Here is a 72,089-nt window from a genome sequence, read left to right on the forward strand (position 1 = left end):
TATTAATAAAAAACCGAAACACGGTGGTTCGGTTATGGGTCGGCAAAAAATTTGGAGGGACAGGATCAACGCCCACAACAGATTGATCAGGCATTATTTTGCGGAGAATCCCACATACCCCGAGTCGTATTTTTGTCGCCGGTTTAGGATGAGCACCGAGTTGTTCAGGCGCATTGCAGAGAAACTAGCGAGCCATGACAGCTTTTTTCAGCAAAGGAGGAATGCCGTCGGAGAGCTCGGGCATAACACCTTTCAGAAGGTGACAGCCGCTTTGCGTATGTTGGCATACGGTATACAGGCTGATCTAGTTGATGATCACTTGGCTATGGGTGAGAGCCAAGCCATCATGTGTGTCAAGCGCTTCGTTGTCGGAATTGTGCAAGTGTTTGGCGAGGAGTATTTGAGATCTCCCAACGCTGAAGACGTCGCAAGGCTTTTAGCGATGAACAAAGCTCGCGGCTTTCCTGGTATGCTTGGCTCAATAGATTTCATGCATTGGACTTGGGAAGAATTGTCCAAAGGCATGGCATGGGCAATTCCACGGCCAAAAAAAGGGTTTCACTATAATCCTTGAAGCGGTGGCCGATCAAGAGACTTGGATTTGGCATGCATTGTTTGGAATGTCTGGATCTTTGAATGACATCAATGTTGTCAACCGGTCACCACTGATGAGTAAGATTGCAAACGGGGAGTTGCCACCGGTGCAGTTTGTAGCAAATGGCCGTACATACAACTATGGCTATTATCTAGTGGATGGCATCTATCCAAAGTGGCAAACCTTTGTCAAGCCGTTGAAAAAGCCAGAAGGTAAGAAAAATCTTGATTTCCACAATGCTTAGGCGGCGGCTAGAAAAGATGTGGAGAGAGATTTTGGGATTTTGCAAGCCCAATTTGCTATTGTGAGAGGACCGGCTAGATTTTGGGATCAAAAGATGCTTTGGTACATAATGCACGCTTGTGTGATCATGCACAACATGATCATCGAGAATGAGCTTGGCCAAGATGTAGACTACTCTCATTATGAGCTCTTGGAATATCCCGTGCGAGTGCGACGAAGGGCTGAAAGGGTGGCCCGTTTTGTTGTCTCCTATCATGCCATTCGACGTCCTGCAGCGCATAATGATCTTCAGAAGGATCTCATTGAGAAGTGGTGGGCATGGAATGGACGACAAAGAGCATCATGATTTGTGCGTTCGTTATTGTATTGTTGAACTATTTGTTGTGTTTAATTGCACTATTTGTTGTATTGAACGATAAACTGTTTGTTTGAGTTGTAACAAACGAAATTGAACTATTTATTTTTGTTTGTTTTTGATTTTTTTGCTTTTGCTTTTGAATGCATATGTTGTTTGTGCGAGTCGCGCGCGCTGCATTTTAACGCGGCTGCTGGAGCCAGCGCTACGCGCCGCGCCAAACCAGGCGATGCGCGCGTGGCATACGTGTTTTTTGCGCGCGGCGCGACCGGCGCCTGTTGGAGATGCTCTGAGGTTGGGGAACGTAGGCAGGGCCACGTCGCCTGCGGTGATTTCCTCGATGCAGTGGATGCTCAGCGTCAAGGCCCTCGTGCTGGAGAAGCTTCTGATCATGCGCGACGTGGGCTCATAGTGTTTGACGATGATTACCTGGTGATAATTATCATAGCGAGTGACGTCGAGGTTGACTCATCGGAGTTCCGGGGCGGGTGATGTCAGTGAGATCTCGACGGGGAGTCCATCGTAGCTGAAGGATCACAGAATCAGCATGTCAAGCTTGATGCCTCGGTTAGCCAAAGCCTCGTCATCCACCTCGCAGCCCCTGGTGTTGAGCACCAAGTCGGTGATCGTCGCGCACCGGAGACGGAATCGATGTCCAAAACCTTTCTGCCTGGAGTCCACGTTGTGCTTGACGTTCACCATCACGAGTGTGGTGAGCACCGTCATGGCGTCGAGCACGACCTGGAGAAAACCCCCTAAGACAAAGCATCGCTCCAGCCGCAGATCCGTCAGCCGCGGGAGGGCCAGACCCGAGGACGGTACCGCCGACCTCGACGTCGGTGGATCGAGCTTGCAGTACTTGAGGTCCAACACCCGGAGCGTAGTGGCGGCGCCAGAGAGGAGCTCGAGCCGCGGGCGGTGATGAAAGCCGTATTCCTTGTAGTGGAGGTGGAGTTCTTCGAGTTCGGATGCGGCCGGGTGGGCGAGGGCGAGGCCGCAGACCCTGTCGTCGTCGTCGGCCTGCCCGACGTTGTCTTTGAGCATTTAGTACGGTTTGGCGGCGCGGTAGGCAGCTTCATCCAAGGAGAACGTGAGTCTTGAGGCGCGTGCTGGGGTCGAGGCCGCAGCAACGGTGATGGCGGTCGAGGCGGCGGAAGACGGCGAGGGCGGCCTCGCCGTCGTGCAAGAACCCCTCAGTCATGGTTGTAGAGTAGGCGCGGCCGCATTTACCTTCGGCGGCCACTAGTAGAAAAAGGGGCTTTGGTCCAGCCAGAAAAGAGCATTAATCCCGGTTGCATTACGAACCGGGACTAATGTGAGCATTAGTCCCGGTTCAAGCGGCGAGGGCACCATACAGGCATTACTCCCGGGTCAAATGGGACCTTTAGTCCCGGTTCGTGGCACGAACCAGTACTAAAGGGTGCGATGCCCATTAGTACCGGTTCGTGGCATGAACCGGTACTAAAGGTTAGACCTTTAGTACCGGTTCGTGCCACGAACCGGTACTAATGGTGCAATTTTCAAATCCTACCCTCCCGGTGCATCACCTTTTCAGTTTTGTAAAAAACAAAAGAAAATGATAGAAACTTCAAAATTTAAAATCCTTCGAGAGGTAGTTATGTTACTACATCTACTAGTTAGGAAATTTAAAAACTTAAATTTGGACATGTTTTGCAAAAAATGTAGGGAAAATGTAAAACGGCTATAACTTTTGCATACGATGTCGGAAAAAACGTATAATATATCAAAATGTTCGGAACAAAAATCCACATCCGATGAAGACCGCCTACGGCCTGTTTGCAAATTTTTAGAATCCTCAAATTCTAAAAGAAAAAAAGTTATGCTCAAATTTCAGTTTTTTTTGAATTTTTGTTATATCTGGTCAAACTACTTATTTAAGAAGTATTAGTGTTACTAAATAATTATTCAAGAATATTAGTGTTACTAAATAATTATTTTAGTTTTTTTAAATTTTGGTCAACTATGGTCAAACTACTTATTCAAGAAATATTAGTGTTACTAAATAATTATTGATTTTTAGAACAATAGTTTCAAATTCAAACAGTGAAATGTGTGACTTCATGCTCAAGCTAAATTCCTGAGGGTTAATAGGATTGTCATCTTACTATTGTCAGGAAAACAACAAGTGCAGACTTGGAAACGAGGGAGAATAGAACCCGGAAGTTAAGCGTGATCAGGTTAGAGTAGTGAGAGGATGGGTGACCGTTCGGGAAGTTAGATGATTTGGAATGATGAGGGTTGATTAGAGATTAAAGGTTAAGTTGAGCAGTGATGAGGGGTGATTAGAGATTAGATGTTAAAATAATTTAGAAATTTAAATTTCAAAAAAAAAATTCAAATTTTTTTTAAAAAAATTATAAAATATTTTTTAGTACCGGTTGGTGTTACCAACCGGGACTAAAGGTGGACCTCCAGGCAACGGCCACGTGGAGGGCCTTTAGTCCCGGTTCCAGTTAGAACCGGATCTTACCAGCTATCTGCCTATCTGGAATTATGGAGTCCGTTAGGTTTTTTAAGGGATATACTCCTATGCAGGCTGTTTGTAATTGGATCTTTTGAGCGATATAACTGGACCTGTAATTGGATTACTACGTGAATACAAATAGGAAATTTAATATGATAATTGGAATTTTTAGGCTGAAATAATACCTTTTTTCCGAACGGTTAAGATAACCGCAGAACTAGCGTAGAAAACGTGAGAGCGTTGACCTTCAATAAAAAATTTCAGCCAAAATACATAGCAGCTATATGTATGTATGAAACCAAATTGACACGTTACCTTTTATTGGATTATATATGTACCTTTCTAAAGTAAGCTCGGTCTTTCGGAGATGCTGATAGGGGTAGGGTGTGGCTAGCTTTGTCTATTGAGGACGTCACAACAATCCCATCTCTGGCTCGGCGCTATGCCTTATACCGCCTAAACACATCCGACTGGCCCAAAATGTTATCGGTGTGGCTAGCTCTTAGATGAGTTAATTATGTCTTATCTAGGTGACATCGATACATATTGTTTTGTTTTTTCCCATCTTATTTCATTTTTATTTTTGTTTCTTGCTTCATTTTAGTGTATATGAGTTTCTCAATCATTATGTGAGTTTTTCAATCATATTTATATTTTAAAAACATAAATGTAGTTGTGCTCATCTGGATGCGTCAAACGGCGGCTGCATGTCGCCAATGGATATGTAGTTGCACATATTCAGAGGACGTGTAACTGAAGTTGCGCACTGCTGCACGAGTGTGCAATAATGGTTGCGTTCAGGCGATGGACATGCAGTTGCACATAACAAATGGACGTGTGCAACTTCAGTTCCACATGGCGGACGGACATGCAATTGCACACTCTGGCGGACATGCAACTATAATTGTGTGTGGATATGAAGGATATGCAAATATAGGCATGCGCGGATGTACGGACGCGCAACTGTTGTCGCATGTGACTGGACGGGCGTGTTAATGAAGTTGTGTGGCTAGCGTGTAAGTGTAGTAGTGTGGAGTATGAAATACAAAAAACAAAACTAATCAAACCGACATAGAAGAAAAGAAAAAATCCACACAAATCTCTGCATAAAATAAGTGGCATAGGAGTTTAGGTGAGAGTCAGTTAGTTTTCAACTAAATGAGAATTGACAAATCAGTTTTTTTATTTCAATCTACTGGAGAATAGCTAATGCGACCAAATGTAAACATAACCCAAAATTTACCCGTAGACAAATTATATGCTTTAGAAAGGAAATGATATAACCCGACATACAAAAGCTCACCATACAAAAAAATGATGGAAGAGAAATGATATAGACATGCGACATGCCAATTTGCAATCGAATGTCCAGAAATTCAAATAAATGCAGAAAGAATTCAGTCAACTCAAAGTTCAACACGAATCACAGTGCGACATCTAGCGACAAAAAAGAGTGAAGCAAATTGAAATTAGTATGTGGGCTGATCAAATTTTACTCGGTAGCTGTAGATATAAAGGCCGGTTTCAGCCTTGTCTGGATCCGTGCCGCGAGACATGGTCGCGTCCATCCCTTTCCAACACAACTATAGACGGAAAACCTCGTGACTTTTTACTCTGCTTTCGTCGATGACTTGCATTTGGGATTTGAGATGAAGAATGCAGATTCTGTTTCATAAGAAAAGATGCAGGAGTAGAACCCAAACATGTGGTGTGCTGATGGATCCCAGTGTTAACGTACATATGTGTAACTGTGGGTCGGCTCCACGGCACTAGAGACCTCCAAAACGTGTAGCCAAATGAACGCAGAACGCGGTTTGATTAGCCGTTGTCTAAGGATCGTCCCAGCAGATGTCGCTGCGTTAAGTAGTTCGTGTATGTATTATTTGGCTTTTGGCACTAGTGCCCAGAGGCGGAGGACGAAAAAAAATTAAAGTGTGGCGAAGTCTTAAGAAAAGAAATTTTTTTATGCAAACTGAAAGAGTCAATACATACTACAAACGAAAAATAACCTAAAACATATCCATAATGAAGCGCAACTCAGTCTTGATGATTTTTATTGACAGTGAATGGACACTTTCAACTGTTGCGGTCGCTACAGATTGTAGCGATGCCAACTCAATAAGACGATAAACACTAGGAAACATGACACGCCTATCAAATTCAACCATCATTTTAGCTAGACTTACAACATCATGACAAGCTCTCACGTCTTCAATGCTTGGATTTGATTTTGAGTTGCTGCCACTACCAATTACTTCAAAATGCCTTGTCAAATCTGCAATCCACATCATCAATTTGTCACTAAAATCTGATTGGATTCAAGTTGTTGTTAACAATTGCTACAAAATTTTAGAGAGATGAGAAATACATGCTGCTGTCGCCGCCGCCGCTGGAGCTTGCTGGAGCCCTGGAGCCGCTGCTGGAGCTTGCTGCGGCCGCTCTCTAAAGCCCCCAGCGTATCCTACCCCGTCACCAGTCACCCGCCTGGTCCTCGCGACCTAACCAGCCGCCGTCGCTGAGCTAGCTTCTTAGGGTTCATCGCTTGCGTGTGCGTCGTGTGGGTGGGCTGGGCGCTCGATGGAATCGAGCTCGACCGCTTCCTGATCCAACTCATGCATGTGTGTCGGCCCATCAGGCCAGCGGCCTCTTTACCTGTTTTGTGGCTGCACTCGAACGACGATATATGCGTATGTTTTTTTTAGCATCAGTACAGACACAAGCGCTCATATACACGCGCATACACTCATCCCTATGAATGCACACACGCACACCCTACCCCTATGAGCACCTCCGAGAGACTGAGCCGGCATATCATCTTGAGATTTACGAAGTCACCGTAGGCGCCTCATCATCGACGGGAACATCTCCTCCCACTGAAAGCGCATCACCGGAAATCCTAAAATAAATTCAGGAATAATGCGAGCATCAGAATTTGAACCCTGATGGGTTGGGAATACCACTGTCCACCTAACCAACTCAACCACAGGTTGATTCGCACGATATATGCGTATGTATAAATGTTTTTTTGTCCAGAATCAAGGTATGGCAGCTGCCATACCTTGTCCACCGGAGGCCTCCGCCAGTGCCCACCACTATGCATCCTGATGCCAAGCTACATGCTGATCGGATGCTAAATTGGGCTGGACATTAAAAAAAGTATTTTCTTATTCCTTAACTTTCTCAAAAGTATAAAAATGGTTCATCAACTTTAAAACCAACAAAACTTAGTCCCTCAACTTTTTAAACCGGACAACTTTAGTTCCTCGTACCGCTTTAGGTGGTTTCAATGATGACATGGCATGCTTTTGACTCTAGTGTTTTGAGTTAATTGTCACCTCATCTCTCTCTCTCTCTCTCTCCTCATCTTTGTTTGTTTTCCCATGCAATGGGAATTTCCTCGAATAGTTGATGTGCACATTTGGGGGCTCCTTCCGCCTGCACTCGTCGGTCTCCTCCTGTTGTCGCCGCCTTAGAGCAGAAGATTGAAGAGACATGGAGAGTTAGGAGGAGCTGGCAGGTAGCAGGGCCGGGAAGACGAGGTGTGGCGAGGCCAACACAGGGTCGTGGTGGAGCTGTGCGTGTGGCCAGCAACGCGGAGGCACGCGGACGGTGAGATTTTCGGGTACCTCCCCTCCCCTAGCAGTGGACACCTTGACTCCTTGAGGCGGCGCTACAGATCGCGAGTGCGCGGCTGGAGGAGAATGACTTGGACGTGGAGGACCTTCATGGCTCCCTCCTATGTGTTCGAATTTGAATAACCGCGGCTCCTCGCTCAGCTACGATGTGAGCATACCCAGCGTGATGCTCACGCTTAGCCTGGATTTTGCCATTAAGAAGCTCATGCAGGAGTGCGGTGCATGCCAGCTGCTCGCATGCATCAGGCAATGCCGAGACGGTGCCAGAAGGCATGGCATAGTCCAGCGGCAGCGGAGCACGGCGGGGCTGCAGCGGCAAGCCTGCAACATGTATCAGCATGCAGTGGTGACGCAAATGGTGAGCAGCCGCGGGGCTGGCGGCGTTTGTGCCAGCGACACACGTAGCGAGCAGTACCGATGTGCAGGGACGAAACTAGAAAAAAGATGGTGCTAGAGTGGACAAAGCTTGACACCAGTGCCCATTTTTTCTGGAGTAATTGACAAAAAACTACCACATTTCATGTATCCGTCCCACAGAATTACCATATTTTGAAAATTGACCAAAATCTCCAGATTAGTGCTAATTTCGTGACAAAAAACTACCAGGTCAAGTTGATGACCGTTTTTGTGATTTTAAACCTGTTTATGACATATGGGACCGGCAGCAAAGTCAACTCTGTTTATTTTGACCGTCAAATTAACCATTATGACAGGTGGGACCCACACGTCATCATCAACCTTCTTCTTCCTCCCCTCCTCTCTCTCTTTGGCATTTCAACAAACACCTCTTGTGCATGAGACGGAAACTGGGGTGCTCCGGCCGCCTGCTCGCTTTACACCACGTCGGACCACAGCACGAGCGCCATGTGGACTAGCTCCGGTCGGCTCTGCCTCGCACTGCACGGCGGCAGCCTTCGCTCCACCGTGGCCACCGCGCCATCGTCGACCCGCCGGACGACGACGCCGCCTCGGCCGCCGCCGTGGCCCGACTCGCCGCGGCCAACCCTTCCATCGCCTTCCGCCTCCTCCCGGTCCGTCCCAGCCCGGACCCCGTCACGCACCCGGTCAGGCGCGCCCACGACACGCTCCGCCTCGCCAACCCCGCGCTCCGGGCCTTCCTGCGAGCGCTGCTGGCCCCCGCCGACGCACTCCTCGGCGGCGCAGCTGAAGTAGATTGCTCGCGGGCTAGAGAGCTCCGGGCACCGGTTCCTGTGGGTGGCGAGGAGCCCGCCGGAGGAACAGAGGGAGTTCCCCGAGCCGGACCTCGAGCGGCTGCTCCCGGCTGGCTTCCTGGAGAAGACGAGAGGCAGGGGCATGGTGGAGGAAGAAGGTGATGCTGACGTGTGGGTCCACCTGTCGTAACGGTCAACTTAACGGTAAAAAATAAACGGAGTTGACTTTCCCGCCACGTCAGCCCCGACGGGTGGGCCAACTCTGTCAGAAAGGGGTTTAAAACGGTTAAATCGGTCTTCAACTCGGCCTGGTAGTTTTTTGTCACGAAATTAGCACTAATCTGAAGTTTTTTGGTCAGTTTTTAAAATGTGGTAGTTCTGTGGGACGGATACGTGAAATGTGGTAGTTTTTTTGTCAATTACTCTAGAAAAAATGGGCACTGGTGTCAAGCTTTGTCCAGTCTAGCACAACCTATAGCGGTGCAGCACACGTAATGTTAGAGAGCGGCACGAAGAGCAAAAACATGCGATGATCCAACAATATTATCATTACATAAAGAATGTCATACCAAGCACGCGCTGACTGAAGTCGTATAGCCACTTCTTGACATAGTCAGAAAATAATAAGCAAAATGATGACTTCAAGATTTTTAGTTGTTTCTTCCTGAAAAGAATGAACGAAACAACATATTATATTTACAACAATGGTACAAAACAAGTAATACAGAAAATAAACATCATTAAGCAAAATATAATGTGACATGGGGCTCATATTTTATAACTTTCCTTCTCGATCTTTTATCTTCTTAAATAGATCCATCACAATATTATTCATAATTCTAGAAAATATATCCTTCTTCACGTAGAAAATCAGGCAATCACTCATGAACTCGTCACCCACATGAGTATCTAGTATGCCTTTCTTATTCCAATTAGAGAAACCGTTAACAACAAATGCATCATTACCATCTTGGTCGTTGATGCAATCTATGAAAGTATGAATAGATAGCAACACAAAAAAAATGCCTTATGCACATTACCACTCTAGGCAATGATAGTCTTTAAACCATTCTAGATTATTTTTTTGCTCAAATCCTACTATGGTCTTCTGCGGATATTTAAAGACTTCTTGTGGCATGTAAAGTCCTCTAGTTAAATATCTCCATCTAATCTCGTCTTGCTTCTTATGATTCTTAGCGTACTATGATATTCTTTTTCGATCAGCTGGATCGGGAGGAAGATCATCTAAATTTATTTCAGCTGGACTAATAATACAAACACTTGATATATGACCATTATCTTGCCTAAGTCTAAGTGGCCTTGAAGTCCCTGCTGCATCTGATGGTAGTGGCCGTTTAACAAAAATCTGTCCATAACCTCCTAGTTGTACACGAATCAAGGAAGAGAACAGCAAAATTTTCAAATTAGTTCGGTAGCGAAATTTAGTCTGAAGACTAAATCTAATACACACGTGCGTCACGAGGCATACCTGAGAAGAATCCATCTAGGCTTGGTGGATTGGCGCCAGGTTATGCCGCACAATCGTGCAACAGATTAGACCAAAATCCCGCTGATTTGGCGGCTCGTCTCTCTGTAATTTCACCAGAGACCAGTATGGAATTATCATATGGATATGGGGGATTGGGGAATTAGGGATTGAGAGGAGGCGATGAGACGAAGAGATGTAGACTCACGCATGCACCAGCGTATAAGAAATTAGGAATTAGGAACGACTGCTCTTGGGCCGTGTGCAAGTATTACATAATGGGTATTCGGGCTCATGGGTATTTACGGCTATGTGTGCAGCGGCATGTGAAATTTGAGAGCAACTAGTTAATGAGCGCTTCTTCGGGAGCCTCACAACAATCAACGCCACTTGGCGCGCTCTCAGCCATTCGCCACGTGTCGCGCTCTGGACGCTCCCTTCGGATTTTTTTTATTTTTTCGCATGCGTTTTCAGCTTTTTAAATGGTTTTTTCCGACATTTTGGTTTTCCCCGGTCTTTCTTAGCTTTTCAATCAAAAAATTTTTTGATTTTTTTGCGCGAAAAAACGCGTTTTTTTCCTTTCGCGAAAGTCACGGCCGTGCCTTTCGGGAATGAAAAAAACCGCGTTTTCGTTTTTTTTTCTTTCGCGAGAGTCACGGTTTTGCTTCCGCGAGAGGCACGGTTGTGCTTTCGCGAGAGTCACGGCCGTGCCTCTCGAAAAGGTAAAAGCAAAACGCGTTTTCTGTTTTTTTTCTTTCATGAGAGTCACAGTTTTGCTTCCGCGAGAGGCACAGTTGTGCTTACGCGAAAGTCACGGCCGTGCCTCTCAGAAAGGGAAAAAAATACGCGTTTCTGTTTTTTTTTCTTTCGCGAGAGTCACGATTTTGCTTTCGCGAGAGGCACGGTTGTGCTTTCGCGAGAGTCACGGCCGTGCCTCTCGGAAACGAAAAAAACGCATTTTCTGTTTTTTTTCCTTTCACGAGAGTCACGGTTTTGCTTCCACGAGAGGTATGGTTGTCATTTCGTGAGAGGCACGGGCGTGCCTCTTTCGAAAAGGGAAAAAAACCATGCTCCTGGTTCGGTTTTTTCACCCGGTTTTTTGTCCGTTATTTTCGTGAAAAAAAAGTTTGTCAAACCCTATCAACATGTGATCTAGTTTTGAAAATCTCGACGCGAGGAATCCAATGATGAAAACAGTTTGAGATTTGAACGCACGGTTTAAGAGATAAAACGTTTTGAATAAACAGGTCTACGAAAAAAGGGAAAACTCCCGGGTTGCGACAAGTGGCGCGTTGCATGTGCGCCACTTGTCGCGATCTTGGAAAGTGGAGTGTTCTTTGCAACGAGTACTTCTTAATTAGTGATTTCGGTGAAATTTGGTGGAACGATCACATATTTGTTAGTGACTTTGGGCTTCTATGGCTGGGCTGGAACTAGGCTGAGCCTTTTGCTTCTATACGGACGGGTGGCTGGGCTGGGGTCAATCGTGTTTTCTGGCTGCGGTCAAAGACAAATCTTTTTGACAAGATTAGTTTGGGGTTGCGATCGGCACTGGTGTCATTTGACACCAGTCCTTGTACGTGAGCTCCGTCCCTGCCGATGTGCAGCGGGCACGATAAGTGGTAGCTCAGTCCTGGGTAGACGCGGCGACCATTGGACGCCGGAGTGCAGCTGGACCAGCAAGCACGAACGGGGTATACATGAGATGGTAATGGAGTTGCAACGTGGTTGCTCGGCATGCTCAAAGAGGACTCGGCCAGGGGCAGTGGACGGCGCTAGCGAGCATGGCCTTCAGCGCCTGGCAGGCTCCAATTCATCAACCGAAACCACCCGAGTCAGTTAAAATCATGCTACGTGAGCAAGCAGCAGCCCCCCCCCCCCCCCCCCCCCCCCCCCCCCGCGGCTCCCGTCTCGTCCCCAGCGGGCGACCCGGGGTGAGTAGGGTTTCCCCCCGCCGCCGCCACCCCTCCCTACATCTCCTCCCCTCGCCGCCACCTGAGGGACGCCTGGCAAGCCCCGGCGGCTGCCGATGAAGGTGGCGGCGAGGCCTCTCGTCGCTTCGTTCCCGCGCGAAGGACCCCGGTCACCGGGGTGGCGGCCCCGGACGGCGAGGCGGCGCAGCCTCTGCGACAGGCGGCGTGCGCGGGATGTGACGGCCGGCGTCCTCGGCTGCTCGGGCGGCGCGGATCCGGCGGGTGGTGGTCGTGGCGCGGTCTTCTTCCGCTCCAGATCTGAAGGTCGAGCTGCTCCTCCTCCTCTGCTCACTCCTCCCCTCCGGTTGTGTCCGATCTGCAGCTTTAGCTGCCAGTTCCGGTGCTGGCGGGCTGCCGGTGGCATATCCCGAGTCCGGGGGAAACCCTTGGTCGGATCTCCGACCACGACGGTGAGGGCGCGTGCGCGCATCGCCTTTTCTCCTTCGAGGCACCGTTGAGGTCTCCTGTATCCATCCCCGTCCCAGATCCCGGGTGAAAGCCCAAAACTCGTCTCGGGTTGGGCGGTGGCGGCGTCCTGCACGTCGTTCCCTCCTTGGAGGCGCCGCCTTGGGTTTGTCTGGTTCTCCGGGTGAGTGGTGCCGAGGTAGGAGAGCGCTCGTCGGCTGCGAGTCCAAGCAGAGGCTTCCCAAGCTCCTTGGGTCTTTGCAGCTTGTTTCTTCAACAATCCTCCCAGTGGTTTTCCTTCTGCTCTTGGTGGCCCCGGGCAGATGGCAGTGCAGCTACTGGTGTGCCTTCGGCGTGGTGAGGACTGTGAGCTATGCCTGCTCTGGGTTTCGACCGGCACCTGCTCTTGCTCTCGGGTGAGCGCCCAACGACCCGACGGTGCGGCGCCTTCGAGCCTAGGCGAGAGGATTGGGGTCTTCTTCGGCGTTGGAAGACAGGTTTCGTGATCCCAATCCCACGATCCGGCTGCGCGCAGCTTCTTGCAGGCCTTTGGCTGATCCTTGACGCTACTCTGTTCCCTTACTCGTGGTGCCGATGTGCAGCGGGCTTCGATATTACTTGCAGGTCATTCATGTGTATTTCTATGTGTGCAGTAGTGTGCGTTGCGTTGTAAACTGCTCTGTCAGCTCCCTTGTATCTTTCGATCGCTCTTGCTTGGTGGCCTTGTGTAATCCTGACCGGTTGATGGCTTTGTTTAATTCAAAGTCGGGCTCCCCTTAAGCCTTCGTTCTAAAAAAAAAGATCATGCTACGTCATCAATGAAACCACCCCAAGCAATAGAAACGACTAAAGTTATCCGGTTTAAAAAGTCAAGGGACCGAGTTTTGAGAAAGTCGTGGGACGAAAAATATACTTTAAGAGAGGGAAAGAGAGCAAACCCAAATGCCAGGAGATCAAAAAATGGCTACATTGGAGACAAACATAAAAGTTGACATCGGCGTCATATGTTTGTTGCATGTGAGATTTGAAGTTGGCCACATGGATGCCCGAAGTGTTTCTCTAGTAATGAGTATATTTTGCAGTACTTAAATATTTAAGTTTTCGTTGTCAATAAAAGAAACCTTGAAGTTTCTGATTCCGAGTACTGAAACTCAGATATAATTTATGGGTAAAAAATAGAATTAAATGTGGCACAAATTGATTAACTGGGGTAAAAATATGAAAACCTTACTAAATGGGGTAATTGCTGTCACAAACATCAAACTTGTGGGTAAAAAATAGAATCAACTAAAAACTTCAATCTGGACCTCTCAAGCGCCAGAATAAAAGACAAATGCCTTGCTAATATACCCGAAAGCCACCTGCTGTGTCCGTGAGATTTCTTCTCTGGAATGAATCAGATCTCCATCTTGCAAGTTTGAGGTTAAGGTGGTCTGATGAGAACTGGTCCCCATCATCGACTTGCATCTCCTTGAGCACCATGGCGTTCTCCACAAGGAACTTGGCGAGCTGGACCTGGAAGCAGTTAACCTCCATGGCCTTGAACTTGAGCGTCACCTTTCGTAGGCTCTTCTGCAGGCAGCTGAACGCGCAGTTGTTGTTGGTCAAGGAGCCCGGGAGCTCTGAGACGCCGCCGAGCTGCACCATGTCGCGATGCGCCGAGGACATGGGGGCCAGCCTATTGAACCTTTCCATGGATTGAGCGAAGGGTCCACCGCCCATATTCCCGATCTTGCGTTCGTAGTCGTAGTCATATTCCATGTTTAGCCTAAGCCGGAGTTCGGACATCGCCGGGCAAGAGTTGAGAAGCCTCGCCATTGCTAATCCCGTGTGTTTGTTCATGTACTTGAAGCGTCCTTCTACTTCGAGGAGCTCCAGATTTGGGAACGTGGGGAGGATGACGCCGGCGACGATGTCCTCGATGCAACGGAGGCGCAGTTTCAGAGCCCTCGTGCCAGTGAAGCTTGTCAGAATGCGCGACACGGGCTCATAGTACTGTTGCACGCGATACTCGTGTCGAGAGACATCAAGGTCGACTCGTGCCAGAGCCGGCATGGGTGATGTCAGCGAGAGCTTGACGGGAAATCCCTTGTAGCGGAAGGAGCGCAGGCTCGGCATGTCGAGCTCGATGCCGGGATTGGCCCAAGGCTCGAGCTCCTCCTTGTGGGGACTGGTCTCGAGCACGAAGGTGGTGACCGTCGGGCACCGGAGACGGAGACGCGCCCTGAAACCGAGCCCACAAAATATCCACCTTGCGAGGTCCGGCTTCACCGCTGGCTTGTGGGCGACGTCCACCAGCACGAGGTTGGTGAGCGCCGGCGCGATGTCGACCACGTCCTGGAGATACCCCTCGGAGATGACGCAGTCGTGCAGTTGCAGATCCGTCAGGCGCGGGAAGTACATGCCGGTGGACGGCCCAGTTGCTGGCCGTGGATGGATGTCGCACCAGGTGAGCTCCAGCACCCGGAGAGTGGCGGCGCACGGCAGGGATGAAAGCCACGGGCGATAGCGATAATCGTCCGGCCGGCAGCGGACGCGGAGCTCTTCCAGCTCGGCCGCGGCAGGGTGGACGAGGACGACGCCGCCGACCCTGTCATGCGCCTCCTCTTTCTGCTTCTCTTTCTCGTCCATAAAGCGGTAAGGTTTGGCTCCGCTGTATGCCGATTTGTCCAGGGACAGCGTGAGGCTCTTGAGGTCCTCCGTGCCGCGGCATAGGGCGTCGAGGACCTTGACGGCGGAGGGCAAGAAGAGTGAATCGGTGTATGAGGTTCTTTGTATGTAGCCGCCATGGGCGTAGGGCTCGAGGTACTTCGTGGCACGTATGGTGGAGGCGTAGGGCTCGCTGTCCAGCCTGAGGGCGCCTGATCGGAGCCATACTGGACGCCATCGTCGCGAGAGGACGGCGGTGGATGCGCCGGTCTTGGGTGGTGTGAAGGATAGGATGTGCTGGAGCAGGTCGTCCGGGAGGGCGGACAGGCGGTCGTCCTTGGAGGCGGCCATGGACGCAAGTTGGATCAGATGTGTATGTACGTAATGTTTGGATCTCGCTAGGTTTTGTGGAGTCGGCTTGTGTTTGGGAAACGAATGCCCCTAACAGTCCGTGCAGATTTTCAGCGATTTGGGTTCAAGTTTTTTTTTTTGCGTGGGTCTATAGATTTGGGTTTAATTTATGGTTACTGAATTTTGCAAACCCTTAGCATAGACTCAGAAAAAAGAGCTAAAAATTAGCAAAAAAATAAATGACCCGCATATCCAGCGGACGTCAGATTTTAGGCATGGCAAAATAAACGTATTTATGCAATTTATGTTCGCCGAGGATGACAAGTCTAATTTGGGAGCAAGGCAAATCCACCTCAGTTTATTTTTTACCAGAAAATTATTGTGCTTGCAAACTTAATTTCCATCCTTACGCGAGTATAAACTGCCATGAAAAACGGTTCATTTGCCATGTCTAAAACTCTGACATCAAATTTTTTAGCCTTTTCCGGAAAATAAAAGATGAGCCAAACATACAATCTATAGTTCAGGTTCTATATATCTTACCTTCTTTTCTTTGTCCTCGCTCCTCACCCCGCCTCATTCGTTTTTCATTTTGCCGATTTCACTCGTTGTTTCTTGAAATCATATTAACCGACCCACATTTTCTTGGCTTTCTAAATAAAATCAGGTTTCTTTGTTAAGTCACTGGCTACTCATTCAATTGGCGACTTAAGTCCATTTTTGCACTCACTGTAATCACATTAACAATAATATTACAGGTAAATCATGATGATTATAGAAAAATTGACTCGCTCGTCCCCCCACCCTCCGTCGTGGTGCATCCACTTCCAGATCGAGTAGGAGAGGCAGCGCCGCATCCACACACCAGATCAAGCAGGGGACGCAGCGACGCTCCCAGATCCATCTCCGGCGTCCTCACGGTTGATGGCATGTCCTCATCAAGGAGGGCCGTCTCCCTACTCCACCACCGCACCACTCTTCACTCCCCCCCCCTCCCTCACCATATCTCCCAAGGCGCCATGGTACCCTTTCCTTCTCTGTTCCTCACTTCCAATCGATCTGATTTTTAATGTGATTATAATAAGTATAAAATGGACTTATAATAAGTATAAAAGTGCGAAGCGGGCTGAAATTAATGGAATAAGAAATAGCAAATATGTTGACAAAGGCCAAAAAGCTGTTACAATCAATTGGCGTGCATATCCGTTTCCAAGTTTCCAACACAACCGTAGACCGAAAACCGGTGAATTTCCCAGTTAATATGATGCTTTCGTCAATGACTTCCATTTAATTAGGGTTTGAGATGAAGAATGCAGATTGTGTTTCAAAAGAAAATATGCAGGAGCAGAATCCAGACATATGGTGTGCTGATGGATTCCGAGTGTTAACGTCACATGTGTAACTGCACTAGAGGCCTCTAACACGTGTACCATATAATATTATATATACTACTTTATCATTATAAATATGTTCATATATTATATATAACATATTTCAAAGTGAGTTACACGAAAAAATTGTAAGTTGGCTCATGATTTTTATTATATTTATGAAATATGTATATATTTATACGTAAAAAAGAGCATACTCAAAATACGATGCATATTACCTAGAAAGTAGAATATATACTATCTAAACATTCTTATATAGTACATACTATACATACATACTCTTCGATTTGATAGATACTACATAAAACATACAAAACTCAAGTGGTGGTAACTGCCACCGGTGGTAGATAAAATGTGTCCTATATATAATACAAGGAGGTTGCTCCCTGCTATAATGTTCAAAGCAATATATATATTGTTCATATAGACAGAAAATGATAATAAATAGTGCAATATCGTTTAATCTGAACAACAATATAGTCTAAGGGCATTACAGACTTTTCACTGATCATACCACACATAAGCTGAAAAAACAGGCGCTGAAAAGAATTGACTAGTTTATTGTCTAGAGCTTATTTTCACATGAGCTTATTTCTACAAAAGCTTATTTCCACAACATAGCTCAAAAGAACTGGTCCTAAACTGGGCTTGACAATTAAAAAAATGATTGATTTGAATTTCACTCTTCTCTTGCATGCGTGGAATAGATACAAAGTCAAGAAGAGAGAGGGGGAGAGAGAATTGTTTATACTAATATGTGTCAGAATCAAACCCAAGCGCCAGGAGATCAAAAAAATAATGGCTACATTGAAGAGAAACGTAAAATTTGACATCCATGTCACATGTTGGTTGTACTAGACTGGGGCGCCCATAGCGCGCCTCCTGAGGCAGACTGGTGTGGTGCCTGGTAGGTGGCCGCACTTTCAACTTCTTTTTCACGTTGTGGGAAGCACATGTACACGGGAGTGTTTTCTAAAGTTATTTTACTGTGAAAACAAGCAATATCTTAACGCTATCTAGCAGATGCTCCTCTCCATGTTGTATTGCAGTCCCGTGACTTGCCACTGCGGTTCATCTATGCATAGACTTATCATAGCTTGCCACAAAACTAGTTCAGGGTCGCTAAACTTTTAACGGTTTAAAAGTTATCAAAAAATATGAAATAAATATGGGAGCATCTCTCTAATGTAATAAGATGATCCAACAGAGGGATTGTCAAAATATGCATCTATGTGTCCTCGGCGAAAATAATAAGCATTTCAGCTCACTGCGACATTAATATATACTGAACTATTTGTTTTTTTGTCCAGGACACATATAGTCGTATTTTTTTAATCCCTCCATTGGATCATGTTATATTATAGGTGTGTTGGTTCAATATTTTTTTTTCAGAATTTTTGAAAACTTTTGCACCGTTGAAACGCTTATCTAGTTCTATGGCAAGCACTTGTAGAAAATCCTACTCTTAGACTTTGCAATGAATTTGTCCGCCTTTGCATCCACTCAAGCATCCCCATGGCCCTCCGCCGAGTCAACGCTCGACTTCATCATTGCCTGCTTGAGGGGGTGTGGAACCAGGACACCGGCGTATCGTCAACTGAGAATTCTGGATAGCCGCCCATTGTTCTTTAGATAGTTTTTGGTGTTCCTTCTGCAAGCGGAATCATGCATTTAACTACTACTCCCTCCATAAAGGAATATAATAGCGTTTAGATTACTAAAGTAGTGGTCTAAACGCTCTTATATTTCTTTACAAAGGAAGTATATTGAATTCATTAAAAAAGATCATAGCAATATACTTCATAGTAGATTACAATGATACTCTCTCCGTCTGAAAAAGTTTGTCCCTCAAATAGATTTATCTAGCACTAATGAGGACGGAGGGAGTAGCATTTAACCAACACAAAATGGAAATTTAGGGTTCTAACATGGTTAACTATGATTTGGCATTTAAATGCACATGGATCTCATCCAAACAGAGATTGTTGTGCCCCACAACCTATCTACTGAATCTCAACATCTGAACCACTCGCGGTTCATAATTTAGAAAAGCATACAAGAAAACTAACATCATCAACCATCACTATAGTTAATGCAACAAATCCCCAAGTCCAAGAAGCAAAGTGCCAAAATGAAGAAAAAAGCACGTCACCTTATTGCCCGGCACAGGTGTGCACACCAGCAGAGATTATGACGGGTTCATCCTCCAATCCTGCATCCCCGATAGTTCGATGAGATGTTGATTCAGAAATCTCAAGCTTCTGCACCCAAGATCAGTGGGCTTACTAGTTCCATCCATGAGAACAAAACATAGTCGTAATGATAGTGCTGAACCAATGTGAGAAGGAATATATATTTTAGAGTAAATATTTGAGAAAGATAAAGCACATGTTTTTTTTTCATTCCCCTGCTTTGTTTAACACACAAAGTAAAAAACCTCCAATAGCGAGGAGCCAAGGACCACTTGGAGGAACACCCACATGCATTTTAGAGAGTGAATGCAAGAGCCGCGAGCATTGAAGCAGATTGTTAATCCAAAGGACAACAACAAAACTCTCAAGAGCCGAAGGAACATGGTGTGGCTCACATTTAGCTTTACTTGAACATAATCAATAAAATACCAGCAAGCTCATCTAGCCGGTGCCTGTGAGTTCTGAACGCCGAGTTCTCTAAAGAAGGAAGAGGACAATCCTGAGAGCATCTCCAGCCGCGCCTTTAATAGGCCCTCCAGGCCATTTTTTCGACGCCGACGTCAAAAAAACGCCCCAGTCGCGCTCCCAGGACATCGAAAAGCGCCGGTTCGGCCCGTTTTTGGGCCCAGCGGTCGCAGGCCGAACCCGGCGCACTGGGGGGCGATCAGGGGCTCCGGCGCAAGGGAAAAGCGCGGCTGGCCCACACCATCAGGTGAAAAGTCAAGTTTTTCTTCTCCGACTCGCCTCCCACCCCCCGCGCCCTCGGCCGCCACTAGCTGTATCCCGGCGCCGCCAGCCGCCCTTCATCGCTAGATAGCCAATCTCCGCCGGAAAAATAGCAGAGGTTCGTCGAGGCACCCCTCCACCAGCAGCTGGACGTTTCCAGCCGCGGAGGGGCAGTTTAGCGGCGGGTACACGCCCGCCGGGCGCAAGGTGTTCGGCGATTTGCCTCCCTCGGCGATGGACTTGGATGACGAGGAAGCACTCGCCGCGCTGCTGGAGGAGGAAGCTGAGCCCGACGTCCAGGAAGAAGAGCATCTCATGGTGCTCGCCGCCCTCGCCCAGCTGCTGGCGAGCAATGAAAAGCCGCGGCGAGGTGGCTCGGCGCCGGGGTGGGTGAAAGCAAAGAACCGGCATCATCTCGAAGGCTACTGCATGCTCTACTCCGACTACTTCACCGACGCTCCACTGCACGGCGACAAAACATTCCGGCGCCGTTATCGGATGAGCCGAAAGCTTTTCCTCAGGATTGTGAATTCCATCCGGGAGTTCGACAGCTACTTCAAGTGCAAGAAGGATCGCACCGGCAAACTTGGATTCACCTCGATCCAGAAGTGCACAACAGCGACGAGGATGCTTGCATACGGAACTCCCGGTGATTCGCTCGATGACTATGGGCGCATGGCCGAGTCCACCACCATTGAGTGTTTCTACAAGTTCTGTCAGGCAGTCGGGGCAGTGTTTGGACCGCAATACTTGCGAACACCCAATGCGAAAGACATTTCTCGGATCCTAGCACAAAATGCAGCAAGAGGATTTCCTGGGATGCTTGGAAGCATCGACTGCATGCATTGGAAATGGAAGATCTGCCCATTTGCTTGGCAGGGGATGTACAAAGGCGCTAAAGGCGGTTGCAGTGTGGTACTTGAGGCGGTGGGCACATAGGACCTCTGGATTTGGCACTCCTTCCACTACTAGGAAAAGGGCTATAGATAGGATTGATACTAATGGCGCACCAGGGAAAAAGTGCGCCACTACTATATACTAATGGCGCACCTGTTGGTGATGCGCCATTAGTGTGGAAGACACTAATGGCGCACCAGGAACAGGGTGCGCCACTAGTATTAATTTTTTTTTCATTTTTCCATACATACTAATGGCGCATCAGGTCGACAATGCGCTATTACTAGTTCTAACTAGTAATGGCGCACCAGGCAGAGAATGCGCCATTACTGTAATTTTTCTTATTCTTTTTTTTGCAAAACTACTAATGGCGCACCGTTTCACAGTGCGCCATTACTAGTTTAAACTAGACTGTTACACGATGCGCCATTAGTATATATATTTATATTTTTTACTTTTTTGCAAAACTTCTAATGGCGCACCACCTGCAGGTGCGCCATTAGTAACCAGGGTTACTAATGGCGCATTTCCTTGTGGTGCGCCATTAGTAACCTGGGACCCCAACAAGATATTTTGGACAGTCCCACACCTACCCACTCACTTTCCCCACTTCATTCCCTGCACCTCCTTCTCCAAGCTTTCGGCTGCCTCCTCCTCCTCACCTCATTTCCATCATAGATTCATCAAAATTAAGTGGTGAAATTACCTTTTTTTTGATAAGTAAGTAAGGGGAAAGCTATCTTCATGATGTAGATCTACTTTTTTCTCCCTAGCTCGCTCCAACAACGTGCACATGCACTTTTTGTGGTCTAGCTAGATCTATGTATGTTTGTGGTGTTGCATGTGTTTGTGGTGTTGCATATATGTTTGTGTTTGAAGGTACCGGTATTTGAAATGCGATAGTTTCCAATATTTTGCCGGAATGTTTTGATTCATTTCCGTTTCGGCGAGAATTTTGGCACTATGCATTCTTTTTGGTCCTATTTTTAGGGAAGGTCATGCCAAAAATTTTCTTGGTTCTAAAATATCGTTTTGCTCTACCCCGCAGGCGACCATGGTCCGCACGATGACTGAAGGCATCGTGAATAGGTTTTTGAGCTCCGCGAAGGCCGAGACGCTTCAAAAGAACGAGACGGAGATAAGATGTCCGTTTCGAAGATGCAAGTTGAAGAGCCTTATTGCGGACCCGGATTCCGGGCAGGTGCGGGACCACCTGCTCTTGCGTGGTTTCATGGATGGCTATCGGTGGCAAGGTGATGAAGATGACTATGAAGTCGTCCATGGCCGGGGCCGGGCAAGAAATGAGGAAGGGCAACAAGACAAGTACCACCGCGGCGAGGGCGGGCGAGAAGACGAAGAATCTCCAGGACATGATCACGACGGTGATGCTGTACACAGTCATCATGTAGAAGATGTCGTACATGATGATGAGGAAGACCAAGACGAAGGGCATGATCATGAAGATGAAGATGCCGGAGCAGACGACGATGGAGGCTGGGTGCAGGACCCTCATATTCAAGAGCTGCTTCTCAAGCATACGGATAACGCAAGAGCTGCCGCCCGAGAGAAAGCCAAGCTAGATCAACTGGAGATAGACGCGGTTACTCCATTGTATGAAGGATGCAGACCCGAGGATACCCGCCTGAAAGTAACGCTCATGGCTCTGGAGATGAAGGTAAAACACAAAATGACCGACGCATGCTTCGATGAGAACATGTCATTCTGGCACGAACGTCTTCCCAAGGGGAACAAGTGCCCGACCAGTTTCGAGGAGGCGAAGAAAATCGTGTGTCCTCTGGATTTACCGCATGTGAAATACCATGTGTGCATGAACAATTGTATCATTTATCGGGAAGAGCACGCGGATTCTACCATATGTCCGGTGTGCGGCGTCACTCGATACAAGAAGAGGAAGAAAGCTCCTCGAAAATTGGTGTGGTACTTTCCGATCACTCCTCGTCTGCAGCGGTATTTCGCGGACCCTAAGGTAGCAAAGCTCTTGCGTTGGCACGCGGATAGGGAGGAGAAGAAGCGGGAAGATGACGGAAATGATCCGGAGATAAATAAAAAAGACAAGATGCTGAGTCACCCTAAGGATGCGAGCCAGTGGCAAGCGTTGAACTTCGAATACCCAGAATTTGGGAAGGATCCAAGGAACATGGTGCTGGGCACGAGCACCGATGGAGTCAATCCGTTTGGCAGCCAGAGAAGCACACATAGCACCTGGCCTGTGTTTGTGTGGATGTACAACCTTCCCCCCTGGTTGTGCATGAAGAGGAAGTACATTCACATGAGTATGCTAATTGAAGGGCCGAAACAACCAGGGAACGACATCAATCTGTATCTGGGGCTGCTGAAGGAGGAGCTAGACACGCTGTAGAAAACGCCAGCCAATACGTGGGACGCCGCAGAGAAATAATATTTCCCTATGAGAGCCGCACTGCTCACGACGATGCACGACTATCTCGGTTACGGATATCTCGCGGGGCAGGTAGTCCACGGATTTTCTGGATGCGTAAGGTGCATGGATGACACAACGTATCGCCAGCTAGATAGAGATCCCGGGTCTTCGAAAACCGTGTTCATGGGACATTGAAGGTGGCTTCGCGACGCTGACCCGTGGAGGAAACGCAAGGATCTGTTCGATGGTGAAACCGAACTCCGAAAACGCCCGTGTACGAGGAGCGGCGAGGAAATAGACAAGCTGTTGAAAAATTGGAAAGACTACCCACTGCCGGGAAAGAAGCAAAAGGTGCCAGAGCCGGGAAAGAAGCGAAAGGCGCCAGAGCCGCTGCTGAAGGTATGGAATACGAGGTCTGTTTTCTGGGACTTGCCGTACTGGAAGATCCACCGTGTGCCTCACAGCCTTGATGTCATGCATATCACGAAGAACGTGTGCGAGAGTCTGCTTGGTACCCTGCTCAACATGCCAGAGAGGACCAAAGATGGGCCGAAAGCAAGGGCAAACTTGAAATCAATGGGCATCAGGCAGGAGCTTCACGCTAATGATGATGATGATGATGAGGCGAAGCAGGACACAGAAAGTCGTCGCAAAGGCAAAAAGGCCAAGAAGACCGGAAATGACTACCCTCCCGCATGCTTCACTCTAAGTCAGGAGGAGATCGAGCAGTTTTTCACCTGCCTCCTAGGAGTAAAACTTCCTTACGGTTACGCGGGGAAGATAAGCAGATACCTAGACCCAGCGAAGCAGAAGTTTAGCGGGATGAAGTCTCACAACTGTCACGTGCTGATGACACAGATACTTCCAGTTGCAATCCGTGGGATCATGGATGCGCACGTCCGTGAAACGCTATTTGGCCTATGCAACTTTTTCAACGTCATCTCTCGGGAATCGATTGGCGTGAGGCAACTCAGAAGGCTACAGGAAGAGATCATGGTGATACTATGCGAGCTTGAGATGTACTTCCCGCCCGCATTCTTCAACGTTATGGTGCATCTGCTGGTCCATATCGTGGAGGATATCATCCAACTCGGGCCGACGTTCCTGCACAGCATGATGCCGTTCGAAAGGATGAATGGTGTCATCAAAGGATACGTTCGCAACATGTCACGTCCAGAGGGAAGTATAGCCAGGGGCTTTCTGACCGAAGAGTGCATCTCCTACTGCACGAATTGTCTAGGCATCGAGAACCCCATTGGTCTGCCCGTCAACAGGCACCTCGGCAGGCTCGCTGGATGGGGTCACCATGAGGGTCGCCGTGAAATGCATGTCGACTTCAAGGGTCGACTCGCCGACTTTAAAAGAGCAAACCTAGTCGCGCTACAACACATAGACGTGGTCGATCCTTGGGTGGTAGAGCACAAAACCTTTATTGAGAAGACGTACAATGACCGAGGCCAACAGAGGACGGACGGAGATATACTCAAAGAGCACAACTCATGTTTCACGCGTTGGTTCAAGCAGAAGCTTCTATCGTACCCTTTACATGAGGATTCTTCTGCGGAAGAACAACTCATATTCGCCTTGTCACAGGGCGCCGAGCACAACCTGATGACCTATGAGGCGTACGATATCAACGGCTACACATTCTACACTGAGGACAAGGACATGAAGAGCGATGGTTATCAGAACTCCGGGGTAACGATGGAATCCTACACCGGTAACGACAAGGACAGATACTACGGAAGGATCGAGGAGATCTGGGAGCTGAGCTACGTTGGAGAGAAGGTCCCGATGTTCCGTGTCAGATGGGCCAAGAGCGTCCTAAAAGAAGACCGGTATTTCACCACCATGGTTATACCAGAAACCAAATCCAAGACCACGGGCGCAAACGTCACCGCGAAAAATGAGCCATGGGTACTGGCTTCACAAGTGGGCCAATGCTTCTTCATTACCGATCCGTCAAAGCCCAGTCGTGTTGTCGTGAGGAGAGGCAAAATGAAGATCATCGGAATGTATGGAGTAGCCAATGAGCAAGACTTCGACAAGTACGGCGACCCGAAGATCGAACATGACGACGACGATGAAGTAGCAGCATACACCACAAGAAGAAGCAGGACCACCCTACCTAAAGGACGTCCGTTCCACAGAAGAACTCCATTTGCGAAAAAGAAGGGCAAGAAGATTGTGAACAGATAGCTAGCTAAGATCGATTGTATTTAAATTGTAGCCTTCATTTCTCGATTGTATTTCATGGGCACTTTTGATATCATGAATATTTTTAAATTTCATGGGCACTTTTTGAATTCATGAGGACACTTGATCTCGATCCCCCTCCATCTCGATCTCGATTCCCCCTCCATCTTGATCTCGATCCCACCCGCACCCTCCCCCGCTAGCTAGCTCCACCGCTACCGACGAACCACCGCAACCCTCCCCCGCTCCACCGCCGTCGACGAGCACCCGCCCCCCCCCGCACCCCTGGGGGGGGGGGGGTTATTATTGTTTTTATAAAAAATATTACTATTATGATTTAAACAAGTTTGAACATATCTAAACACAAATAAATATCAAACAGGATTTAAAATGCATAAAAAAATATTGGGGAGCCTGGGAATCAAACCCAGGACCTCCTAGTGTATGTGCTGCGTATTAACCAGTCGGGCTAGTGGGCGGGGTCTGTTGTAGATAGGGTTAGGTTGTATATAACCTGACAAGTCGGGCTAGATTAAATTACTTATGGCGCACCCCTCGGTGGTGCGCCATTGCTATGGATGTACTTATGGCGCACCCCTGGGTGGTGCGCCATTGCTAAGCCTCCCCCCACACTAAAATCCCCAATCTCCATTTCTCTCTAATCCCTCCCCTGCCTCGTCTCACCCGCGCCTGACCACCACCGCCCACCACTTCCCCCGTGCTCGCCGTCCCCGGCCATGCTCGCTTCCCCCGCCGCACCCGACCACCTCCCTCACCGTCCCCCCTCCGCCCGCGCCCGCGCCCTCGCCGTCCCCCTCCCCCCGCGGCCCCGCCTGCGTCAACCTCCCTCCCGAGCGCGACAACTAGGGTTCCTAGCCGCCGCCACCGTTGCCTTCCCCGGCCCGCTCCAACGACCCCCGCGCCCGCTCCACACCCACTCCAGCTCCCCCGCGCCCGCTCCACACCCGCTCCGGCTCCCCTCGCAGCCATCCCCAAGGTGAGCTATCTGGGCTAGCTAGGGTTCACCGCAAGCAAAGAAAGAGAGGAAGAAATCCCCCCGTCCCCCCGCCCCTTTGCTGAATGTCGATGGAATCAAATTTGCCACCCCGCAGGTGAAGGAGGACGGTGCTTTCTTGCCGTGGCTGCGGAGCAAGGCCGGGTCCGCCATCTCGTCGGCGCTGCGCATCGGGACCTCGCCGCTGGGAAGGTCTGTTCTTGGCTACTGTCGATTTGCTACATAGAGCAGAGCAGTGCAGAGCAGAGCAGTAACAATGTCCTTGTTCGCGTCGCAGGAGGGGGACTGCACCGGATCCGCCATCACCGAGGAGCCGCACAACACCGGATCCACCTCGTCCTCTTCCTCGGGTCGCCGTCGTCTTCCTCAACTCCGGCCACCTCAACTCCGGTCTCCGCTCCACCTCTGCTCCGTGGTTCAGTACACTAATCCTATTGTCTTTGACTACTTGATTTAACTTGCTGTACTTCCCACTACAAGTTGATTTACTGAATATGCTACTCTAGTTCCCGGAGCTAGGTTTCTATTTGTGTGTTTGGTATACAGTTTGTAGTTTGTGCATCACTATAAGAGGAGTGCATTTTTCTAGGTTCTCTCACAATCTCCATATGTTAGTTTGTTATCTTTTATACTTATAGTACAACAGGCTAACAGTTTGAAAGCCAGACAGTGAGGCTTTCTAGTGTATGGTCCTAACACACAACAATTTTATTAGTTGAGGTTCACACTAGACAAACTTGTGCCAGCTAAGAAAAAAATAGAGTTCTACATTAACTTGTCTGCCAGCTGGAGCAAGAAGCCTGAACTAGTTTTCCTTAGCTATCGCCTCATTTAGAAAATATTGAACAAGATCCCAAGAGACTTGGAGATATGTACAAGATCAGTAAGATAATAGCTTGCTGTTTAAGCATCGTTGCAGTCAAACTCTGGAATATTTATAACGAAAATGACCAAAGGTATGGCCAGTGCCATCAGGAAATCACAGGTGAACCAATGCATCATAGTGGAACACTAAACTGACAATTCCATCATATGTATCACCAATCTTCTTGATTAGTGATTATCTGAATTAATTTGTAAACTGTAGAGGTGGTTAGGCTCTGGTTAAAAATAAAAACAATAATAGAAGTTTTGTATTTTCTAAGTAAAAAACACCACATATGCACCAGAGTAGACCTATGCATCAGAACCAAAGTAGACCTAGCTCTGCATTAGTTGTTTTGTGCTTCAAGTGTCCCAGTCAAGGACAAACTGAGTGGTTGCAAAATAATATTATGTGGTCAATGTGCATTAGTTCTGAACTGGTCAACCATGAATTGGGATGATAAAAAATGCCATGATCCATACACTATAATTTTTTGTTGGGTGACATATTATATCTGGAATGGAAGCTCACATAAGTTGAGCTGATTTTTGTCCATATGAAAGCAGAGGACCATATGGCCTGTGGCTGGGTTTTGTCTCCGACCATTGTGTTGTGATGATTTTGCAGGTACCCCGAGAGGCCCTTGAGTTTGCCGGAATGTCGATTAACTTCCGTTCTGGCAAATTCGGGTACTCCATATGTCCTATTTTCAGCAAAGGTCATGCTGAAATTTTCCGTGAATTTTAGCATGACTTTGCTAAAAATCGGACATATGAGGTACTTGCTACTAATGCATGGGCCGGGGTATCTTAGTACTTAGTTAAGTAGGATCAACTGCCCCTTTATTCTTGCTGCATTAAACCATAGGTGGCAATAGAGCCAAGTGATCAGTGCCAAGTGATTAGGCCCAACCTAGGGTGCCCCGGCATCGATAAACCCTAAATGATGAAAACTTAACTTGGCTGCCCCGGATGCCTCGGTGTCGATGAGAACCTAAATGATGTACGCTTAGGCTTTTAGGATGCCTCGGCATCGACAAACCCTAAATGATGAAAGCTTAGGCTTTTAGGGTGCCTCGGTGTCGACAAACCCTAAATGATGAGACCATGATCTTGTTCCTTGACAATAACCAACTTTTTGACCAAACTTTTTTCCTATTTAGAGCGAAACATGGCCCACAACGATGAGGCCGGTGGTTCGGGCGGCAAGAAATTCTGGGAGCTGTCCCAGGAGATGGAGGAACAACCTCACCGCTATGAGGACGCCGCGGAAGACACCGATCCTGATTACACAACCCCTAGCGGCGTCGGGGATGACACCACTGATGGTGCCGCCGAGGATGCCACCACTGATGATGGCGGCGCACACACAGATGGCATCCAACCGAAGAAGCAAAGGAAGGACCGGCGCCCGAATGCGCTCCGCACCCTCAAGGAGGAATTCACTCAAGTGGACTCCGACGGGAATCCAACGAAGCCCAAACATATAGTCAAGGGGTACTCGCTTCAGCTCGGGTGCATTCTCCGGAGCACCGTCTCGATCAACACCGAGAACCTTAGGCATAAGGACCGAGGGAATTTGCGCAACCTCCTCTTCACGAAGCTGCATGAACGATACAAGTTCCCCGCCGAATTTGAAAACACACGCCTCTCAGGGAATAAAGTGAACAGTGCCGCCCTCACGAAGATGAGCACGGCCCTGTCTACTTGGAAAAGTGCGGTGAAGAGAATGATTGATAAAGGTGATAGTTATGAGAAGATCAAGGCGAAATATCCTTTGATGAGCGAAGATGAGTACAAGGAGTTCAAGATCAAGTGCGAGAGCAGTGCAACCTCCGAATCAAGTCAATGGGGGAAAGAAATGCGGGGGTTGAACTTAGGGGAACACAAACTCAGTCCCGGCAGTTACAGAGTGGCGGAGCCTATATGGGACAAGGAGGACGCAGAGTGTGCCGAGCAAGGCCTACCGCCCCGCTTCGAGAAATACAGTGGTGACAAGCAGACCAGGAACTATGTCAGGGCCCGGTACAAGGAGGACCCGATAACAAAGGAGCTTACCACGGATCCGAAGACCAGGGCGCTTGAGCTTCTTCTGGTAAGGAATACACCCCCGCGTAATTAGCTCCATACGGTTGCACTCTAATTAATCCTCAATATTTCTAAATGGTTCACATTCCTTTCGCAGGAAACTGAAAGCAGTAGCGCGGGGTCGTCTAAGAGCTCCCCTTTCGACACCCCTTTAAATAGGGCGTTGAACGTAATGAAAAACAAGGATAAGCTCACTAAGCCGACATCAGCTGGTCGTGTGGCCAGCAAAGGCTTGTCCACAAAATGGGGGTCATACTATACCGCTGGTGTGCGGAAGGAGAAAAAGACCAGCTCGGAAAGCAAGACGCGCGAGGTTGAAGAACTCAAGGCACAAGTGGCGCGGATTCCGGAGCTTGCCCAAGAGCAAGTGCAACAACAACTTGGAACGACGCTCAACGCCATGGTGCCTACGTTGATTCATGGGCTGACGACGTGGATTGCGGGCGGCCAACAGGGGCCTCCCCCGATTCCCAGCTTCACGGCCAGCAACTCGCACAGCGCGCAGGCGGCGCCATTGGTGTCTCCGGCGGCAGCGCCATTGGTGTCTTCGGCGGAGGCGGTATTCGTGTCTCCGGCGCCGGCACGGGCATTGGAGCTTAATGCACCCGGGTGTACGCCGGCCGGCACCTTGCCAGCAAGCGCCCCCTCCATCAGTTGCACGCCCGCCGTTGACGGTGCCTCGACATTAGCCGAGCTCGACGGCATCACGGTAACCAAGCCTCTCGGCCGATGACTTCATCTCCTTGCCTTTGACTGGGCATCCCTGACGCCCTGTACATGTTTTCGCAGGGCACCGCCGATGTTCCTTGCACTCTTCTGCATTTCGTGGGCGCCGAGTTGGTCGATGTCGCCAAGGGCAGAATCGTTCAACCGGGCAACCCCATGTTCCACGGTAATCCGATGCCACCCAAATGTATAGGGTTGAAGTGGTTCGGGTGCTGCCAGGCTGCGACGAGCTGTTACCTCCGATTCGACCCGCTGGGGCCGACGAAGAAGATGAGATAACCCTCAGCACCTGCGTAAACTGGCCCCTGCTTTGACCGAAGAGCCAGATTCGTTTGGGGGCGGGGGACACCACCCCACAGACAAGACCGCCAGTCGTGCCGGCGCTAAGCCATGGCAAGAACGCCGCAACGCTACCGGACCTGCCGGACATCCCTATGGCACAGGATCCGGACAGCCCTATGGCACAGGAACCGGACGGCGACGACAACGACGACGGTACATTTACCAAAGTTGATAAGTACTTTGCTGAACATGGGTACGCTGACGAGTTCTGCAAGCCTCTTTCTCAAGAACCCAACCAAGACGACCGCGATCTAGCTGGTACGGCGGAGAAATCCAATTGCAACAGGCGTCGTCTGGCGTTCAGTTCTCAGGACACGCCTCCAGCTCCCGCCTTCACCGAGCCTCAGATAGCTGAGGTGCGAAATATTATCAGCCCCAACACGCTCAAGAAGGCGGTCTGTGAGCAGAACTCGGTCCCATTACAGGAGATCAAGAAGAAGGGACGGAAACGAAAGACTAACAAGGGCGCCGGTGCGAGCCAACCGGCACCGAGTTCGATCCGTGCTCAGGACGGGCCACCTTCACCTAAGGATATCTCGAGGAGGGTGCATGTGGCGGGTAGGGCGATGCTACCGCCAAATATGCTGAATGCTGCAACCGGTGCTATGCGGAGTCTGCACGACAGTGTTCTTTCTTTGGAGAAGCGGCGTCTCAAGGAGAAGGATGTGGCATACCCGGTTTTCGTGGCCAAGGTGCCAGAGGGCAAGGGCTTTGTGGATGGCGACATCGGGGGTATGATCGTCCTGCGGTTTGATGACATCTTTGCTATGTTTAACCTTCATCCGCTGCACTACACCTTCGTTCGGCTGTTTTCGCTAAGTATGGAGATGCGGATCATTAGAGACAAGACCCCGGACATCGTGATAGTCGACCCCTTCTACATGCGTGCCAAGCACTTGAGCAGCGCTGGGGACCGCCAAGTTGCGAGTTCACACCTCAAAGGCGTCATTCTAGCAAACCCAGATAACGATAACTTCCTTGTGGCTTACTTTCCCGAGTAAGTCATCCCTTAACCGCCCCGTAATATATGATTTCTTAGATTTCGATCTTTTTTTTTTCTAACATTCTGTGTTCTGTGCAGTGACACACATTGCACACTCATCCTCTTAAGCCCGAAATATTCCATGGCCACGTATTTAGACCCGAACCGTAACTCCAAGATAGACTACACAAATGTCAAGAAAGTTCTTGATGATGTTCTCCCCGCCTACACCAAATCTGGAGGCACCTTCACCAGGGCAGTTCGTAAGTACGGCAAGCACATGTTCTCACACAATACGAAGTTTTGCTGCGTCAAGCAGCCGCCTGGCGGTCAGAAGGATGCCTACTACGCCCTCCATCACACGTGGGCGATCGTAAGGGATCATCATCAACTTCTGCTAGCAGATAATCTCAAAGATTGGGCCGCGAGCTTGTCGGCAGTCCAGGACGCAGACCTCAAACAAGAATTCTTTCGCATCCAGTCGGAGTTTGCGGACATCATCCATCAAGATGTCCTTCATACCTCGGGGCAGTTCTTTCTCAGATATCAACCGTCCAACAGTGAGATAGATGAAATGCTACAAATGCAGGGTGACAACGACCGCGATTTCATGACCATCACGACAGACGGCGGCTTCATCCACGTTCCTGTCCGATGAGTCTAGTCGAAAGTAGTGATGTGTAGTTCTGAAACATTGATTGGCTCATGTTGTAATTATACTTTAATGAATTCGTATGTCTCTTTGGTTTGGACAGTCGTTCAACTTAGATGTAATCGATGCTATTTATTAGTAGGACCATGAATCGTGCTATTAATGTCTTGCTTTTCTCTTCCGATCCTTTTGTTGCATACTTACATATTGCTTATGTATTGTCTGTTGTTTGGCTTGTGCATAGAGATGCCGTCGTATGTCGTGTACAAGGGTAAGGTTCCCGGAGTCTACGACGACTGGGAGGAGTGTCGAAGACAGGTTCACCGTTTCAGCGGTAATAGTTACAAAGGGTACACCACTAGGGCGGAGGCCGAATCTAGATACGCCCGCTATCTAGCGGGAGAGAGGAGGGAGCGTTGGAGGAACCGGATGAAGACCAGTTTGATCGCGATGATGCTCATCGTGATGACCACAGCTCTCTTCTATGTGATGGTAGTTTAGATGATCGATATCGACTTGTAATGTGAAGACAAACTCGATACTCGCGGTCTTGAGACTTGTAACGTTTTATCTTTGTTCGGTCTTTTGAATTCGGAGACTAATATGATGAATTGTATTCGGAGACTAATCTTCTATTGTATTCGATGAATCTGATGTTGCTGTGTGCTGCTAATAATATATTTTATATTCTGTCTAATAATATATTTTGTAACCTGCGCAAAAATCAGAAAAGGAAAAAAAACAAAATATTCATACTAATGACGCATCACCACCAGGTGCGCCATTAGTATGCCAAAGGATACTAATGGCGCATCAACAGAGAATGCGCCATTAGTATGACAAAGCCATGCTTACGTATGGCCCCCCGGGAGGCACACTAATGGTGCATGCTGTTACATACTAATGGCGCACTAGTTGGTGCGCCATTAGTATACCAGATACTAATGGCGCACCTGTGGTGCGCCATTAGTAAGATATACTAGTGGCGTGCTACTAATGGCGCACTGGTAATGCGCCATTAGTAGGCAAAACCAGTGCGCCATTAGTAGGCCTTTTCCTAGTAGTGTTCTTTGGTATGCCAGGAACTCACAATGACATCAACGTGCTGCAGTGCTCCCCTGTCTTTGCCAAGCTTGTTGAAGGTCATTCTCCTCCGGTGAACTTCGAGGTCAATGGGCGGCACTACAACAAGGGGTACTACCTAGCAGATGGCATCTATCCAAGATGGTCTACATTTGTGAAGACTATCTCAAACGCTGTGCCAGGAGGCAAGAAGTCCTACTTTGCCAAGGTGCAGGAGGCTTGCAGGAAGGATGTCGAGCGGGCTTTTGGTGTGCTCCAATTCGATTTGCTGTTGTCCGCTATCCTGCTCAGACCTGGTCGCAAAATCAAATGTGGGAGATCATTACTTGTTGTGTCATCTTGCACAACATGATCATCGAGAGCGAGCAGGATGAGCGAGTGTTTGACACTGAACCATACTACAGGCAGGGTCCTCTAGCCGAAGTTGATCACCAGCTACCGGCAACCTGGACTGCCTACCTCGGTATGCGTCAGGAGATTCGAGACCCACAGGTGCATCATCAACTGCAGCAGGATCTGGTGGAGCACCTATGGAGGCTCAAGGGCGACGACAGGCTCGACGTGTGATAAATATGAGTTTTTATTTGTTGAACTATATAATTTGTATTGAACTATTTGTTGTTGCACTATTTTGTTGAACTATTTGATTTTCTGTGATAAAAAATTTATGTTCATAATTGAACGCCGAGCCACGACGAACCACGTCAAATATGGGCCGATTCTCGCCCATATGGGGCCTTTATTCACCAAAAGTGGGCCGAAAACTGGGCCACTCTCGACGTCTGGGGGTGATGACTGGACGCCCAACCGCCCCCAGCACTGATTGTATCGCCGGCTCGCCCCCGGGGGGCGATTTTTATGCCTCCTGGGGGGACCAACGGTTGAAGATGCTCTTAACGATCTTCAAAAGTTCAAAAAGACATAGTAGTGCAGTAACATTTTGAGCTGAATAAATATTTAAATAAGAAAAACCTGCAATCTGGATACTTTTCAATTCAAAAAGACAGTAGTACAGTAACATTTTGAGCTGAAGAAATCTTTAAATAAGGAATACCTGCTTTGGTGATGTCGTGTAAGAATTGCAAATAATAATTCCAAATCTTCATTATACTTTGGAAAAGGCAGCATCCATTGAAGCACGAAGACTTGAGAAAACTAAGCTTATAAGAATCATACCTATCATTTACAACATAGTAGTGGTACCTGGAATTAAAATGTACCGAGACTTGAAAAAATCTCTTTTGCCTTTACTATTACGAAGAAGATAACTGTGCCGAGATGACTCCATACAGAATTCTAAGACGATGTGGGAAGAAAGATCATCGAGCTATTTTAGATCCTGTAAACTGAAGGCTGTTTCATATCCTGCAGCCGGAATAACATAAGGAAAAGGAGTTAAATTATAATTAGACCATCTAAGAAGTTAAATAGGCAAATGTGCTGCGAGAATGTTGAGAAAACAAAGCCACAGCTGAAAATTCTCTCATATCCACAAATCCACAGGCCAACTGCACATTATAGGAAGTACTTTGTATTAAGGAAAAATGATAATTGGTTCGATAGTTTGCTACATGCAGAATTTTATGGATAATTGCTACATACAGAATTCTTGTGCTTCATGTTGGAATAATCCAAACATAGATGAGTTAGTAGATGTACCGTGTGCGTTGGATGCATGACAAAGTTATGTTCGGTTAGGATTATATTAGCATTATTCTGATCAGCGTGGCCGCGTGATTAGATTAGGTAAGTCAATATGAGTCCGGTACTACTTGAGTGGTAGTACTAGACGGATTAGAATTGATGGTTAGCTTTGGGTAGCTTTCCTACCACTAGTCCGTGTAGGTTAGGAAATAGGAGTCTGCGTCCGTGGCACGAGCCTATATATATTTGGGGTGTCGGCGTGAGTTTGTAACACATAGAAAAGGAGAAAAAGAAATAAAGAGGGAGAAAAGAGGGCACGACAAGGGCCCTTGGCTATCAGTTTGTGTGCGCGTGCGTTTGTGCTATTCTGATGTGATCGATCTTGAGGGCAAATTTCCAACAATTGGTATCAGAGCAAGGTCAAGGTGAAGCTGCGCTTGCCCCAGGGTGGCGACCCGACTAGCACCTCGGGGCGGACAAATACAGTCGCTTGTGTAGCGACGAAGAGCGGCAGGCGATATAGTCGCTGGGATGCAGCGACGAGGAGGAGCAGGCAATTGTCGCTCGAGCGGCGACAAGGAGGATCGGGTAGTTGTTGTTCGGCGGAGCGGTGACAAGAAGGCGGTGAGGACGCTGTCGCAAGCGAGGCGACGGGTGATTTTCGTTCGACGAATCGAACTGGAGGAGGTTGACGGGAGCAGTAGTGCCGAGGTGCGGTACAAGAAGATCTCATCAAGATCGTCGTTCGGGGGTGCGAGGAAGAGGCGAAAAAGTTGCGAGTTGTCGTCAAGGTGTGCACATGAGTTCTTGTAAGGTGCGTCCAAGAGCTCAGGTGTGTCAATCTTCTGCTGCAGTTGAGATGCGTCACTGGCGGAGAAGAATTGCGAGCGAGAGCGGGCGGAAAAAGGAATTCGTGCCTTGCGTTTCCGTTCGTGGTCATGGAGTTCCGGCGAGTTCATATAAGGTGGAGATGAGTTGCACGTATATGGCAAGTTGTGTTGCCGCTGGACAGAGGTGTCGTTCGATAAGATGTGGCATCAGCGATATTGAGAAGAAAAAAGATGTGGCGGGTGAAAAGATGTGTCTCCCCGTGCACAAGCAACCGACGAGAAGATGAAAATCAACGTAAAGAGGACGCGCACCGGTTAAGTTGAGTTACTGCATGAGGCTATGCGTTTAGTCTGCATGCAGCATGCTAAGTTGTGGCAGCGTGGCTGGTAGTCCAGATAATCATTGGTTAAAGTCTATGAGTGGGTATGCAAACAAAGTTGCGGTGAGGATGAAGTGGTGGCCATCATTGCATGAAAAGAGAAATTGTGATTTGATAAGTCGCGTCACCGAAAGCAACGGGCGTGATAAGATGAATAGAGAGTCGTTTGCGTGTCTCGTCGAGTGAAGAGTCAGATGTTTGGATTAGGGGATGATTGTTGGAATAATCCAAACATAGATAAGTTAGTAGATGTACCGTGTGCGTTGGATGCATGACAAAGTTATGTCCGGTTAAGACTATATTAGCATTATTGTGATCAGCGTGGCCGCGTGATTAGATTAGGTAAGTCAATATGAGTCCGGTCAAGAGTAGTAGTACTAGACGGATTAGAATTGATGGTTAGCTTGGGTAGCTTTCCTACCACTAGTCCGTGTAGGTTAGGAAATAGGAGTCTGCGTCCGTGGCCTGAGCCTATATATATTTGGGGTGTCGGCGTGAGTTTGTAACACACAGAAAAGGAGAAAGAAATAAAGAGGGAGAAAAGAGGGCACAACAAGGGCCCTTGGCTATCAGTTTGTGTGCGCGTGCGTTTGTACTATTCTGATGTGATCGATCTTGAGGGCAAATTTCCAACACTTCATACCTAGCTAAAATTCCTTGTGATGTTTTCTAGAACCAACAACGAATCATGTTCCTTGTGGGCCTTGAGAACTCAAATGTAATATGTGCCATTCTCATCATGCTTTTTTATCTACAAAATCTATAGAGTTAACATAATACTAAGATGCTTTAGTTTTTCTTGGTCAGATTTGCCTTTAAATCAATTTAACACTATGTAATGACTTAAAATAGTCTAATGGTCCATAGACAGTTTCCTTTGCTGGCAATGGAAGCTGGTTAAGTAGCAGTCAAATTAAAGGGAAGATGATGTGAGCATCAAGAAGGTAAGAACATATTCTCCAATCCACATATTCACTTATTTTCTTCAGAAGAGATATGTTTCTCAGCTCCTCCGAACACCATGTGACATGAATGTATGATTAAATATCATGAGATCAAGGACAATGTAAATCTACTGTTTAATGAGTTACCTGACTGGAAGGTCAGCGAACTGCATATAGTTTCTAGCATCTCGACTCTTTCCCGTGATATTGAGAAAGTTCGATGCCAAAATTAAATAACATAAAAAATTAATTTTTATCAGGCTTGACTCCATGATCCAGAAAATCTAAACATTATAAGATAGTGTAGCACATGTGTTCTTGGGAATAGAAGACACAGATTTTACAGAAAAAAATATGCAAAGCTACAAAATTGACACCTGAAATGAACTTTTCCCATCAGCTCGACTATCATAGGCCTTCATATGCAGCATGACGGAATTAAAGTGTGGGATGACAGCTGAAGCAGCTGGCACCATCGGCCCACATATTCCAAGCAATGCAGCTGTGCAGACTGAACACAACATACTGGATTTACCTCCACCATTCGGACCAGTCAGATTAAACAAAGAGCACATGTTGACATCGTTCCCTATTGCATTATCTTGATTAGAATCAAGCCGGTATGGAAAGAGTCTTAATAAATCCATTTTGCTTGAGCTTTTTCCGTACTATAATACTGTATAAACAATCCACACTCAAGTAGTCAAGTTTACAACATCGTAGGAATTAGTAAATATGTTAGTGGTAGAGAAGAGATTGGAACACTTATGTTCATCAGAAAGGATCATTTCATCAGAAAGGATGGTCTTGGTCCAACAAAACTATGTTAAACTCTTCTTGATCAAAATTAAATCAAAGATTAAGTGTATGATTGTATCCTGACATCTAACAATATTGCAAGACCGCAGCACAAAATCCAGCTCAAGAATATGTTCTTGCACTGAATCAACACGACCCACGAGCTAAAGGTTTGGCTCCAGTGAACTATTTGAATCTCTGGTGCATGATGCACTGGTTCTACTTTCTGTATCCATGTTATTTGTAGCAAAGAACAATAGGGTTAATTCCTCGCTTACAAAGCTAGTGATAAGGGACTGTGTTATTATGAGAGCAGATCAGGTACTCCACATCTAACGGTTTCAATATTTTGATGCTGGTGCTGATTGCTTGACTGCAAAATTGCAAACCATGCAGATGACAAATTACACACACGAAGGGAAACTCACCAGATACTAGACCACGTAGTGTCAGTCAGGGCTTCTAAACTTGGGATAAAACAATATAAATTCCAGAACCAAAAGCGGCAACCACATCCCCTCCCCTCCCGTGTCTCGCGAGCGACCGGGGGGAACCCTAACCGCCGCGACCCGACCTCCCTCTCCTCTGCTCTCCTCCCTCGCCGCAGCCCAGCGACGCCGTCGGGCGAAGCCCGGCTGGTGGGGGCGGCAGTGGGGTCTCTTCTTCCTCCCCCCTCGTGCTCCGCGCCTGGCGCGAGACGGCCGGTCGAGTGGGGGCGCCGGGCTTTGGCGGGGCCGGCAGCGCGGCGGCGTGCTCGGACTTCGGCGGCGGGGTTGCCTAGTGGGGACGCGACGTCGAGCGGCGGGGTCCTTTGTGGCGTGGGGGCCGCGGGGGTTCCCGATCTGGGCGGTGGCGTGCTGGCACAGATATGGCCCGATCCTCCCAGATCCGGCTCCTGGATGATGGCGGGCGGCGGAGGGCGGTGGCCGAGGTCAGTCTTGACCTCGGAGCGGCGTGGTCTGCAGCGGCGCTGCTACGGCCTGGTGGTTGTCCGATATGCGTGCGGCAACGGCGGGTCTCTCCAGCGGCGGTTCATCTGCGTCGAACTCGGGTGAGCTCCCTTCCTCTTCTTTGGACTCAGCGACGGCCTCGTCAGGTCGGGGTGGCGCCATGGTGTGGTGGTGCACGCGAGGCGTGCTGGTGGTGGCAGGGGACTTCTGGAAGGGGCAGGGTGCCCCCTCCGTTGCATCTGGCGGCTACTGCGGGTGGCCACCGGAGTTTCCCTGGCCCTGATCCGGCCGCCGAGGTCATCGACCATGCTAAGGTGTCGGCTTTGGGGTGGAAAGCGAGCTTCCGCTTCATTCCGGTCGGCCGCGTCCTTGTATCCAGTCTTGGGTGGTGTGGTGTGTGTGTTTGTATCGGCAGGATTCGATTGTTCGGTGATGATTTATCTATAAAGCGGGGAAACCCTTTTTCATCGATATTATAAGCAGCAAATCAACTCAAGAGAAAAAGGCATGAAATCCTGAGCTCAATATTAAATTCCAGTATAAACTGCAGGTACCACAAACTCCACCAATATCAAAAATAATATACGAGAATCATGTAGAGATGACAAGAAACGAAATCAATGAGACATTCTCGTTCCGCAAACCAGCGGCCAGGGGGCCGCTGCCGCAGAGGCCGAGCTGGTTGGCGAGGATGACGTGGTCGAGGCTGGCACAGGAAGGAGACGGCGGGCAGGCGGGGGCAGAGGGAGAGGAAGGGGACATGGGGAAGGTGGCGCACCTTTAGCACTGCTCGTGCCCGATATCCGCCGTCTTGCAGTCGTTGCAGACTGACTAGCCGCCGATCCAGCGCCTCCAACCGCGTCACCGTCCCGTCAACACCAGGCTGGCCACCGCCGCCACTACCCGGTCCTCCGCTAGATGGTCATAAGACAGATCAAGAGTGGAGGGGAAGAAGGATTGAGAAATTGGTCGGTTACTCGCCAGCGTCGTCCCTGAGCTCCAGATCCGGCAAAGAAATCAGATATCCTGCTCGCCCCTGGACTCCCATCCCACTGCAGCCGCAAGGTCCCTCGGTGGAAGAGGCAAAGGAGAAACGAGGAGAGGAGAGATGGCGTGTGGGGGTGGAGAGACAGAGAAGAGGGTTCTTTGTCTTTCTTCTAGACGAAGCGAACGCTTGCATTCCCCCCCCCCCCCCCCTTTTTTATCTCTCTCTCTCTCGACGTTGATAGCGTAAGACCTCCCCTCGTCCTATTGGTTGTGACGCACAGTGCGGGTGTGCTGATGTGGACAGGCCGAGCGGACGCTCCTTGCGCGATGCTTATTGTGTTTGATGTTAGATTTGACGCTGTTGGATACACTGTGGATGCCCAAAGTGTTTTTCTGGTAACGAGGATATTTTGTAGTACTGAAATCATAATGTTTTAACCTTGAAGTTTTTGCTACCACTGTATCATGTACTAAAACTTAGAGCTAATTTTTGGGTAAAAAATTAGAATTAAATGTGGCACAAATTGCTTAGATGAGATGAAAATATGAAAAATCTGCTAAATGGGGTAATTGCTGTCACAAACATCAAACCTGTGTGTAAAAAATAGAATAAACTAAAAACTTTGATCTGGACCTGTCAAAGGTTTGACAGAATAAAAGGCTAAATGCCTTGCTAATATACCCGAAAGCCACCTGTCAGTCAGATTTCTTTTCCGGAATGAATCAGCTCTCCATCTTGCAACCTTGTTGTAGAGGTGGTCTGGCTCGAACTGGTCCCCATCATCGACGTGCATCTCCTTGAGCACCATGGCGTTCTCCACAAGGAACTTGGCCAGCTGGACCTGGAAGCAGTTAACCTCCTTGGCCTTGAACTTGAGTGTCACCTTGCGCAGGCTCTTCTGCAGGCAGCTGAACGGGCAGTTGTTGGTCAAGGAGGCCGGGAGCTCCGAGACACCGTCGAGTTGCACCATGTCGCGATGCGCCGAGGACATGCACGCGAGCCTGTTGAACCTTTCCATGGATTCGGCGAATGGGCCTCCGACCATGGTCTGGGTCTTGCGTTCGTAGTGGTAGTCATGCTCCATGTTTAGCTTAAGCCGGAGTTCGGACATCGCCGGGCAAGAGCTGAGAAGCCTCGCCATTGCCACTCCCGTGTGGCTGTTCATGTACTTGTAGTGTCCTTCTACTTCGAGGAGCTCCAGATTTGGGAACGTGGGGAGGATGACACCGTCGTGCTCCTTTTCGCCGGCGACGATGTCCTCGATGCAGCGGAGGCGCAGTTTCAGGGCGCTTGTGGCGGAGAAGCTTGTCAGAATGCGCGACACGGGCTCGTAGTACTGTTCCACGTCGTACTCATGAAGAGAGACATCAAGATCGACTCGTGCCAGAGCCGGCGCAGGCGATATCAACGAGAGCTTGATGGGGAATCCCTTGTAGCGGAAGGAGCGCAGGCTAGGCATGTCGAGCTCGATGCCGGGATTAGCCCAAGGCTCGAGCTCCTTGTTACGGGGGCTGGCCTCGAGCACCAAGGCGGTGACCGCCGGGCACCGAAGACGGAGCCGCGCCCTGAAACCGGGCCCACCAAATATCCACTTTCTGGGGTCCGGCTTTACCGCCGGCTTATGGCTAACTTGCACCAACACGAGGTTGGTGAGCGCCGGTGCGGCGTCGACCATGATCTGGAGATATCCCTCCGAGATGACGCAGCCGCACAGCCGCAGATCCGCCAGGCGCGGGAAGTACAGGCCCGCGGACGGCGGGGCGGCGCTCGTCGTTGGCGGTGGATGGATGTCGCAGCGGGTGAGCTCCAGCACCCGGAGCGTGGCGGCGCAGGGCAGGGAGGCCAGCCACGGGCGATAGCGATAATCGTCCGGCCGGCAGCAGACGCGGAGCTCTTCCAACTGGGCCGCGGCAGGGTGGGCGAGGACGACGCCGCCGACCCTGTCATGGGCCTTCTCTTTCCGCTTGTCTTCTTTACACATGAAGCGGTATTGTTTGGCCCCGCTGTACGCCGATTTGTCGAGGAACAGCGTGAGGCTCCTGAGGTCCGCCGTGGCGCGGCGGAGGGCGTCGAGGACCTTGACGGCGTCGGGCAAGAAGAGCGAATCGGTGTATGAGGTTCTTTGTATGTAGCCGCCATAGGCGTAGGGCTCGAGGTAGTTGGTTGCACGTATGGTGGCGGCGTCGGGCTCACTGTCCAGGCTGAGGTCGCCTGATCGGAGCCATACTGGACGCCATCGTCGCGAGAGGACGGCGGTGGATGCGCCGGTCTTGGGTGGTGTGAAGGATAGGATGCGCTGGAGCAGCTCGTCCGGGAGAGCGGACAAGCGGTCGTCGGGGGCGGCGGCCATGGACGCAAGTTTGATCAGATGTGGATGTACGTGTATGTACGTAATGTTTGGATCTGGCTAGGTTTTGTGGAGGCGGCTTGTGTTTGGGAAACGAATGCCCCTAGCAGCCCGTGCAGATTTTCAGCGATTTGGGTTAAGTTCTTTTTCGAATAGATTTGTTTTTTAAAACCAGATCTATTATAAAGATTTGTCGACAGTAAAAAGTACCTCAGACATAATAATAAAAAATACAACAAGGTCAATGGACTACTGAACGACCGTTGCCGCCGCCAGAACGAGCTGCCGACGCGCCTCTGTCGCCGCCCTCATACTGGAGCCGGCCTGACCTTGTCAATGACAGTTGAAAAGTTTTCGTGCACATGCCCCCTGGAGCCGCAGTCGTCGTCGTTGAATCCTTGAATCGATCTGATGAACCTGACACCAAATATTGCCGTTGCGTACGTACGACGAGGAACACTAACCTCACTGCCCCAAAGAGCTGGTAGAAATCTACACCGGAGCTCCGTCTAATACATTTGTGTTAAACTTCAGATATCAAGTCTGCCGCATGTATACAATGTACCGTACGTATCCAATGTACTCGGGCGGACTTGTAGCGTATCTTAGCGAGAGTCTTCGGTTAGAGGCTAGGAGATGTTTATCTTCTGTAACCATATCTTCTCCTAGCTTGATCTCCAAGTTGTAATCCTAACTGTATGCGTTATCAGGACTCGCACCCCTGCCTATAATATACGCAACGTCCCCTTGATACGAGGTAAGACGTTTTCCGCTTCGTACATGGTAGCCAGAGCTTTTCCTTTTCCCATCTAGAGCTTCTATCGAACCCATCCAACCAAGCCATGTCTTCCTCCGGCTCCTCCTCGCCTATCGTCAACAATCAGGTCACAGAGAAGTTATCACGCACGAACTACGTCCTGTGGCACACGCAGATCACACCGCAGCTGCGCGGTCCCGGCGTCTTCGGCTACATCGATGGCACCAACCCGAAGCCGGCCAAGCTCCTCGTCACCACCAAGGATGGCAAGGAGACTTCATCGCCCAACCCTCACCACCCTATATGGGTACGGGAGGATCAGCAGGTCCTTGGCTACCTGCTGAATAACCTCACAAAAGAGGTCTTGGTCACGGTGACCACGGTCACCACGGCGGGCGCGCTCTGGACGACGCTCGCGGCCATGTTCTCGTCGCAATCGGCGAATCGCATCAACAACAGCCACACCTCCCTCATCAACGCGTAGAAGGGAAACCTCTCGGTGGCCTCCTAGTTCGCCGCCATGCGTGGCTATGCCGATGAGTTGGCCGTGGCGGGCAAGCCGATCCAGGACGATGAGCTCATCTCGTACATCATCCATGGGTTGGAGGCGGACTATCAACCTCTGGTGTCGGCTCTCGACGCCCGAGTCACTCCTGCGACCCTCGACGAGCTCTTCGCCATCCTGTCCAACTTCGACCAACGCATGACCCAATTCCAAGGATCAGGTGGCTTCAAATCGTCTGCAAACATGGCGACGCGCGGTCGGGGTGGCGGATCCCGCTCGCGTGGCCCTCCTCGCTACAAGGGGGGGCGATCTGGCGGCAACGACCATGAGCACTCTCCTCCACGCTTGGGCGGCCGAGGCCGCGGGCGCAGGCGCAGTGGTGGAAACAGGATGCGTCCAGAAACTCTGAGGTGCCAGATCTGCGGGAAGCCCGACCACACCGCCAAAGATTGCTGGTACAGGTACGATGATGATGTTGATTCTCAAGATGATGGCAAGGTAGCTATTGCCGCTGATGGTTCCAACGGTGTTGACACCAATTGGTACGTCGATAGCGGAGCCACAAACCACATCACAAACGAGCTTGAGAAGGTCACCATGAGAGAAAAATACCGCGACAAAGATCAAATTCATACTGCCAGCGGAGAAGGTATGGGTATAAGTCACATTGGTCACTCTATATTTAGTACCCCTAGTCGCAACCTACTGTTGACACCAGATTTTGGCATGGTCACGAATCCGGGTTCGTATGCAAAAGTTAGAGGCAACACTTCGCGGGCCGGCCCTGAGTGAGAAAGTATTCGGCCTTTGCCGGCTGAATGAAACCTTGCCGGGGTAAAACCTTGCCGATGTGAGGGCTTGCCGACGTGGAAAGCTTGCCGGCGGAGAAGCTTGCCAGCGTGGAAAGCTTGCCGGCGGAGAAGCTTGCCGAGGAGGAACTCTTGCCGGCGGAGAAACCTTGCCGAGGAGGAACTCTTGCCGGGGTAGAAACCTTGCCGAGGAGGAACTCTTGCCGGGGTAGAAACCTTGCCGAGCTAGGGAGGAACCCTTGACGGTGTCAAAACCTTGCCTGGGTGAAACCTTGTCGGTGCGGAAAGCTTACCCGGGTGGAAGGCCTGCCGGGGTGGAGGTTGTGATAGTCAAGCCGACGAGAAGTTGAAGATGGGCTCAGAAGCTAATTCAGATGATCTTGGATGGAGAAATGTCCTACACGGGTTGTCTTCGCCTCGTCGAAATGATCGATTTTGATATAAAAATCGTTCAAATCCGAGTTCGTATGCAAAAGTTAGAGCAATCGGAGTGCAGCCCTATCACGAGGCGAGATGTGGCGCGCCCCACCAGACACATGTCTGACGGGTAGCGCGAGGAAATAGCCTGTGTTGCGAGACCGATTTGACCCTCAAGATGATCTCTGATCAAAAAATCTTCAACATGAAAGTTGTTCGTCTCGTCGAAACGGTCAAGATTGCTTTTGGGCTTGTTTTCATCCGAGATCGTTTACCACCGCAAAAAAGACCCGCAAGGTGCAGCCAGTTTAAACCGAACAGTTTTGGAAAGTTCGGATAAAACCAGTCCGAATTTGACTAGGGTTTTGGATATGAATTGATGTAGTTTTCTTGTAAGGAAAGCCTAGATAAATCCTTTGCTTGTACGGGAAGTCCAACCGCCTCTTATATATGTTGGGGGTGACGGCCTATTGAAACAACACAAAATCGAAGAAATCAATATACTACTTTTTCATCTACATTTTATCTCTTCACCGTTTTTCTCTCTCGTTCTTCGCTGTTCTTCGTGTTTGAGAGCTATGAATTCTGAGGCTCTAGGGGCGAGCAAATCGACCTAGGGCAGCCCATAGCCGCTGCACTCCCTGACGGGGTCCCTCCCGGGGGTGTGGGGTTTTCGGGTCTGCAAAAGCGCCCGTCGACTGTCTTGCGTATCGCGCTGTCGGTCGGATCTCCTTCGACGTGAGCTGCGGTGCATCACCCCCGGCGTCGAGGGTACACGTGACATTTTCGTGTGTCAACACACTTTTTGGCGACTCCGCTGGGGACAAAGATCAATCGTCATCATCCACCATGTCTGATATTCCCAAGCCATCTGAGGTAGACGCCGATAACATCATTAAGCCCAGTCTTGATGAGATATCGGCCGATCATCGCCAAGTTTATGAGGAGTACAAGAAGGCGTGCGAGGAGAAGGACTTGCAGGAGTTCCTTGCAAAGTTCAAGAAGTATCGCCAAGGCAACATCACTCCGATTGAAGAAATCAAGTTCCCTCGTCTTCAAGCCGAGCAGGTTAAAACCTCTGTAAGTATTGCCTTTTCTCCTGAGCAGTGGGCTGAGATTGAAAGTCGTATTGCTGATGGTAACAATCTAGTCTACCAAACTTTCATAGAAAATACTAATGCTCAGAAGAATACATCTCAATCGTCTAGTGGTAATGATGGTGTAGCTGCTAGTGTGCAAAACCCTAATCTGGCTTTACCTATTGCATCGGCGCCTCCCGTGCCGATGGCTTATTATCCTACTCAAACAAATCAGATTGTGACTGCACCTATTAATCCTATTATGAGCATGCCAGGTTCGGTGGCAACGCCGAACCAAACCGTACCTACAGCTACAACCACCCGGCCATTACCGAACTATAGTTCGGCATACGTGCCACAGTTCATACCTACTGCTAGTAGTCCTACTCCTCCTATGCCGCTGCCACAAGTTGCATCGTCAACTGTGGATGATGGTCTAGCTAATCTTAGAGAGGAGATGGCTAAGATTCTTCGAGAGAATTTTGGAGTTGATTTACCTCGGAATCGGGTTTACCAAAAGTCGTACCCCGAGTACTTTGATGCCATCCAGTGCCCTCCAGGATATAAAATTCCAGATTTTGTTAAGCTTAATGGAGAAGGCACAAAAACCACATGGGAGCATGTTAGTCAGTATTTAGCAAAATTGGGTGAGGCAGGCTCATCGAATGAATTGAAAGTGCATTTATTTCCTTTATCATTAACTGGTACCGCATTTTCATGATTTTCTTCTTTACCCCATGGTTCCATTCGGGTTTGGTCGCAGCTAGAGCATAAGTTTCATGATCACTTTTATAGCGGCGACAATGAACTCAAGTTGTCACATCTAACATCGGTTAAACAGAAGCATGATGAATCGGTCTCCGATTACGTCAAGAGATTCAGAGAAACAAAAAAACGGTATTTTAGTTTGGTGATAATCGAGAGGGACTTGGCGGACCTAGTGCTGAGTGGTTTGAGAACTCCCATTAGAGAAAAGCTAGAAGGCTATGAGTTCTTAAATATCAACCAAGTCTTACAAAGGGCTTTGGCTCAGGAAAGCCGAAGAAAAGACCTCAAAGAAGTGCATAGATACAAAGCCGATCGTCCAAAGATGAATATGGTGGAATATGATAGTAATCACTCGGACGATGAGGGTGATGTTTTTTCTACTGAATTTGTTTGGCCATCTAAGGCAAAACCCTTTACTTGCAATGATCTGAAACCGATTCATAAGAATTGTGATGAGGAGATGAAGTTTACTTTTAACATTGCTAAGTGTGATAGAATATTTGACGCTTTGCTGCAGGCTAAGATTATTACAACATCTCATACATTACCGCCGTTTGAAGAGCTGAAACGGCACGCTTATTGCAAGTATCATAATTCTTTTTCTCATGCTACTAATGATTGCAATGTTTTTCGACGGCAGATACAATCGGCCATTAATGACGGACGATTGAACTTTTCTGAGATGCAAGTTGATAAACAGCCTTTTCCAATGAATACCATGGATTTGGAGGGAAAGAAGGTACTCATTCGGCCGGAGGTTGCCGAATCTGCTAATAAAGAATGTCATTGTTGGTGAGCCCAGGAAAGACAAGGAGGGCAACAAGGTCTTGGGGAGACAGGTTGTGCTTGACAAGCAACCCTGTGGCAAGGAGACAATCAAAATCACCATCAAGAATCCTACACTCGGGGGGCAACCGCAAGTGCAAGAAAATACTCAAGTTAAATTTGTCAAACCCAAGAGTCCAGAAGTTGGCAAGTGGAAGAGGAATGAGGCAAAAGTACAGCACAAGAAAATCAAGCCAACTTTTGATATGTTGTTGTCCAAGTATGCCAATCATGCGGCCGGTTCTAGCTCTAACCGGTCATCAAATGGGAAGCGCTCAAGGTCACCTCCTCGGGAAGAATTTCAGCATCATGCAAGGCCATATGGGTCGTGGGCGCCAGGACCATGGATGCCGCCACCCCCCTATGTGCCATACTACATGGGGGACTTCAATGGAGGATGGAGGCAGCCCCCAATGGCCCCTTATGCTTTTCATCCGGGTTGGGCAGGACAAAGGAGGCCCGTTCATGAGAGACTTTCTTATCCCACACGAGGCCGTTTGAACAATGGTGTCAATCGGCCAGTGCAAGATAATCAAAAAAGGGCCAGCAAGCAAGAGTGGCGTGTTAAATCGCCAAGTACTGCAATGGTCGAGTCAAGCAAAGGCAAGGAAAAAACCGATACCGACTCACTCATCTTGGGCTCCGAAACATTTGCCATACAACAGCCGATTATGCATAACGATTCAACTGAGCCGATACTTGCTATCGCGCCAAAGTACTCGGCTAATGACCTTGAAGGAAACACCAGCCAAGTAAAGATGAGAGATCCTAAATACACTCAGCCAAAGTGGTGTCCTCCAGGGCTGACAAAAACACAAAAGAGGAAATTACAGAGGTTAAGGAGTCAAGAGATGACAGAACAAGAAGCCGGGAAGCAAAGGGATAAGTTGTTCAATGATACTCGGCCCATGGTGCCTACAAAACAAGTGTGGAGGCCTAAGCAAATACAAGATGCAGTTGCTTCTACACCTATCACAACAGCACCTGCGCCACCGAAGGAGGACGATGCGACAGCTATTACATCGTCTGCAACACTTCTTACTTCTCCTTCACTTGGACAAATTTCAGAATCGGTGGATGCACTTGAAGAAGAGGATGATATGTTGGACTATGAGTCTACGCCGGTTCATGAAGGTATGGATATCAATATGGTATATTACTTACCTGCTGAGTTTCGTGCTGTCAATGAGGAAGGGGAGGTGGCTCAGCTGGATTTTGGCCCTAAAAATGCAATATTCGAGAAGCCAAAAGACCCAGTAACGCATCTGAAACCGTTGTATCTCAGAGGTCATATCAATGGATCACCGCTGACTCGGATGCTTGTTGATGGTGGTGCTGCGGTGAATCTTATGCCGTATTCGGTCTTCAAAAAATTGGGGCTGCATGATGAAGAGTTGATAAAGACCAACATGGTGCTGAATGGATTTGAAGGCAAAGAGAAAACTGAAGCCAAAGGTGTGATATATGTGGAGCTCACGATAGGAAGTAAAACTTTGGCTACCGCATTCTTTGTCGCTGAGGTGCAAGGTAACTACAATGTCATACTAGGCCGTGATTGGGTTCATGCAAACCAGTGCGTGCCGTCCACTATGCACCAGTTTTTGATCCAGTGGGTTGATGATGAAGTGGAACTCATTCATGCGGATAACTCGGCATGTGTTGCTTTGGCCGAGGCATCAGTGGATTGGCAACACCCAAATGCTACTTGCTTGACGGGACGTGACTTGTCAGAGTTTGATTTTCTCAGCGCAACCAAGAATGTTTTCGTGCATGTCTCTTTAAAGCCGAATGAATGCAATCGGCTCCAAGGTATGATATGTTTAAATGGATCCTAACTCAAAGTGGTTACAAAAGCGACTTGTAGAATATCGGTCCAATGAGAACGATATGCATGAGTCCATAGAAGAGTTAGATGATATGGATAAATTAGGACAAGGTTTTACATCGGCCGATCCATTAGAAGAGATCGATATAGGAGATGGTGTTGGAAATATGCCCTAGAGGCAATAATAAAATGATTATTATATTTCCTTGTTCATGATAATTGTCTATTATTCATGCTATAATTGTATTATCCGGAAATCGTAATACATGTGTGAATACATAGACCACAATGTGTCCCTAGTGAGCCTCTAGTTGACTAGCTCGTTGATCAACAGATAGTCATGGTTTCCTGGCTATGGACATGGGGATGTCATTGATAACGGGATCGCATCATTAGGAGAATGATGTGATGGACAAGACCCAAACCTAAGCATAGCACAAAGATCGTGTAAGTTCGTTTTGTGAGAGCTTTTCTAATGTCAAGTATCATTTCCTTAGACCATGAGATTGTGCAACTCCCGGATACCGTAGGAGTGCTTTGGGTGTATCAAACGTCACAACGTAACTGGGTGGCTATAAAGGTGCACTACGGGTATCTCCGAAAGTGTCTGTTGGGTTGGCATGAATCGAGACTGGGATTTGTCACTCCGTATGACGGAGAGGTATCTCTGGGCCCACTCGGTAATGCATCATCATAATGAGCTCAATGTGACCAAGGGGTTGGTCACGGGATTATGCATTACGGTACGAGTAAAGTGACTTGCCGGTAACGAGATTGAACAAGGTATTGGGATACCGACGATCGAGTCTCGGGCAAGTAACGTACCGATTGACAAAGGGAATTGAATACGGGATTGATTAAGTCCTCGACATCGTGGTTCATCCGATGAGATCATCGAGGAGCATGTAGGAGCCAACATGGGTATCCAGATCCCGTTGTTGGTTATTGACCGGAGAGGCGTCTCGGTCATGTCTGCGTGTCTCCCGAACCCGTAGGGTCTACACACTTAAGGTTCGGTGACGCTAGGGTTGTAGAGATATTAGTATGCAGTAACCCGAAAGTTGTTCGGAGTCCCGGATGAGATCCCGGACGTCATGAGGAGTTCTGGAATGGTCCGGAGGTAAAGATTTATATATAGGAAGTCCAGTTTCGGCCAGCGGGAAGGTTTCGGGGGTTACCGGTATTGTACCGGGACCACCGGAAGGGTCCCGGGGGTCCACCGGATGGGGCCACCTATCCCGGAGGGCCCCATGGGCTGAAGTGGCGTGGGAACCAGCCCCTGATGGGCTGGTGCGCCCCACCCAGGGCCCAAGGCGCCTAGGGTTGGAAACCCTAGGGGGCCGTTGCCCCCCGAGGGGGCATGTGCCCCCCTGGTTGGAAACCCTAAGGGGGCCATTGCCCCCAGCCCCCCCTTTTAGATGGGATCTCCAAGGGGGCATGCGCCCCCCTAGCCCCTATATATAGTGGAAGGGAGGGAGGGCAGCTGCACCTTGCTCTTGGTGCCTCCCTCTTCCTCTGCAACACCTCTCCTTCCCGCTTGTGCTTGGCGAAGCCCTGCCGGGATCCTGCTGCATCCACCACCACGCCGTCGTGCTGCTGGATCTTCATCAACCTCTCCTTCCCCCTTGCTGGATCAAGAAGGAGGAGACGTCTTCCCAACCGTACGTGTGTTGAACTAGGAGGTGCTGTCCGTTCGGCACTTGGTCATCGGTGATTTGGATCACGGCGAGTACGACTCCATCATCCCCGTTCACTTGAACGCTTCCGCTCGCGATCTACAAGGGTATGTAGATGCACTCCTCTCTCCCTCGTTGCTATATGACTCCATAGATTGATCTTGGTGATGCGTAGAAAATTTTAAAATTCTGCTACGTTCCCCAACAGTGGCATCATGAGCTAGGTCTATGCGTAGTTACTATGCACGAGTAGAACACAAAGTAGTTGTGGGCGTCGATATTGTCAATTTTCTTGCCGTTACTAGTCTTATCTTGATTCGGCGGCATCGTGGGATGAAGCGGCCCGGACCAACCTTACACGTATGCTTACGTGAGATCGGTTCCACTGACTGACATGCACTAGTTGCATAAGGTGGCTGGCGGGTGTCTGTCTCTCCCACTTTAGTCGGATCAGATTCGATGAACAGGGTCCTTATGAAGGGTAAATAGAAATTGGCAATTCACGTTGTGGTTTTGGCGTAGGTAAGAAACGTTCTTGCTAGAAACCTATAGCAGCCACGTAAAAACTTGCAACAACAATTAGAGGACGTCTAACTTGTTTTTGCAGCAAGTGTTTTGTGATGTGATATGGCCAAAGGTTGTGATGAATGATGAATGATATATGTGATGTATGAGATTGATCATGTTCTTGTAATAGGAATCACGACTTGCATGTCGATGAGTATGACAACCGGCAGGAGCCATAGGAGTTGTCTTTATTTATTTATGACCTGCGTGTCAACATAAACGTCATGTAATTACTTTACTTTATTGCTAAAGCGTTAGCCATAGTAGTAGAAGTAATAGATGACGAGACAACTTCAAGAAGACACGATGATGGAGATCATGGTGTCATGCCGGTGACAACGATGATCATGGAGCCCCGAAGATGGAGATCAAAGGAGCAAATGATATTGGCCATATCATGTCACTATTTGATTGCATGTGATGTTTATCATGTTTTACATCTTATTTGCTTAGAACGACGGTAGCTTAAATAAGATGATCCCTCGTAATAATTTCAAGAAAGTGTTCCCCCTAACTGTGCACCGTTGCGAAGGTTCGTTGTTTCGAAGCACCCCGTGATGATCGGGTGTGATAGATTCTAACGTTCGAATACAACGGGTGTAAGACAGATTTACACACGCAATACACTTAGGTTGACTTGACGAGCCTAGCATGTACAGACATGGCCTCGGAACACAGAGGACCGAAAGGTCGAGCATGAGTCGTATAGAAGATACGATCAACATGAAGATGTTCGCCGATGTTGACTAGTCCGTCTCATGTGATGATCGGACACGGCCTAGTTAACTCGGATCATGTTATACTTAGATGACTGGAGGGATGTCAATCTGAGTGGGAGTTCATTTAATAATTTGATTAGATGAACTTAATTATCATGAACTTAGTCTAAAATCTTTACAATATGTCTTGTTGATCAAATGGCCCACGTTGTCCTCAACTTCAATGCGTTCCTAGAGAAAACCAAGCTGAAAGACGATGGCAGCAACTATACGGACTGGGTCCGGAACCTGAGGATCATCCTCATAGCTGCCAAGAAAGATTATGTCCTAGAAGAGCCGCTAGGTGACGCACCCGTCCCACAGAACCAAGACGTTATGAACGCTTGGCAGACACGTGCTGATGATTACTCCCTCGTTCAGTGCGGCATGCTTTACAGCTTAGAACCGGGGCTCCAAAAGCGTTTTGAGAGACACGGAGCATATGAGATGTTCGAAGAGCTGAAAATGGTTTTTCAAGCTCATGCTCGGGTCGAGAGATATGAAGTCTCCGACAAGTTCTTCAGCTGTAAGATGGAGGAAAATAGTTCTGTCAGTGAGCACATACTCAAAATGTCTGGGTTGCATAACCGCTTGACTCAGCTGGGAGTTAATCTCCCGGATGACGCGGTCATTGACAGAATCCTTCAGTCACTTCCACCGAGCTACAAGAGATTTGTGATGAACTTCAATATGCAGGGGATGGAAAACACCATTCCTGAAGTATTTGCAATGCTGAAATCAGCAGAGGTAGAAGTCAAAAAGGAACATCAAGTGTTGATGGTGAATAAAACCACTAATTTCAAGAAAGGCAAGGGCAAGAAGAACTTCAAGAAGGACGGCAAGGGAGTTGCCGCGCCCGGTAAGCAAGCTACCGGGAAGAAGCCAAAGAATGGACCCAAGCCCGAGACTGAGTGTTTTTATTGCAAGGGAAGTGGTCACTGGAAGCGGAACTGCCCCAAATACTTAGCGGACAAGAATGCCGGCATCACGAAAGGTATACATGATATACATGTAATTGATGTGTACCTTACCAGTACTCGTAATAGCTCCTGGGTATTTGATACCGGTGCGGTTGCCCACATTTGTAACTCAAAGTAGGAGCTGCGGAATAAACAGAGACTGGCGAAGGACGAGGTGACGATGTGCGTTGGGAATGGTTCCAAGGTCGATGTGATCGCCGTCGGCATGCTACCTCTACATTTACCTACGAGATTAGTTTTAAACCTCAATAATTGTTATTTAGTACCAGCTTTGAGCATGAACATTGTATCAGGATCTCGTTTAATACGAGATGGCTACTCATTTAAATCCGAGAATAATGGTTGTTCTATTTATACGAGAGATATGTTTTATGGTCATGCTCTGATGGTGAATGGTTTATTCTTAATGAATCTCGAGCGTAATGCTACACATATTCATAGTGTGAATACCAAAAGATGTAATTAAGGTTGATAATGATAGTCCCACATACTTGTGGCACTGCCGCCTTGGTCACATAGGTGTCAAAAGCATGAAGAAGCTCCATGCAGATGGACTTTTAGAGTCTCTTGATTACGAATCATTTGACACGTGCGAACCATGCCTCATGGGTAAGATGACCAAGACTCCGTTCTCAGGAATAATGGAGCAAGCAACCAACTTATTGGAAATCATACATACTGATGTGTGCGGTCCAATGAGTGTTGAGGCTCGCGGTGGCTATCATTATGTTCTCACTCTCACTGACAACTTGAGTAGATATGGGTATGTCTACTTAATGAAACACAAGTCTGAGACCTTCGAAAAGTTCATGGAATTTCAGAGTGAGGTTGAGAATCAACGTGACGGAAAAATAAAGTTCTTACGATCAGATCGTGGGGGAGAATATTTAAGTCACGAATTTGGCACACACTTAAGGAAATGTGGAATCGTTTCACAACTCACGCCGCCTGGAACACCTCAGCGTAACGGTGTGTCCGAACGTCGTAATCGCACTCTATTGGATATGGTGCGATCTATGATGTCTCTTACCGATCTACCGCTCTCATTTTGGGGCTATGCTTTAGAGACTGCCGCATTCACTTTAAATAGGGCTCCGTCGAAATCCGTTGAGACGACACCGTATGAATTATGGTTTGGGAAGAAACCTAAGCTGTCGTTTATAAAAGTTTGGGGATGTGATGCTTATGTCAAGAAACTTCAACCTGAAAAGCTTGAACCCAAGTCGGAAAAATGCGTCTTCATAGGATACCCTAAGGAAACCATTGGGTATACCTTCTACCTCATATCCGAAGGCAAGATCTTCGTTGCCAAGAATGGATCCTTTCTAGAGAAGGAGTTTCTCTCGAAAGAAGTAAGTGGGAGGAAATTAGAGCTTGATGAAGTAATGCCTCTTGAAGCAGAGAGTAGCGCAGCTCAGGAAAATGTTCCTGTGGTGCCTACACCGATTAGAGAGGAAGTTAATGATGATGATCAAGATACTTCAGATCAAGCTCCTACTGAACTTCGTAGGTCCACAAGGACACGTTCCGCACGAGAGTGGTACGGCAACCCTGTCTTGGAAATCATGTTGTTAGACAACGGAGAACCTTCGAACTATGAAGAAGCGATGGCGGGCCCAGATTCCGACAAATGGCTAGAAGCCATGAAATCCGAGATAGAATCCATGTATGAAAACAAAGTATGGACTTTGACTGACTTGCCCGAAGATCGGCGAGCCATAGAAAATAAATGGATCTTTAAGAAGAAGATAGACGCGGATGGTAATGTGACCATCTATAAGGCTCGACTTGTCGCTAAGGGTTATCGACAAGTTCAAGAGGTTGACTATGATGAGACTTTCTCACCCGTAGCGAAGCTGAAGTCCGTCCGAATCATGTTAGCAATTGCCGCATTCTATGATTATGAGATATGGCAAATGGACGTCAAAACGACATTCCTTAACGGCTTTCTTAAGGAAGAATTGTATATGATGCAGCCGGAAGGTTTTGTCGATCCTAAGAATGCTAACAAGGTGTGCAAGCTCCAACGCTCAATCTATGGGCTAGTGCAAGCATCTCGGAGTTGGAACATTCGCTTTGATGAGATGATCAAAGCGTTTGGGTTTATGCAGACTTATGGAGAAGCCTGCGTTTACAAGAAAGTGAGTGGGAGCTCTGTAGCATTTCTCATATTATATGTGGATGACATACTGTTGATGGGAAATGATATAGAATTCTTGGAAAGCATAAAGGCCTATTTGAACAAGTGTTTTTCAATGAAGGACCTTGGAGAAGCTGCTTATATATTAGGCATCAAGATCTATAGAGATAGATCGAGACGCCTCATCGGTCTTTCACAAAGTACGTACCTTGACAAGATATTGAAGAAGTTCAATATGGATCAGTCCAAGAAGGGGTTCTTGCCTGTATTGCAAGGTGTGCGATTGAGCACAGCTCAATGCCCGACCACGGCAGAAGATATAGAAGAGATGAGTGTCATCCCCTATGCCTCAGCCATAGGGTCTATTATGTATGCCATGCTGTGTACCAGACCTGATGTAAACCTTGCCGTAAGTTTGGTAGGTAGGTACCAAAGTAATCCCGGCAAGGAACACTGGACAGCGGTCAAAAACATCCTGAAGTACCTGAAAAGGACCAAGGATATGTTTCTCATTTATGGAGGTGGCGAAGAGCTCGTCGTAAAGGGTTACGTCGACGCTAGCTTCGACACAGATTTGGATGACTCTAAGTCACAAACCGGATACGTGTATATTTTGAATGGTGGGGCAGTAAGCTGGTGCAGTTGCAAGTAAAGCGTCGTGGCGGGATCTACATGTGAAGCAGAATACATGGCAGCCTCGGAGGCAGCACAAGAAGCAATCTGGGTGAAGGAATTCATCACCGACCTAGGAGTCATACCCAATGCGTCGGGGCCGATGACTCTCTTCTGTGACAACACTGGAGCTATTGCCCTTGCCAAGGAGCCCAGGTTTCACAGGAAGATCAGGCATATCAAGCGTCGCTTCAACTCCATTCGTGAAAGTGTTCAAAATGGAGACATAAAAATTTGTAAAGTACATACGGACCTGAATGTAGCAGATCCGTTGACTAAACCTCTCCCTAGAGCAAAACATGATCAACACTAGAATTCCATGGGTGTTCGATTCATCACAATGTAACTAGATGATTGACTCTAGTGCAGGTGGGAGACTGTTGGAAATATGCCCTAGAGGCAATAATAAAATGATTATTATATTTCCTTGTTCATGATAATTGTCTATTATTCATGCTATAATTGTATTATCCGGAAATCGTAATACATGTGTGAATACATAGACCACAATGTGTCCCTAGTGAGCTTCTAGTTGACTAGCTCGTTGATCAACAAATAGTCATGGTTTCCTGGCTATGGACATGGGGATGTCATTGATAACGGGATCACATCATTAGGAGAATGATGTGATGGACAAGACCCAAACCTAAGCATAGCACAAAGATCGTGTAAGTTCGTTTTGTGAGAGCTGTTATAATGTCAAGTATCATTTCCTTAGACCATGAGATTGTGCAACTCCCGGATACCGTAGGAGTGCTTTGGGTGTATCAAACGTCACAACATAACTGGGTGGCTATAAAGGTGCACTACGGGTATCTCCGAAAGTGTCTGTTGGGTTGGCACGAATCGAGACTGGGATTTGTCACTCCGTATGACGGAGAGGTATCTCTGGGCCCACTCGGTAATGCATCATCATAATGAGCTCAATGTGACCAAAGGGTTGGTCACGGGATCATGCATTACGGTACGAGTAAAGTGACTTGCCGGTAACGAGATTGAACAAGGTATTGGGATACCGACGATCGAGTCTCGGGAAAGTAACGTACCGATTGACAAAGGGAATTGAATACGGGATTGATTAAGTCCTCGACATCGTGGTTCATCCGATGAGATCATCGAGGAGCATGTAGGAGCCAACATGGGTATCCAGATCCCGCTGTTGGTTATTGACCGGAGAGGCGTCTCGGTCATGTTTACGTGTCTCCCGAACCCGTAGGGTCTACACACTTAAGGTTCGGTGACGCTAGGGTTGTAGAGATATTAGTATGCAGTAACCCGAAAGTTGTTCGGAGTGCCGGATGAGATCCTGGACGTCACGAGGAGTTCCGGAATGGTCTGGAGGTAAAGATTTATATATAGGAAGTCCAGTTTCGGCCAGCGGGAAGGTTTCGGGGGTTACCGGTATTGTATCGGGACCACCCAAAGGGTCCCGGGGGTCCACCGGATGGGGCCACCTATCCCGGAGGGCCCCATGGACTGAAGTGGCGTGGGAACCAGCCCCTAATGGGCTGGTGCGCCCCACCCAAGGGCCCAAGGCGCCTAGGGTTGGAAACCCTAGGGGGCCGTTGCCCCCCGAGGGGGCATGCGCCCCCCTGGTTGGAAACCCTAAGGGGGCCGTTGCCCCCAGGGGCCGCCGCCCCCCCTTTTAGATGGGATCTCCAAGGGGGCATGCGCCCCCTAGCCCCTATATATAGTGGAAGGGAGGGAGGGCCGCTGCACCTTGCTCTTGGCGCCTCCCTCTCCCTCCGTAACACCTCTCCTCCCCGCTTGTGCTTGGCGAAGCCCTGCAAGGATCCTGCTGCATCCACCACCACGCCGTCGTGCTGCTGGATCTTCATCAACCTCTCCTTCCCCCTTGCTGGATCAAGAAGGAGGAGATGTCTTCCCAATCGTACGTGTGTTGAACGCGGAGGTGCTGTCCGTTCGGCACTTGGTCATCGGTGATTTGGATCACGGCGAGTACGACTCCATCATCCCCGTTCACTTGAACGCTTCCGCTCGCGATGTACAAGGGTATGTAGATGCACTCCTCTCTCCCTCGTTGCTAGATGACTCCATAGATTGATCTTGGTGATGCGTAGAAAATTTTAAAATTCTGCTACGTTCCCCAAGAGATGGTTCAACTCCTAGGCCGACATTTGTAAATGCAAATTTAAGAGCCGATCATAAAGCTAAGTTGATCGAGCTATTGAAAGAATATGTTTGTTGCTTTGCATGGGAATATCATGAGATGCCAGGTTTAAGCCGAGAGCTAGTGGAGCATCGGTTGCCTATAAAGGCTGGTTTTAGACCATATAAACAATCGGCCAAAAAGTTTAATCCAAAAACATATGACCGGATCAAGGAAGAGATCGGTCGTTTGCTTAAAGCTAATTTTATTAGACCTTGCAGGTGTGCCGAGTGGATTTCTAACATTGTCCCAGTGGAAAAGAAAGGATCCGGCAAGTTGAGGGTGTGCATTGACTTATCTGGATAGGGCTACACCCAAAGATGAGTATCCCATGCCAATAGCTGATATGCTTATTAATGATGCTTCTGGACATATAGTTATTAGCTTTCTAGATGGTAATGCCGGATACAATCAAATTTTTATGGCCGAAGAGGACATGTCCAAGACAGCTTTTCGTTGCCCTGGTTTTCTTGGTTTATTCGAGTGGACAGTGATGACGTTCGGATTAAAAAATGCTGGCGCCACATATCAAAGGGCTATGAATTTGATTTTTCATGATTTACTCGGTGTCATACTTGAAATCTATATTGATGATATTGTTGTCAAATCAGACGCTTTTGAATCTCACTTGGCCGATTTGCGTTTAGCTTTTGAAAGAATGAAAAACTATGGACTAAAGATGAATCCTTCGAAGTGTGCATTCGGTATGTCAGCTGGTAAGTTTTTGGGCTTCATTATCCATGAAGATGGCATAGAGATTGATCCCAAAAAGATAGAGGCCATACAGAAAGTGGAAGCTCCAACATGCAAGAGAGATATGCAAAAGTTCCTTGGCAAGGTCAATTACTTGAGGAGGTTCATAGCTAATCTGTCAGGGAAGGTTGATGCGTTTACTCCTATCCTTCGGTTAAAGAATGATGTTGATTTCACTTGGGGGAAAAAATAGCAAGAAGCATTTGATATGATCAAGAATTATTTGTGCACTCCTCCGGTGATGAAAGCACCCAAGCATAGGGAACCCTTTAGGCTTTACATTGCAGCAGAAGAAGGAGTTATTGGTGCTGTTTTGACTCAAGAAACCGAAAGAAAAGAGCATGCTATTACATATTTGAGCAGGCGCTTATTGGATGCCGAGACAAGGTATATATTTATTGAAAAATTATGTCTATGCTTATATTATGCTTGCACAAAATTGAGACATTATTTAGTGCCGAGTGCTTGCGTAGTAGCTTGTCAGACCGATGTTATTAAATACATGTTGCATAGGCCAATTCTTAGTGGTAGAATTGGCAAGTGGGCTTATGCTTTGATTGAATATGATTTGGCGTATGAATCTCTAAAATCCATGAAAGGCCAAATTGTTGCTAATTTCATTGTTGAACATCGGATTAATGATAAGCATGATATTGATATGAACCTTGTTTCAGTAGTACCATGGAGATTATACTTTGATGGTTTAGTTTGTAGCAATGGCCAAGGTGTTGGTATTGTTTATATATCTCCTCATGGTGCTGTTTTTGAAGCCTCGTGCTGCCTAGAATATTTTTGCACAAATAATCAAGCCGAATATGAAGCATTGTTATTCGGTTTAGAGATGTTGCTTGCTATAGGTGTTACACATATTGAGGCTTATGGTGATTCGTTACTAGTGGTGTAGCAAATATCCAAAGTCTTTCAGTGTTTGGACGAATCACTTAATGTTTATCTTAATAAATGTCTAGATATAATTTCTACTTTGGATTGTTTTAGCATTGCTCATATATCTAGACATGACAATTGGAAAGCAAATGAGTTGGCACAACAGGCATCCGGATACCATGTTGATCATGGCGTGTTTCATATTTCTGAAAAGCTGATCTCTAGTCTTGCCGATGTAGGGGAGGCCGAACCAGAGCCCACCGTTTCAGCCACTAATGAAATATTCAATGCAGGAGAAAGTCAAGACTGGAGGAAACCCATTGTTGATTATTTGTGTGATCCTAGTAGAAGGGTGGACAGGGCTGTTCGGCGAATGGCTTTCAAGTATACAATGAGAGATGATGATCTCTATCGCCGAACGGTTGATGATGTTCTTCTAAAGTGCTTGGACGAGGACCAAGCAAGAGTTGCTATGGGAGAGGTACATGAAGGCATTTGTGGCACTCATCAGGCGGCTCCCAAGATGAAATGGTTATTGCGACGTGCTGGGTTTTATTGGCCGACTATGGTTAATGATTGCATCAGATATTACAAAGGGTGTGAAGCTTGTCAAAAATTTGGTGATATTCAGTTGGCTCCTGCTGCTATGTTACATCCCATTATCAAGCCGTGGCCTTTCAGAGGGTGGGGTTTAGACTTTATTGGACAAATTCATCCGTCTTCCTCAAAGGGGCATCGGTTCGTATTGGTGGAAACCGATTATTTCACTAAATGGTTTGAAGCAGTACCTCTCAAGAACATGACACATACGGAGGTGATTAAATTCATAACCGAGCACATTATTCATAGATTCGGCATTCCTCAAACATTGACTACAGATCAAGGCTCCTCTTTCATGTCACACCAAGTTAGAGAATTTGCCGAATCTTATAACATAAAATTGCTCAATTCCTATCCATATTATGCCCAAGCCAATGGACAAGCTGGGTCTAGCAATAAAATTTTAATCAAGCTCATCAAAAAGAAGATTGAGGATAATCCAAGGAGATGGCATGAGTTGTTGTCTGAAGCTTTGTGGGCACATATGATCTCAAGACATGGTGCTACAAAGGTGACTCCATATGAGCTAGTATACGGTCAAGAGGCTGTTTTACCGGTGGAAGTGAATTTGAATGCTTTGAGAATAGCCAAACAAAATGATTTATCGGCAGTAGACTTTTATAACTTGATGATGGACAATATTGATGAGGTTGCCGATAAATGTTTGGCTGCTTTGAAGGCCATAGAGAGGGAACAGTTGAGGGTAGCAAGGGCTTACAATAAGAAAGTTAAGTTGAGGAATTTTCAAGTTGGCGATCTCGTCTGGAAAGTAATTCTCCCGATTGGTTCAAGGGACAGAAAATTGGGGAAGTGGTCTCCAAGTTGGGAAGGTCCTTTTAGAATTGCAAGAATAGTTCCCGGAAACTCTTATTTGGTGGAATCCGTACAAGGGGCACTGTTACCTCGAGCTCTCAATGGCAAGTACTTGAAGAAATACCACCCAAGTGTGTGGAAAGAAGCCTAAGTGGGCAATGGCCGATATATGACTATCGCCCTTAGCACAAACATGGCCGATACCTGATTATCGTCCTGAGGAAAATAAATGGCCGATGGAGTGTTGACATCGTCCTTAGAACAAACACAATACAAGTTATTTTTCGGCACACAAGCTTTGCCGAAAAACAGGGGGGCATGTGTTGACACCAGATTTTGGCATGGTCACGAATCCGGGTTCTTATGCAAAAGTTAGAGGCAACACTTCGCGGGCCGGCCCTGAGTGAGAAAGTATTCGGCCTTTGCCGGCTGAATGAAACCTTGCCGGGGTAAAACCTTGCCGATGTGAGGGCTTGCCAACGTGGAAAGCTTGCCTACGGAGAAGCTTGTCGGCGTGGAAAGCTTGTCGGCGTGGAAAGCTTGCCGGCGGAGAAGCTTGCCAAGGAGGAACTCTTGCCGGCGGAGAAACCTTGCCGAGGAGGAACTCTTGCCGGGGTAGAAACCTTGCCGAGGAGGAACTCTTGCCGGGGTAGAAACCTTGCCGAGCTAGGGAGGAACCCTTGCCGGTGTAAAAACCTTGCCGGGGTGAAACCTTGTCGGTGCGGAAAGCTTACCCGGGTGGAAGGCCTGCCGGGGTGGAGGTTGTGATAGTCAAGCCGACGAGAAGTTGAAGATGGGCTCAGAAGCTAATTCAGATGATCTTGGATGGAGAAATGTCCTACACGGGTTGTCTTCGCCTCGTCGACGATCGATTTTGATATAAAAATCGTTCAAGTCCTAGTTCGTATGCAAAAGTTAGAGCAATCGGAGTGCAGCCCTGTCACGAGGCGAGATGTGGCGCGCCCCCCCCAGACACATGTCTGACGGGTAGCGCGAGGAAATAGCCTGTGTTGCGAGACCGATTTGACCCTCAAGATGATCTCTGATCAAAAAACCTTCACCATGAAAGTTTTTGTTTCGTCAAAACGGTCAAGATTGCTTTTGGGCTTGTTTTCATCCGAGATCGTTTACCACCGCAAAAAAGACCCGCAAGGTGCAGCCAGTTTAAACCGAACAGTTTTGGAAAGTTCGGATAAAACCAGTCCAAATTTAACTAGGGTTTTGGATGTGAATTGATGTAATTTTCTTGTAAGGAAAGACTAGATAAATCCTTTGCTCGTACGGGAAGTCCAGCCGGCTCTTATATATGGTTGGGGTGACGGCCGATTGAAACAACACACAATCGAACAAATCAATATACTACTTTTTCATCTACGTTTTATCTCTCCACCGTTTTTCTCTCTCGTTCTTCGCTGTTCTTCGTGTTTGAGAGCTGCGAATTCCGAGGCTCTAGGGGCGAGTGAATCGACCTAGGTTAGCCCATAGCCGCCGCACTCCCTGACGGGGTCCCTCCCGGGGGTGTGGGGTTTTCGGGTCTGCAAAAGCGCCCGTCGACTGTCTTGCGTATCGCGCTGTCGGTCGGGTCTCCTTCGATGTGAGCTGCGGTGCATCACCCCCGGCGTCGAGGGTACATGTGACGTGTTCGTGTGTCAACACCTACACATTAAGAAAATCTTGCATGTTCCTAGTGCCCACAAAAATCTTCTTTCCGTCCATAGAATTGCCTTTGATAATAATGTCTTTCTCGAATTTCATCCTTTTTTATTTTTGATCAAGGATCAGGCAATGAGGACAGTTCTCTATCGAGGTAGATGTGTTCGAGGGCTCTACCCGTTGATTCCGGAGTTTAGAAGAGTCAATAAACAAGTTTGGGGTGCCTACACGATGGCGTGATCGTTTAGGACATGCCTCTTTTTCTTTAGTAGAAAAGTTGCTTAGGAAAAATAAGCTCCCGTTTGCACTAGTGCAGAACCGGGCTATAGCACAGGTTCGTAAGGCCCTTTAGTGCCGGTTCGGTAACCGGCACTAAAGTGTGGGGACTAAAGGTCCCCCCCTTTAGTACCGGTTCTGCACGAACCGGTGCTAAAGGGCAACCACGTGGCACGAGCCAGCTCCGGGGGCAGGGAGCCCTTTAGTACCGGTTGGTGACACCAACCGGTATTAAAAGGTTGGGGTTTCTTGGGTTTATGATTTATTTTTCATTTAATTTTGTGTTTTCCATTTAATTCTTTTTCGTTTGTTGGTATTTTACGATACAGCATATTGTACACGTTATGCATATATATAAATAGAATTTCGAGTAGAACCTATCATATATATATATATCATCGAATGTCTCACAACCACCATTAATTCCCACATACACACATGTATATATATACAATTAGCTAGCTATATACAATTTCTCCTAATTGGTGCCATCGGAGCCAGTGGCATTAGCCTAATTGGTGCCTTCGGAGCACGATGACAATTGGAAGTGGTTCATAGGGGCGGTAGCGGGAAATAGTATTCTCTATTCGTATCTATGACCTGGTCGAGCAAAAATCCCGCTATTTCCTCTTGAATTGCTTGTATGCGCTCCGTTGGTAGGAGCTTGTCCCGCACCTCTCTGAACTGTTAAGAAGGAGATCAATATGCATGTGTATTAGTTATGTGACTAGATATCGATAATGGTGTAAAAATTGTGAATAGTGTTTTGACAAACGTACCCAGTCCTGTCTTTGAGATCTGCTCCTTTCGGACGCCATCATGCGAATGTTCTCGCAAACGTAGTATCCACATAGATTATTCCCCGGTGCCTGCTTCAGGGCCTTTACGGGAATGGAATTTGATCATATAATAATTAATCAAGCATGATAATTAAAGAGATGGCAGCTAGCTAGCTAGTACTACTTAATTACTTACCTTGGGTCGATACCATTCCAGGTTTTGTTTCCATTGGCCTGGAGTGACGTTGATGAACTTTGCCCAAGCCCTGCCCACCGACAAAGAAAATGAATAAATGGGTTATTAAATAGTTGTTATCAAGAAATGACGAACTAATTAAATAGGCCGAGATATAGTTAATAATGATTGAAATTACCTGTTTACTACCCCCTTCACGATGGTGTAGTCACTTTGTTTCTTAAGTAGTGAGTCTAGTACTTCAACTGTTCCTTCATCAACTTTAATGATTAACAAGATCCAGTGAAAACTGCATGCACACACGTTTGCATGTCTTAATTAAGCGGGCATACATATGTAAGCAAAATCATGTAGCTAGCTAGTAAGCAAAAACAGAATTTGTAGTACAAGACAGTGTGACTCATAGAAAGTTGTAAGGAAGTAGTATATCTTCATTGTATTTGAGGCGCTTGAAGAACTCTAGTATGCTTTCCTCTATACTTGCTCGATAATATGTATCTAATTTCCATGTGTATTCATTAATGGTATTTGGGTCAATGAACCCAATGCCATAACGTGCATCTTTTTTCATTTCATACATCTTCATCCTGCATAATACCACAGAAAATAGTATAGTGAGGATAATTACAGGTAATGATTGATCAAAATGATCACTACAACTAGCTTGAGACTTAAATTACAGAAAGAAATCACTTACAGACAATAGCAACTAACGATAGATTTGTCGAGTGCGTCTTGATTGTATAACAGAAATAGTTCTGAATACTCAACAGACACATATTTCTCATGGAAGTAATGATCCTTCTTGACATTCACCATGAGGGACTCTCGATTGGAAATCTTGGTAATGTTCATGTACCATTGATGCAATTCATACATTCTCGTTGGGAGCTTCTTGACCTCGTCTGGCTCGACCAAAGGTTGGCCCGGACATATTTCCGTTTTATTTCCTCCTCTCTAAGCGGAGATATGGGCTCGATATCGAGGAGTTGTCCAACAGTGATCATGAGCCTTTCAGCCTGCTCAATATGCTCCCCGGTTATTACCACATCGCCCAGCCCAGGAACGTTGACGGTTTGCCCACAATAATATTGGGCGTGCGTACTCTCATGTGTTGTTGGCACAACAAGCGGGGGGATTTATTGCGCCGCCTGTTCTCCCAGCTGGGGAACGGTTTTACCGCTCCTTTTGTCAGCTGATTTGCTCGAGCTCGAGCTCGCCTCATTCTGTAGACGTGCTCAATTTAACTTCCTGAGGTGGCGCTCATAGTCTATGTCAACAGGCTTGGGAGCTGGTGCTCTAGCCATACGAATGAAGTGGTCAATATTATCCTCAGGCACTTTCTCCCTTGGCGGCGGTGGCAGTTTCAGTGGAAAATGGGCTTCCACATGGGCCTTCACTATGGCTGCGTTTTCCTCCTCGGACATGTCGTAATGCCTCTGCGGAAGAGGCGCGAGGCTTGGACCATATTAAAATCGCTTGCCTCCGCCTGTACCTCCCGTACTACCTCGACTTGTACCGCTACACACCATATATAGCTGCGGCGGCTCTCTTCCGTGATTGCTGAGGCGGCGGAGAAGGCTGACGTGGCTGAGTTGGAGGAGGAGGAGTGGCCTGAAGCTGTGCCGGACTTGGAGGAGGAGTGGCCTAAAGTTGTGCCGGACTTGGAGGAGGAGTGGTCTGACGCTGTGTCGGACTTGGAGGAGGAGTGGCCTGACGCTTTGCCGGACTTGGAGGAGGAGGAGTGGCCTGACGCGTTGCTGGACTTGGAGGAGCGGGAGTCTGCTGACTCGGTGGCGGACTTTGACGAGGAGTCGGCTGACGCGGTGTCGGTGGCCTTCGAAAGATGATGCAATCCTTTCTCCATAGGATGATACGATGTTTGGCCTCTCCTAGTGTGTGCTCCTCGTCACCTCCAGGAATGTCAAGCTCTAGCCCCGAATATTGGTCCACCACCTCATCAACCAAGACACGAGCATAGCCCGCTGGAATCGGGTTGCAATGGAAGGTTACCTCGGGGGGATGTTTGGCCTCTCCTAGTGTGTGCTCCAATGGAAGTGTAGCTCGCAGTTAGTGTTCTCCATGATGTCATCCACGGGGTAGCTATCCAGCAATGCATCACCCGGGGCGGAACCCACGCTGCTTCTCGGCATGGACGGGACAGTGCTATCCAATGCTGGATCATCCGCTAGCTGCTGCCGCTGCTGAGACCCCCTTTGATGGCTAAGTGAGTTGATCTTCTCCTACTGCCGCTGGAATTTGACTACCAAGTCCGCGTGCACTGATTCTAGGCCTTGAAGGCATTCATAGTCCTGCTTCCTCTGCTCCTCCTCCATCTTCCTCTTCTTCTCCTCCGCAATATTCCTTCTCGCACATTTTCTGTAGTCGGCGTTCCAGTCCGAAAACCCCTCATACCACGGAATAGCGCCCTTGCCTCGTGTTCTTCTCGGGTGTTCAGGATTTCCCAGGGCACACGTAATCTCGTCGTTCTCTCTGTTGGGCTCGAACACCCCCTCTTCTATTGCAACAAGTATCTTATCTTCGGCTCCGTTCAGACATGCCTTCTTCAAAACTAAGCCTGTCTTCGGGTCCAACTCCCCCCATGCGCATAGAACCAAGTCCTGCACCTGGGGGGCCAGCTCAATGTAACTGGAGTGACACCTGCATCCTCCATCTCTTTCTCAGACTTATCCCACTTAGGCATTGCCACCGCATAGCCACCTGGCCCCAGCTTATGGAACTTATCCTTTTTTGCGGCATTGTCCTTGTTTATTCTCGACCATTCCTTAGATAATTCCGATTCCTTGAATTTCACAAAATCGTCCCAATGAGCACTTTGCTTCTCTAGTGTTCCCTTGAATACTGGAGTCTTCTTTCCTCACTTCACGTACTGGGCCCATACACGTTTCTTGTGGTTGTTGAATGCAACCGCCATCTTCCTAAGAGCAGCGTCCTTGACTTTCTCCACATCTGCATCTATGAAATGATCTAGTAGGGTGAAATGTTCCATGAGAGTTTCCCAAAGCAGAACTTTTTGTCTGTCGTCGACAAAAGTAAGATCTGGACGTGGCTTTGCTGGCTCTCTCCATTCTTGAAGGGAGATCGGGAGTTGGTCCTTCACAAGAACTCCGCACTGACGAATGAACTTGTCCGCAATCTTCTTAGGCACTAATGGTTCGCCATTAGGTTTGATGGCCTCAATATTGTACTTTACGCCCTCCTTCAACTTTTTGTTCGGGCCTCGTACTGTCCTGCTGCCTGAAGATTTGCTCGATCCGGATGGCTGAAAGAAGAAAGATCGATTCGTTAATATATCTTCAAGTCATTTAAAACATGTGATGATCACCAGATGCATGCTTATATATATATATATATACCTCGGCGGTCTTTGTTGTTTCAAGATCAACATTTTCTTCGTCATGTTCATAGTTCATGACTTCATCAATTCGGTCGTCACGATCGAATATCATATCACCCTCCCCGGCGTTGTTTAGATATTCGGAGCCGTCATAATCTTCTTCATTCTGATCATCATCTAGCCCGCGAGGATTGCGTATGATATTGAACAGGGCCTCTTCTCCCTCTCTGCAGGTATTGTCCGCCATAGCTTTTATTTAACTAATCCAAAAGAAATATATTCAAATTACAATGCATGGATGCAATCAATTAATAAGGAAAAACTGAATCAATCATAGTACATAATAAGCATCATCGAATATAATCTCGAATACGTCGTCTCGAATAACAGATATAATCTCGAATACATCGTCTCGAATAATATTTATAATCTCGAATAAATCATCTCAAATATTATATATCGAATACATCACTAGCTAGCTAGCTAGCTAATAAAGATCGAATACTAGAGAGTAATCTAGGCCACTCGCGGTTCCTGAGGCGCGGGCGGTGGACAACCAAAATGAAGGAACCATCACTGGATCATAGCTCGGGTGATCTCCCCGAAGAACCTGCCAGGTATTGGAGAACCTGACGTCCATCGTAGCCATGTAGTGATGCACGTGCTCGCCTCCTCCCTGACACGGCGACGTACCACCTCCGGCGGGGCCGGCTCCCTCCGCACCCAAAGTGGCCCACGCGAACGCCACCAAAGGAGATCAGGGTCGACGACGGGACTCAGGGTTGGGTTCCTCACCAAGCGTCGCGCCCCTGAAGGTAGCACCTCCCAGTGCCAGCCCGGCGGAGCCCAGTCCCGGACATGGGTCCTCTGAAGCAGGACGTCGTCGCGAATGGGTCGACGGCAAGGATGCGGGCCGGGCATCGTCGACAACAAATACTATATGCCGCAAAAGTAAAGTAACATTTTTTAAATGATGGATTGTGATTTCATATATGCAAATTCTAAATTTTATAACTAAAAATGTAATAAACTAAAAAACATTGACCATATCTAAAACTAACATTTCTATAACAATTTTTTTCTTTAACAATTCTATAACATTAATACAGAAAAAACTAACATTTCTATATATAACTAACATTTCTATAACATTAATACAGAAAAAATAATAACTAATAACAGAAAACTAAAAACTAAAAACAGAAAAACTAAAAACTAAAAACAGAACAAAAATTCTGTATGTGTGTGTATGTGTGTGTGTGTGTGTGTTGTGTGTGCAGGCGACGGTGCGGGGACCGGGGACGCCCGCGACGGCGAGCCAAGGCGATCGACGGCGCCGGCGGCGTGCGCGGCGGCTTCGATTGGAGGGAGAAGAGGGGGACTGAGGCTCACAGCGCGGGCGAGGTCGAGGCGACGGCGACGCGGGCCGGTGCGGGGACGGGGACGCGGGCCGGTGCGGGGACGGGGACGCGGTCCGGTGCGGGGACGGGGATGGGCCGGCGACGCGGACAGCGCGACAGGGGCGACGCGACGAGGACGGGGGCGGCGCGGAGTCGACGGGGGCGGCGCGACGGCGGCGGCGATGGCGCGGGACGGCGCGGCGGCGATGAAGCAGAGAAAAGTGGGAGAAAACTGACAAAATTTTCGTAAGTGCTATATATAGGAGGAGCCTTTAGTACCGGTTGGAGCCACCAACCGTTACTAAAGGTCAAATTTGGCCAGGCCAAGCGGCGGGAAGACCACACCTTTAGTACCGGGTGGTGGCTGGAACCGGTACTAAAGACCAACCCTTTAGTACCGGTTCCAGCCACCAACCGGTACTAAAGGTGGTGCGCTGGCGCAGGTGCGGTGTGGCAAGTTTAGTCCCACCTTGCTAGCCGAGGGGCGCCCGCACTGGTTTATAAGCCCCAGTGCGGTAGCTCTCTCGAGCTCCTCTCTTAAGGAGGCCTTCCGGGCCTACATCTGCTGCTATGCCCTGATGGGCCTATTGGGCTAGCGGGCCTGCATCCTGGCCCAATTAGAATTTGGGTTTCTAGTCGTATGCAGGCTGTTGTGGCCCAGTAGGTGGGCTTTTTTCATTTCTGCTTTATTTATTTTGTTTTATTTATTTTTAGTTGTTTTTTGCTGTATTTAGATTTTCTTTGTGAATATTTTTGCTTTAGGTACAAAAAATTAGAAACTTTCAGTTAGTGCCGGTAGTTTTCAAATTTGAATAGTTTAAATTTTGAATTATTTGAAATTTGTGTGAATCACTAGATTGTGAATAACTTAACTTTAAAAATACATTTTTCAGTGATTCTTTTTTATTATGTTTAATATTAGTGTGTTTTATCATTATATTCAATTTGGTAATGCTTAGATTATTTAAAAAATGAAATGCCTTTGTAACAGATGACTTTTCGTCCGAAACCCTGATAGTTCGAAAGAGATTGTCCATTTTGTACACGAAGTGCATCAAGTTTTTGCCGTAACCCTCTCTACTTTTTTGCACATGCTATGTGGGTGAAATTATGATACCATGCCAACTTTCAACCTTTTCAGAGTTCATTTGAATTGTTTTTCAATTTAGCTGAAAAAATCAGTAAATGCATGAAATAATTTGTCTGCACATAAAATTTCTTCGTGTTTCAAATGCCAAAACACATAACTACCTTAACTATTACAGAGATTCCCTCCTGGGTGTGAAACACAGAAGAAAGTGATGATAGTGAAGCCGATCACATCCCAGATCTTTGGGTGTGAAACTTTTTCTTCGTCTGTGTCCCTTTGCGCCGTAACCATGGAAAATCTTCATCATTTAACGGGATGCTCGGGTCAATATTCACTGTGAATGGAGCAATTTTATCAAACTTTTCATAATCTCCTGACATGTCTGTCTTGTCATCCACTCTCATGATGTTTCTTTTCCCAGAAAGAACTATGTGCCGCTTTGGCTCATCGTATGATGCATTCGCTTCCTTATCTTTTCTTTTTATCCGCTTGGTAGACATGTCCTTCACATAGAAAACATGTGCCACATCATTGGCTAGGACGAATGGTTCGTCTGCATATGCAAGATTGTTGAGATCCACTGTTGTCATTCCGTACTGCGGGTATTTCGTTACCCCGCCTCGTGTCATATTGACCCATTTGCACCGAAACAAAGGGACCTTCAAACCACGTCCATAGTCAAGTTCGCATATGTCCTGTATATAACCATAATATGTTTCCTTTCCCGTCTTGGTTGCTGCATCAAAGCGGACACAACTGTTTTGGTTGGTGCTCTTCTTATCTTGGGCGATCGTGTAAAATGTATTGCCATTTATTATCTCGTACCCTTTGAAAGTCATTATATTCAAAGATGGTAACTGGGACAACGAGTACAGGTCATCTTCAATAGAGGCGTCATGCATGGTACATGTCTGCAACCAGCCGGAGAAACTCCTGGTTTGTTCATGTGTAATCGAGTCATCAGACCGCTTCGGGTGTTTGGAGCGTAGAAAATTCTTATGTTCGTCCATATACGGAGCCACCAAGGCGGAATTCTGTAGAACTGTGTAGTGTGCCTCAGTGAGAGAATGTTCGTCCATACATATTATTTGATCGCCTCCTAGCGTGCCTTTTCCATCCAGTCTGCCCTTATGCCGCGATTCAGGAACACCAATCGGCTTAAGGTTAGGAATAAAGTCAATACAAAACTCAATGACCTCCTCATTTTCATGGCCCTTGGAGATGCTTCCTTCTGGCCTAGCACGGTTATGAACATATTTCTTTAAGACTCCCATGAACCTCTCAAAGGGGAACATATTGTGTAGAAATACAGGACCCAAAATGTTAATCTCTTCGCATAGGTGAAGTAGGACGTGCGTCATGATGTTGAAGAAGGATGGTGGGAACACCAACTCGAAACTTACAAGACATTGCACCAAATCATTCTCTAACCTTGGTATGATTTCTGGATCGATTACCTTCTGAGAGATTGCATTGAGGAATGCACATAGCTTCACAATGGCTAATCGAACATTTTCTGGTAGAAGCCCCCTCAATGCAACCGGAAGTAGTTGCGTCATAATCACGTGGCAGTCATGAGACTTTAGGTTCTGGAACTTTTTCTCTGCCATGTTTATTATTCCCTTTATATTCGACGAGAAGCCAGACGGTACCTTAATACTGAGCAGGCATTCAAAAAATATTTCCTTCTCTTCTTTGGCAAGAGCGTAGCTGGCATGACCCTGATGTATTTCGTCTTTTCCGTGCATACGTTGATGGTCCTCCTGTCCCTCAAGTGTATCTTTTGTCTTCCCATACACGCCCAAGAAGCCAAGCAGGGTCACGCAAAGATTCTTTGTCACGTGCATCACGTCGATTGCAGAGCGGACCTCTAGGTCTTTCCAATAGGGCAGGTCCCAAAATATAGATTTATTCTTCCACATGGGTGCGCGTCCGTCAGCGTCATTCGGAACAGGTTGTCCGCCAGGACCCTTTCCAAAGACTACCTTCAAATCCTTGACCATATCATGTACATTAGCACCAGTACGGTGGCGAGGCTTCGTCCGGTGATCCGCCTCACCTTTGAAATGCTTGCCTTTCTTTCTTACGGCATGCCTGCTCAGAAGAAATCGACGATGTCCCAGGTACACATTCTTCTTACAATTAGCCAAATATATACTGTCGGTATCGTCCAAACAGTGCGTGCATGCGCGGTATCCCTTGTTTGTCTGTCCTGAAAGGTTACTGAGAGCAGGCCAATCATTGATGGTCACGAACAGCAACGCCTTTAGGTCAAATTCTTCCCCCATGTGCTCATCCCATGCACGTACACCTGTTCCATTCCACAGCTGTAATAGTTCTTCAACTAATGGCCTTAGGTACACATCAATATCGTTGCCGGGTTGCTTAGGGCCTTGGATGAGCACTGGCATCATAATGAACTTCCGCTTCATGCGCAACCAACAAGGAAGGTTATACAAACATAGAGTCACAGGCCACGTGCTATGGTTGCTGCTCTGCTCCCCAAAAGGATTAATGCCATCTGCGCTTAGACCAAACCATACGTTCTTTGCG

The 72,089-nt window shown here is 47.8% G+C and overlaps 2 protein-coding genes across 2 annotated transcripts; both read right to left on the minus strand.

Annotated features, from left to right (window-relative positions):
* Window positions 1-13,690: 13,690 nt before the first annotated feature.
* LOC147983810 (F-box protein At1g60400-like) lies at window positions 13,691-15,349 on the minus strand. The gene has a single exon (XM_087540871.1). It carries the CDS (start codon window positions 15,347-15,349, stop codon window positions 13,691-13,693), a length of 1,659 nt encoding a protein of 552 aa, XP_087396997.1.
* A 24,645-nt stretch (window positions 15,350-39,994) lies between these two features.
* On the minus strand, window positions 39,995-41,788 carry LOC147983811 (uncharacterized). The gene is made up of 2 exons (XM_087540872.1): window positions 40,131-41,788; window positions 39,995-40,028 (listed from the first exon to the last, which is right to left on the minus strand). Exons 1-2 carry the CDS (start codon window positions 41,786-41,788, stop codon window positions 39,995-39,997), a joined length of 1,692 nt encoding a protein of 563 aa, XP_087396998.1.
* Between the last annotated feature and the right edge of the window lie 30,301 nt (window positions 41,789-72,089).

Source organism: Triticum urartu, chromosome 2A (genome assembly GCF_056163025.1).
Source record: "Triticum urartu cultivar PI428250 chromosome 2A, HENAU_Tu73, whole genome shotgun sequence".
Lineage (NCBI taxonomy): Eukaryota > Viridiplantae > Streptophyta > Magnoliopsida > Poales > Poaceae > Triticum > Triticum urartu.

Coding starts and splice junctions, on each gene's coding strand:
- LOC147983810 (XM_087540871.1), bottom strand. CDS start 15,349: ATGGCCGCCTCCAAGGACGACCGCCTGTCCGCCCTCCCGGACGACCTG.
- LOC147983811 (XM_087540872.1), bottom strand. CDS start 41,788: ATGGCCGCCGCCCCCGACGACCGCTTGTCCGCTCTCCCGGACGAGCTG. Junction 40,029..40,130: donor AAAAGAAATCTGACTGACAG/GTGGCTTTCGGG, acceptor TTTTACACACAG/GTTTGATGTTTGTGACAGCA.